This window comes from Xiphias gladius, chromosome 16, assembly GCF_016859285.1.
Source record: "Xiphias gladius isolate SHS-SW01 ecotype Sanya breed wild chromosome 16, ASM1685928v1, whole genome shotgun sequence".
NCBI lineage: Eukaryota > Metazoa > Chordata > Actinopteri > Istiophoriformes > Xiphiidae > Xiphias > Xiphias gladius.
The window spans coordinates 16,555,001-16,620,000 of NC_053415.1; the positions used below are offsets into that span (position 1 = coordinate 16,555,001).

The following is a 65,000-nucleotide window of genomic DNA, read 5'->3' on the forward strand; positions in this document are numbered from 1 at the left end:
AGCCTTAAATGAGCCTCTTCCAAGTGTCCTTAATGTCTCCCAGATGTAGAGTTCTTCAGTCCTGTTGGCGTCCTTGGTTGGAAGCAAGAGAAACTCGTAATCTGAAAAATGAAAAGGCCTTGATGGGATGAAGCATCCATTTCCAAAGCTGCATGACACAGCCAGTGTTACACAAGTCATTCTAGTCAAGGATAATTGGTTAAGAAAGAGCGTCGGCAGGGAGTGTCTGAACAAGGTACCCTTCATGCACTCATCTCAGCCCCATAATAAGAGCATGGGGAGGTGTGCTGAAATATAACCCCATCACTATTCATTCTCACCCCCTTGATGCAACAATGACTAGCATGCAGTCTGCTTTTCATTTAAGGGAATTACCTTTGGGAGGCCAGCAGACGTCTCCTGAGTTGCTCTGTGTGTGTTCTTCTCATCCCTGCAGAGCTGTCTCATTAACACAGAACCCAGAAGGCTCGGTTTAGCATAGCCCCATCCCTGTCCTGCTGAAGCCTGCAGCCCGTTGCATGAAAGCCGAAAATAATGACTCACACACATTACAAAATCTGTGTATCCCCAGTTCCAGCACCACTCCCCAGGCTGCTGCAGCTTAGACCTGCAGCCTCTCTAACAAGTAGACTGTAGTGCTGAGGCCACTCAAGACTGAGAGCGTGCGAACAAGAGAGCCAGGAGGGAGAGCTGGGTGTCACAAGATGTGAAAGAAGTAGCACTAGCTTAGTCTAATTTATGAATTTCATGACAGATTTTGTGACTGTGTGTAGCTTACCTAATGAGGTTTTTGACATGGTACACGAGTTCTTATAGCTTTTCAAGCTGAAGCATGATCTGTTGTCATATTTCAGATTGGAGTGGAGCAGCTATTAAACTTTTCTTCTGTAAAAAATGAAAAGGCCTAATTATTCAATCATCAGCGGCTACTTCCTTTAGAGCACTTATGAGTTCAGGCCTCATCTCACCAGGGTGTGGCTCATATCATTTACATTTCATTAAAGCATGCTGTGAGACATCATTGATTTCTCAGTAAACCAGGAGTTTCCATGATGCAAGCTCATGGGTGGGGGGAGCAGTAGACGCGGCACCCATCGGGAGCTGTCAAGAGCTGTCAGAGGATAGGATCCAGACCCATGGCCAGGAGAGGCCAGGCCAGCCAGCTGTCACCTCTCTGACACTGGCTGAGACCATCCATCTGGCTGAGAGAGGCCCACCATGGGTGGAGAGAAACTCGCCAGATCCCAGCCTACATGCACATGAAGGCTGGAATGTGCACACACAAGTAGACATGTTTCATGTGCGCATAGATACATGAACAAATGTTTATGCACGTACAGTGACATACATGCACTCCTCTATGCATGTACGCCTGTATGAACTTGTACAATGTTGGTACCAGGGCTATTTTGGGTAATCAACAGCACAATCTGGGGTGCTGTCCACATGAATCATGCCCTCACAGACAGATCCGGGAAACAGAAGTGACACGCCGCCATCAAGCTGAACAGACACAAATAAACAATTATAACATTCGGCTGTAACTCTCGGTTTCACATACAGTGACTCTCTGTCTCAGAGATTGAGCTTTAACAGCAGGAGTTGTTTTTTTTTTTCCCCCCACACACCTACACATCATTATGGAATACATAAAAGTCCTCTGCTGGCAATAATGTTTGAATGAGTGGCAAGCTTACTCTACTCCAAATTTAGACATGCCACAGTAGTGGATCTATCTCTCCTTACTCCACTGGAATTTTTACTGCTGTGATACTCATGTAAAGTAAAAAAAAAAAACCAACATCACTGCACATTGGCCAAGTGTGGAACACATCCACCCTGGCATGTTTAAGTAAGAGGGGTCAGTGGAGTTGCCAGACATATGGAGAACATTTGGAGATATTCAGACTCCACATTGACCACAACAGAGACAGACAGAGTGTTGTACATCTTGTTTTGGTAACATCTCGTTTTCATAAAAATCTTAAATACCCACAATTTTTCCTAAATTTCTGGATATATTTTACTAAAAGAAACACATTTTTCATTTACTATTTTCAGTATTTTTCACTGAAGACTGAAATTCATTATGAAGTTTACTGCCATTTGGACACATAACTCTGATAATTGGCCTTAGCCTAATAGTGATACGAAATTGAATTTCTGTCTTTTGGGCCAAATCGTCATCGTTTAGTTCAAGGATTTTATTCAGCTGGTGAGGACTCAATTAACCAAGGCACAGTTTAAATGTGGGTGACCTCCAAGAAAACCTCCATGTAGGTGACCTTGCCTTTTCCTGATTGTGAAGTTAAATACTCAAAGGAGCAGTTGTGTTATGTTTACAGGCTTTTGAATTTCTCTCAGAATTGATTTAATAATTGCTGTGAACAGTTCTCCCTGCTGTCTATGAATACACCACAAGGGGCTATATGATTGTGGCAGAAATGCCACACTGGCAACAATTACCTAGAGCTGTAGTCCCATTGTTAACAGAGGTTGTTAAGTATTAAGAGTCAAGAAAAGGTGATCGTATTCAAAGCTTAGGACAAAAACAGCTAAACGTGCATCTCTTTGCACTTGAATGCAATATATATAAATATAGGTCATGATTTCATATCACACTCATGAGATGAGAGGCAACAATGAGCCATGAGAAAAGTTACTGAAAGCACAGGGCAAACTCAGGAAGGCAAAGATAGACAGAGAAGGAGAGCTGGAGAGATCAATGATAATGTGATCTGATGACATAGTTGAGCGAGCAGTTCCCCTCTGGTGGTCTCACCATCGACCAACTCAGAACTGAATAGAGTGAATTTTGTTTGGATTGGCTTTAATCTTTCCATCAGACAATACGAGGCCGACAGTATGCTGCAAGTGTTTTCCATTTTGCCACAGGAGAACTGTGTCAGGTTCTGCAAGTGCACAAGCACAGATACGTCAGTGTGGCACACTGACAGGCAGCTTGTTCAAATAAAGAGCTGACAAAGCTCGGAGCTTAGCGACTGTTGAGAAAAGTATTTACAGAAACAAATGCACATGACAACAGAAAACAAAAACAAAGTGATTCCATCGGATGGATCTCAGAAACTGTCTGTCCATGGTGCTGAAAGGATAAATTTCCAGTTGTTAAAAAGGCAATGCATACTTTTTCCAATCCAAGTTAATTACAAATAGTTACAGAGTAGCTTAAAAATGTGATGAAATGGAAAACATAATCCATGACAGCTACGCCAGAGCAAAGGCAAGCGTATTCAACAGCTTGTGTGGAGCTTATTTTTGACAAATAGCGTCATATGGTGCTGGTTGTTTCAGACAAAAGAGTGTGAAACCAGATGATGAGTGGTGCTCATTGCATGGTAGTATAGTATGTAAGTCAAAGCGAAAACATGTTGTCCATCTATTTTCTATGTCTCAAGAGATGTCCGTGCTTAGCATGACCTTTATCCATTTTAAATGACAGCTTTTCTTGACAAACAACACAAGAACAAGACCGAGAGTCTACAGTCACGCTAGCAGCTTTGTGAGGCTGTACTTTAAAGCTAAATATTAATGATAAATGGTAACCTCGACATGCTAACATGCTCACAATGACAATGCTAACATGTTGAGGTTCTGCTTCTACAATGTTTACCATCTTAGTTTAGCTTGTTAGCATGCTATCCTATGCTAATTAGCACTTAACACAGACTACAGAAGGAACTGTCGTGAATGTCAATATAATTTTTCAGGTATTTGTCCATAAATCAAAGTTATGGACAATTTTGGACCCAACGATGTGCATGGATGTCTGTACCAAATTTAACAATCCATCCAGTGGCTGTCAAGACATTTCACTCAAAACCACAAAAGTCAGAGGATCTTTAGAGTCATTAACATACATAATCTGCGAACCACAAATGTCTGTACAAAATTTTGTGCCAATCCTTTCATTGGATAGTTCACAGGATAACAGAAAATGTTGACCTGCTGGTGACACTGGAGGAAAAATTGAGGGATCACCAAAGCCAGAGGGATTCAGCCTCTGGAGAACATAACTGTGTGTAGAAAATTTCATGGCAATCCATCCAATAGTTTCAGCTTGCACCAAAGTGGAGGATTACGGATCAACAGACTGACCATGCCATCCCTACAGCCACTAGTGTGGCAAATAAACACATCCCATATGATACTAATGTCAAACCACCAATGTTTTATAAAAGAGGTTTGCCTTTTTTTTTTTTTTAACACTATGTAGTGTTTGGCTCTGTTTCATACTTTGCTGTGTGCTCATACTGTTTAGATAAAATGCACAAATTAGGGCAGGTTCTGTGTTCCCAACACAAAGATGAAAGCCGTCTCCAAAGCAAATGCCCAAGAGAAGCCATAATGAAAGCTCCAAGATTTTTTTTCCTGGCCATTCAAAGGAAAATATTTACTTATTATCTTTGCTATTGATGTTTCATATGGAAATTATTGCCAAGACATTGTGTGACGGAGAAAGTGTGCAGGCACAACGATGTGACAGATCTTCAAACCCTAGCCAGGCCACAAAGAAATGTCTGAGACTTTATAATTAGCTTTAAACTGTCTTGATGGGAAGGAACCCACCACAAGATTCACGCAAACATGGCTGCTACTGTGCACACCTTCATTCATCCAGGAGGAGGTCTAATAACCAGTGTTTATATTGTGGTCACCAAATACGTACATGGCAACAGTGTTGTGTCTGATAGACCCTGTGTTGTTCAAACACACCCAAGGAGTGGATAACATCCTCAAATTAAGTTCCTTAATAGTGGAGTAATGACAACATTATAGCATGCAAAAATCTCTGAAATGATCTGGTCAGCCCCCTACCCTTGCAGAGCAAGGCCTCACAAAGGAACTGAGATATATTTGAAGTTACTTAAACTACCTCTGATTACTGAGATCATGCTTGGTTCAGTGAGGACAGTCAAACATCTTTTCAATCTTCTACCGTATACCTATTTTATCAGTCCCATATGTAGCATTTATAGGAATATAAGTAGTATATTAATAAGTGTTTCCACGCTGTTGGATACTGCCATGGGTATAATAATCTTGCAGCCTTGGGCTCACTTGAATTTTACATGATGACCAAATGTTAAAAGAAAAATAAAAGCATAGGGTTTAAGTTGGACCCAAATATACAGTCATAAACATCATCACCCTAGAGGGATTGTTAAATATGGGATAATAATAACTATGACAAACAATGCTCTGCCTTTACTTCTCATATGGTAAAAGCAGGGTCCAAAGACAATCAGGTTTTAAATAAAGTCTTTTATAGAGATAGGAAAGGGATATTATTTCATTATTGTGTCTAAACCACACTTAACAATTTATCAACATAATTATTGCCGGCGCCCAGGTTGCACTGTCACAATAAAGTATGGCCCAGAAAGAGCCAAGAACTTTTATGAGCTGATATTAATTGATTTGTCCTAACCTACCCAGACCTGGTGTCCCTGGGCTCCGCTTCCTCAGAGCAGTGGAGCGGTGCCAATACTCTGTCCTAACTCTGCATAAAAATAAATGAGAAGCTATGTGGCTAGTTTCTAAAGTCAGAGGATATTGTTCGATTTCACGTCAGCCCTCCAGGAGGCAATTTAAACAACCCAGCATGCTAATCAACCTGGTATAAAAGGCAGTTCTGGAGGGTGGCCCATTCCTCTTTTTTCCCCCTCTCTCCTATTGCAACAAGGCCAAAAAGATCCTAAACAATCTGAGGGGAAAAGTATAATTGGGCTTGTATCTGAGAGAACACTACACTCCAATGTAATATGACTATAAGGTGTTGAAAAGGAAACAACCATTCTTGCATTAAAGGGCATGCCCTGGCCAGTTGTACAACATGGGCTGACATGCTATTGTTGCATTTTTTCAATATCTAGGAAAACATAAAAAAGCCCCACTGCTATAGCAATCATCCCAGAGAAAAGATACTTATATAAAACATGTTGGCATGGAAAAACAAAGCACTGCTCCACTGGAAGACTCAGAGCCAGGACGTGAGCTTCCCTGCTGCCGTCAACACATCAACAATGTCTCAGTGGAACCACACTGTGATCCTCGTCTGAAGAGGCAGAGGCCCCCAATCTCCACAAATAATTCAATACTCTAACATCCCCTCAGTATTTGTTGCGACCACAGAAATATGATAGTGTTCATTCTCTGCTTGTGCCCTGAACCCAAAGGTCAGGTGGTAGCAGATCACAGACTTCTCTGTGACTCGGAGGTTAAACTAATCTTGCATAACTTTCTCACGTAGCCCAACCAGTGCCCTTAGAAATCTACAACAGCTTGTCATTGAGCGGTGGGTGAACCTGATTTATTACATCACTGAGCAGTTTGGTTGACTTGACTGCTGGTTTACTTTGGCAGTTGTGTTGTTCCTCACTGAATTCACTGTAGACCTAAAATGAAATGTGCATGTACTCCGTTACTGATACAAACTTCGATGCAATTGTCCAATAAGACATGTTTCTTTGAACTTTTCTGAATTATATGCTTGAACCAGCTCAGACTCACACTGCATTTTCACAGCCCCTTATCAAAACCTGTCCTGAGCACAAGGCAATATCACAAATATGAATGTTTTAGACTTTAGATAAATGTTCCGCAGTAAATTCCTGTAAAGCCACATTTCAGTATTACATTCTTCTACAGTGTTTTTGATAAGCATGCCTTTTTAGCCAGGAATGTCCTTCAACCATCTCAGTGCTGAGGTCTTGAAAAGAAGTAATTTCTCACACCCCAGTTTGAAAATCAGCCCATGACTAGAGGTAAAGACTGATAAACAGTGCCCCCTACCGACACAACAATATTCTTACAGTTACTTTGTAAATCCCTTTTTTCTTTTTTCTATGTGAGTAAGTTCAGTTCAACATCAGTGTATTACCTTATTTTTCTCTTAATTCATAGCGAGTGTATTGAATTTCATGTCACCATTAACCCCTCCTTCAACTTTTAATGAAATCTACAAGCAAACCCTGCAACTTTCAATGAACATTCGGGCACTATTACTAATTTTTCTTTTTTTTTTTTTTTTTTTTACAATTCAAAGAAACAGGAATCCAAGCTCTTGATATATATCATGCTATGCATTAGCGTTGTCTGTACAGGTAAGTGCACTGAAGGTTGTTCAAAACATCATCAAAAACTACAGCAAGAAAAAAGTAAACAAAACACAAACAAAAATCACAAAATAATTAATGAACAATCATTAAAATATAATTACAAAGATAACCTGACCTGTGAAAAATTTCAAGTATTATCACAGCTATGGATTAGCACATATAAAAGACATATGACATTCTTTTTTAATTACATGGAAGAACAGATAGATATCTGATGACTGATTTTTAAACGCATGCGTGGGGGTTACCCTTTACAGTGGGGTCCAAAAGTCTGAGACTTTGGACTCCACTGTGTTGTTAAGTCCTTTATGAATCCAGAGGGGTTTCTGATTCTGATATTACTGTCCCCTTTTAGCCTTGACACAGTCACTGCACATCCAACTAAACTTATTTCTTCATAAGATTAGCGTTTACTTGTTATATTGTGGCGAGTTAAATATACAGTATAGGTGCTTACTTGATTTATAGAAAATGTAGCATCATCAGTAGAAACCTCTTATGTTACCTTTAAAAAACAGACAATAAAAAATGTAATATAAAATGCAGCTGCTAGTTAAATACATTACATGAATGATATTAAAAGTAGGTAAGGAGTTAAAAGTAACAGGACCAGGGAAATCTTAAGAGAAGAGTACTAACAAGTGTAAATGAAAGCAATACTTTTTCTGTACTCTGTGTTTAACGTCTGGTACTCTGTCAGCCACATCGTACAAACTGTCATTTCTGTAGTACAATTTCAGGCTCATTTAGTCTCTTGTCCTTAACTATGTACAAAAGGAGCTAACTCTGTTGTACTTGTGTCAGTCCCACAGTGAATATTTGTCCTCCTTTGGAATGTCTTTGACTGAATGTCCTCCATACTCATAAGTGCCCCTTTACATATTTGTATTGATCTTATTCCTTTGCCCTCTGCTATGTTGTATTTGTAACTTCGCTTCACTGTCTACTTCCTTCTTTTATTTTTTAATTTTCAGATCGCCCAGTTGAATGCAGGCCTATTAAACAACTTCAGCTTTCTCTTGTATCCCCACTCAGGTATTCATTGCCAGGCTTTTTTTCTTTTGGGCCAGACTGGTCCTCATTTGTCTCATCAGTTATACCATCACCCTGCCCTTTATCTGTCTCTGCTGTGCTGCTGTCTGGCTGTACCTCAGACTCATCTGGTGCATACCTGGTCTTCCTTAATGGTTCTTGGTCTGGATCTGCATGGGCAGTGTTCATAGACTCTTGAAAGGCATTGGTTTTACTGTTGTCTGGTTTTGTTTGTGTGGGGCTCTGAGGTTGCTGAAAGGTTTCGAAAGATAGATTCTGTTCTGTATCTATTTCTTCCCTGTTACCTACAGTATCTGATTCACTGTCATCTTCAGATACTGTTTCCGTTTCTAGCTGGTCGTCTTCTCTTGTGTGTGTTTCTCCCTGTGACAGGCTTCAATCTTGCTCATGCAAAGCTGCTTCTGAACTATTCTGTTCAGGAACGGTGGACAACTGTCTCTCCTCACTAGAGTCAACTGATACATTTCTTTCCTCTGAGACTGGTGAGTCAGATTCTCTGGATTTTTTCTCTGAAATTTCTCCATTAGCCTGATCTGACTTGGCATCTTCCCTATGTCCACCAGCAGTGTCCTTAGTTCCCATATCTGTGGAGTTTTGGGTCAAAGGCGAACATGGCTGAGCAGTAGGAGACAAGATGCCATTTGCAGGAGGGGACTTTGCTTCCTCATTCTCATCTAACGCCTTCTCTGACTCTGAAACAGTAAAAAGAGTAAAGAAGTTAGTATCAAAACTGCACCTGTCTGCTAAGAGTTTGCAAAGGGGTTAAGTCAAGGCAGTCTTGGTTTTAAAATCAGTCAGAATCAGTCTTAGTTGATGGAAGTTTTAGCAGTGAGCAAAGCTAAGAAATCATTTACCATGTAATCAATGGACTGCATTAAAACAAATAAATGAATGAATCAAGCACAGGTTCTCTTCTTGCTCTATGGTACAGTACTGCCCAAAATAATATCACATTACGGATTCTAAATACATGCCAATCTCTCACTGTCATCACTCTACTGTACTGTAGACTGAAAAAAAATGTTTCAATTGCCAATTCCGACTCTTATTTCAACAACTTAGCGTGTCTATCCAAACAAGATGCAAAGTCATTTGAATTAGATAAATGTTTAAAGCAATAAAAATGATAAAAATAATTTGTATAGCATTTTTCTAAAATGACACCTTTTTAGATGACTGCCTTATGACGCAGAATGAAACAACCCCAGCCAAAGAACATATTAATGAAAACAGAGACGAAATACTAAAAGCGTCACAAAAGAACAGTAAATTATACATGAGAGATAAAGAAGAAAAAATAAAGTATGGTTAAACACTATTAAAAAAATGACTTAGCATAAAAAAATTACAAGTCAAATAAATCTCAAAAGCTAACCAATGGCTGCTTGCATATGAACCTAACAGCCTGGCAGCAGCATTTTCTATAAAATAGCGGCAGGAGATGGTCTTTCAAATGATTCCCTGAATAGAACAGTTGCAGTAATCTACCCAGTATGATATGAACACATACATGCAATTTACCCTTAAATGACTTAAATTGGAAATATTTCTTAACTGGATGATGCGAGACTTCACGACATTAGTGGCCAGAAACTCAAAGGACATACGCCCAGTTTACAGGCACCATGCTAGACACTGAGAAAGTTCCAAAGCTTGATTTTAGCTGGTTCATAGGATTTTGGGTGCCGCAGATGATGTGTCTGAATTTGATTTGAATAATTGAAACGAATAATGCAGCTCTCAGGTGTTTTGTCACATCCAACATTTAACATTTGCAGTCATTGCTAGGTTTAAATAGGAAATAGCTAAGCATAGTGAAAAAAAACCCCATAAATCCAATATTACTGCCTTTTTCTTGACGGTTAGTTTCTTTTGTGTTAGCCTGTGTGTGAGTTTTTTTCCCCCCGTGAGACTGAATCTAGCTTGGATAGTGGTTTCCAAACCTGGCTGTGCAGGAGCAGTGGCTGGTTCAACATCAGACTGTGTGTCCTCCGTACAGTCCAACACACCAGCTGGGTCTGGTTCATTTGCCTTCTCAGAGTCTGAACAATCACACTCCGGGACCTTTTCCTCTGTACGTCCTCTGGACTGATCTGCATCTGCATCTGCATCTCCTTTGTCGTTGCTAGGAAGATTGTCCGGATCCTGACAAAAAGATGGCTTTCTACCCAGAGGGGAAGGAGGAGAAACAGTTTTCTCATCCTTGTCTGTGCTCCTCTCTAAACCCGAAACCCAGGAAAAAGAAATTATAGAAAAAGAATGCTTTAAGACATCAAACCATAGAGAAGCAGTCAGAGGAGTTGGGTGTCAAATAGTCCAGTTAGGAGCAATGTGTGATGTTAACATCAAGTAGTGCTGAAACAATAACATGATTAATCGGATTAAAGTATACCTTGATTTCAGTTATGTTTAAAGCTGAGACACTGGAGTGTAACTCTTCAAAAGCATTGCTATTTCTCATAAAAGGAATCAATCAGGTAAAAACATTCTTTTCTAAACTCTAATAAAATTCGAAGCTTAGAAAAAGGTCTAAAAGCGAGAGAATCCAACCTGGGCCTCTGCAACACAGGCAAGTAGTGTTGAAACAATAACATGATTAATTAATCAACTCTAATTTCAATTACTGATTAATATTTTAAGTCAACTTAGGTTTCCAATTTGTATGTCATATTACAGATTAAATGATTAATCGTTTTTTTCAAAAAATAAGAAACAGATGAAGTAATGAAAATAAGAATTAGTTGCAGCTGTTAATTAAGCTAACAATCCATTTTCTAAGAATTGTGTTGTTAGCTAATTATTACAGGTATATTAAATTGAACAAAGGCATCGATCAAAACACAGTCTTTACACCTGCTTTTAACACACATTTTTAAAAAAATTGAATCTACACTGACCAAATTTGAGATATTTGGAATTAAAGAAGGAATCCTTCCTGGGCAAAATGAGAAGATAAAGGAAAAAAATTCTAAATATTTGTGGATGTTTTATTACTATATTGAATAATTTCAGTAAGAATGTTTTTTTCCACTCCCTGTCAGTGCTTGTGCCATTCAGTCATCTGGCTGAAGCATAGGACGGATATTTTCTTTTGTAAATTTTATTACTAGAAAAATGACACTCAGAGAGAAAGTAAACAATGCAGAATGTTCTTTCACCATTATTACAAAGTGTTTTTCTATCAATTTGCTTTAAACCCAGGTTTTACTATTGTTGTAGCACATAAACACATTTCCGAGCGACAGTAAAATTTGGGATAAACCTGCTTACAGCTTAAAACAGCTACATAAAAACACCCCAAGCCAGGGAACATATTAAGCAGCCTTTACCTTCTCCTTTGTCCAAGTCTATGGCTATGTCTTTTTTGTGAGTGCTATCAAGGAGGTTAGGCTTCATATTCCTATTACCTTGGTTCAAATGGCCAAGTCGCTGAGGACAAGGGAGTGTGGCTGCTCTGTCAAGAAAAGGCCTACATTCTTCGTCCTCAGCTGTCTCCTTATCTGACTCTGAAACAGAATAAAATACAAAATGTAATGTAACTCTCAAATAAGACAGAAAGAAATGAAAGATGCAAGAGATATTAGACAGAATGTCCATCATCAATAAAAAATAAAAATCATGAAGATCTGCACTTATTTGATTGAAAAATCTGTTATATATGGCCTATGATGTACTATCAATGTGGGTTTTCTTTATTGACCTCAGTCCAAGTGCAAATTATTAAAAATTTCCCAACATGCTCTATTACTAATTATTCACTTTAATTTAAAAGATTGTGTAGCTTTGGAGTTACGTGCTCTCCGAGTGCTTTCTAGCTCTTATCTGCAACACTACCTTTACACAATGAACAGTCAGCACCAGCCAAATGAAAGTAATTAAGTCAACATGCATAATCTGTTGCTTGTGTTTCATTTGGCTGAAATAACTGGTCATTGTCGAAACGCGCATATTCTGAAAAATTATAAACAGAAAAAAGAGGGAAAAAAAGAATTTAACAGAAACAGGAAAATAGATAAAAACAGAAAGTACTCAGTAATAGGTCAGGTCTTTAATGTGCTAAATTTAATGAAATTCCTTTTCTTCTGAAATTTTCTTTGCTTTTCCATAAGTGTCTTTATTATGAAAAGCAAGTATGTACAAAACACTCATTTAAACAAACATGTTCAGCTGCTCTGCAATTCAAGCAGCACCAAAATAACACCATCATTATTTTCATGAGCATCATTTGTGTCTACTGCTTGTTCTCTCATCTGAAATTATTATTAGCGACAGAAATTTAACTGACAACAGTAATTGATACTGAAAACATGTGACACTTGCAGCCCTACATCTTAGACTGACCACTGAAAACATACAGTATCATACCTTCTGTTTTATCAGGTGGCAACTGTTTTTCCAAATCACCTTTGCTTCTTTCTGCAAAACATGCTGGACAAAAGAAGAAAGAAACAGTATGTTCTTGTTTCATCCTTTCTGAAGATCAGAGTCAGTAACAGCAGTGGCTGGTGTTCTGTACTGCTGCACGTAAATAGCTCTCTATACATACAGTTGGTAGACCTGGAAGAACTTTTGATCTCTAAATAACAAAGAATCTCTCCCTGTATAAAACTTATTATTACATTTAGTCAACTGTTGCATATAGCTTTGGGAATACATCACTGAATATATATTCTCAGTGTGTATCTGCTCTATCTGCTATCTCAGTTGCTGAAAATGAAATAATTTTGGGAACAAATTCTCTGGCTAAGGTGTCATTTTTTAACTGTACCTTTACTGTTTTGTTTGCAGAACACTACGCCCAAAACCAAAAGGAGTAGTCCTATTAAAATGGTGGTGGCTAGGCTTGCAGCCAGTGCTACAGACTTTGGACTTTCATCTGCACAGAAACACAAAAGCCAAAGTTACAAAAACGTCTTACATTCATTAGTAAAACAATATTCATGTACTACTATAACTCAACATTTCAGTCTAGGTTTTTGAACATGAACTCTGCAGTCCTTCCTGATACTACAACCAAAGGATATATTCATTTTGTAAATCACTTTGAAATTGCTTATGCAAAGAGATTTAATAAATGTATTCCATTATCATTATTATTGATTGTAGACACATGATGAACACATCATTTGTGTTCCATTTTGTTTTTACTTTCCTGTCAGCACTGGATAAAAATAAAGCTCAGCTGAGTTTGAAGCCTCTGCTTCACATTTAGTGTCATCGTCAGTGCCACACTGCAGGTAATGTTTCTTTTTAATGAAACCCTTGTTGGGTATATTTGGCGGGTACATACTAAGAATATCCATACAAATTATTTTCTGAAAGTACATTTACTTGAAAATGACGAATTCCACAGCATAAATTTTAAATATACAGTAGAGTAGACTTGAGAGATATCTTACCAGAGAAGCAATCCTTTGCAGTGAATGTAGCTGTTTCAACGGTCAGAGGATTGCTCACCCTACAAGTGTATTTTTTATCATCATGTTCATCCTCCAGAGATATTGTTAACTCGGCGCCAGGCTGCGGGTTTCCACCTGAGCCCCACTCAAACTTCATTGAGGACTGAGGGTGTGTGGGATCTGCAGAGCACATCAGCGTTGCCTGGGTTCCATTTACAGTAGAGTTGCCATTATTCACCTCACAGGATATGGTGGGTTTGGCAACCTTATCTTTAGAAATATATATATAAATGGAAATAAATACATTAATGCAAACCTAACAGAGAAAATAAATGATTCCCTTATGTTGCATGGATTTATGTAATAACATACATTACATTCATGAACCAACACTTTAAATGTGATATAGGTTATAAAGGGCATAAAGTGCTTATCAGAATGATAAGATATATTGTACGAGTTGTAGTTACACATTAAAGACATATGAATGAAAAAATATGACTGAATTAAATTAATAAAATAACTAAACTGGCAGTCATCAATAATTATGCCCCTGTGTTTAAGGTATAAATAGGTTTAGGCAACTATAACTACTTTGTTTAAGGGTAGGGAAACATCATGGTCATGACAAATTATTGTCACAGTATGGTTAAGGCTAGACTGAGACAGCTTTAGTGACAGAATGCTGCCACGGTTAAAGGAAATACATACCGACTGCTACATAACATTACGGTCAAAACCAAGACTTTGTACTGCAATATAAGAAAATCACAGTAATTCCTACTTTGGCACTGAAGGTAACGGTATATTGTCTTCAGCTTCAGGAACAAACCACCATTAATTTCTAGAGAGCAAAGTCCCTCGGTTGATACCGCAGCCATAATAAAAAGCAAAGCAAATACACTAACTAAAAAATGCGTTTTTATAGGTGACATATTAAGAGATAATACTGGCTTTGATATCTGGATTTACTTTTGGGCGTCGGCAATGGTGGAGGAAGTACACAGATCTTTAATACAACGATGTAAAAATACTCCATTAAAAGTAACAGCCTTGCTTTCAAAATTCCTCAACGTAAAGATAAACAAGTATTCACAGCAAACTGAACTTACAGTATCAAAAGTAAAAGTACTGGTTCTACAGTAAAATGTACTCTGTGACTAATGTATGTATACTATTATATATGACATTATTTGATTGTAAATACTGACGCATCATTATGCATGTAGCATTTTATTGTTGGTCAAATTGGAGCGGGTTTTAATTAGTTTATATACAGTTATACAGGCTAATGTGTGAATGGTTTGTTGAGCTTCCACCCTGACCCCCATAGAGCAAGCTGTAAAATCTTCTTAAGAAATGTAGTAGTGGATTTGAACACAGAAAGCCTTGAACCTACAAAAATGCGCATCATTAACTTTTGAACCCATTTCAGTTCTTCACAGTGTTACTTGTTGGTGAGAAAAACATTTCAGGTGAGAAAAAGTTGCTGACCAGAGAGCAACTGTGCATGCAGCTAAAAAAAAAGTCCTAAATCTGATACTGCTACTCTGTTTACATGATGATTTATACTACAAAAACTAAAAAAATTCTGAATTGCCAATTTCACATGAAATTGCAATTAAAAAACTATAAAATTAATTTTAGAAAGTTCCAAAAATTCTCAATACATCCCTGACCATGATGAAATTTACAATTTGAAACACAAACCGTGCCAAAGGTCCAGTGCCTTTATAGTAGAAATATCTCCCACTACCATACCCCTTTCAGGTCTTAATAGTTTTATATTAGTGAGTCAGAAGCTTTTTCTGAAATTCATTCCCGGACAACGGTTGTTCTATGTACAGTGTCCCCCATTGCAGGCATTAACACTGTGGTTCAGAGTTGTAAAACATAAAAAAATCCAATACGTCACCGGTAGTGGCAAAGGCTACTAAGGAACCTAATATCCTTCTTTTTCACTGCAGGTAGCCTCTTTTCTTTGTGTGATCATTTTGGCCATGACATTAACTGACAAGGGGCCTCACTGAAGAACACATTTGTATTCTTGTCCTAAATCTCTCTTACTTTTTTCCTCGGCTCGTACCTTCCTAGTCGGACTCAACAAACTCTCTTCACTGGACAAACGTGTCATAAAACGCTTGTTTCAGCCCGATAAATGCCATGTGTTACCAGAGAAATGCCAGAGAATATTATAGCCTATAGCAGGTGACATTACACTGTCACATGCAACAGAGGGTGATACTGCATAGAGACTGGTGAATTTCGTTCGAACCTGAGAGAAAAATTCTAAATACGTTAAAAGAGGAGTCACAAATTCTCTTAAAGTGGACGTATATGCATCTTGAGACCAAATCTGTTCATATGAATGGTTCCATTGTCCTGAGAGCGATGACTTGTCAAAAATTTGTTCATTGTTCAAGTTGCTATAGCAACACATCAGCTTCTTGCTACATAATGCAGGTACCCATGTTTAGAAAACTGATCAATCAACTGTATATAGGTATACAGCCACTTTGTCGAAAAACTTACCTATGACCTTTAATTTATAATGTGAATGATGCACATCTTTGTTCATTATGAATGCTTCCAATTCAAATTCTCCACTGTCTTCATATCGGAGGTCTGTGATGTTTAGTTCTGCAGAGACCCAGTCAAGAGTGACCCTGTTGTGAAACCGGTCGTACACCTGTTCCTCCCTGCCATTAAACTCTACCACTTTGTCGCGATTATGCTTCCACAGAATATGATCAGGTTGTCCAGTGACGTGTGGCTTCAGGTGGAACGTCTGCCCCGGGAGGCCATATGTTTGAGGCTGCCCAGAAACTAGACACAGAGAATGGAGAGGTGTGGAAAAATGGAGGATAACGTGTTAAAGAGTTTAGTATATTTTAAACATTGAAGGATATGGTAACAACACAAGACTTCTCTAATGTAAATTTAGTTGCTAATTCTTTCGGAACACCTTCACAATGTGATATAATCTAATATAAATAAATCTCCAATAAATCCTATTCGTACGAAGCTTATAATGTTCAGACTTTGCTGTCACTGAGAGTTTCAATGTAAGCGAGAGTGTTCAGCCTTGACCTTGAAATATATAGTTTAACCTAAAAATCTCAACTAATACTCCACTTACTGTCTTCTTCTGGAGCTTTCAACTGAATTTCACAGTGTTTAGCAGCAGATAGAGCTTGTTCAGTCGTGACGGAGACGGTTTCGCTGTCATCACGTGACCCAAGTATGGAACTTCGTTCACGTGACAACAGCTGGGCACACCTGAACAGACTGAATGGAAATGGGTGCTATGTCTAAGTCTGTTTCCCCTTTAAATAGCGTTTCCCACAGCACTGGCCTCCATGGTCTGGCTTAAGGCTTAACTTAAGGTTGGCGTCACAGAGATGACTGATTCAGAGCTCAAACGATTAGGCGATTAATCAATTAGTCAGCTTTTTTGATAATAGATGAATTTTCAGTAATTTTGTTTTTTTTCTCGTTCCATCTTCTAAATTGTTGGAATTTCTCACTTTTCTTTGTGTTTTGTGATAGTAAAATGAATATCCTTAGGTTTTAGAGTGTTGATGTCAAGCATCAACCACTCTGACTGCATCATGCTAGACTTTTTTGTTGAATTGTGATGGATAGTGCAGACAGTTTGTTGTTTTCTGATGTTTTACGGACTAAATTAGAGCTGCAACCATTACTTAATCCATGAATTAGTGGACAGACAGAAAATGAATCGGCAACTATTTTAATAATCAAACTGATGAAGACCATGTGATGCAGTTGAAAAGCAAATATAAAGACCTTAAGTCACGACTGTATTGTCAAACACTTCAAAACTATTCAGTCTAACATAAAACTACACAAACTACAGCCCCAAGAAGTACCACAAAGTGTCAACAAAAATGATACAGTGTAAGCTGACAAAAGGAAAGTAGGTAACTTAAAGGGTTGTTGTATTATGTTCAAGTGTAACTACAAGCTTAAAGTCGATGTAAATCATTTGCGTAAATGGTTATAAGTTTGGTGTATTTCTTGGTTTTCCCTTAGTATCAGAAATAATGCTGTGTTTAAGTAATAACTTCAGCTAGAAATTAAACAGTAGGCATATTTAAAAAAAAAAAAAAAAAAAAAAGTCTGTCAACAAAGGTGTTGAAAAACGATACGTCAATCTTTGCAATCTATAGCCTACAACAGGCGCATGTGTTTTTTTTTTTAACTTGCTGTGTGAAAACATGAACTGTTGAACCTTAGATAAATCAGTACCTTGACGTGTGGGGCCTGCGTGTAAATCTGCCAGCTCTCTGCACTGTACTTTTCATGTCCATACAAAAATAAATAAATAAATAAAATCAGCGCAACCATGTGCAACTTACCTAGGCAGGATGTTAAGATACCACAGGCCAGGAAATACCATTGAGCCATTTCAGGAAACTCATAGGTGCGCGGCCGTTGCTTTACCCCCGAACTTTCAATTCGTGTGCTCGGGGTAAACGGTGTAACTGTCGTCGTTTCCCCGAAGTACACGGTCGAAAAGGTGATGTGTTAGTTTCCCTCGAGTACGTTTGCTCAGGCTCAAAGCAAAAACCCTCAGCAGTGCCTGCGCAAGCAAACCGAGAGGTGTGTTTACTTGTGGCCCCCGAGCCAAAATATATTTGTCCGAAGAAATATCCAGGTGCAACACCTGCGTTTCCGGTCTTTTGAGTTCCCAGACCTTCACAATAAGTTGGAAACTTGGCCATTGTTTCCACACATCGACATCACGGTAGGTAACAGTGACCTTGGAAGCCTGTAAATTAACATGTCACGTCCACATTCTTCGGAATATAGAAGAATTATTTAAAACATATTTTCATGTGCACACAGCCAAATCTATCTGTTCATCTACTCCTGCACCAGTGGAGTGTTTTCCCTCTCTCCCCATCAGTCTGCACCGTTTTAGTTTGAAAATATCACGAAAGCTCGACTATTTTGTTTGACTGTGGACCTGGTTGTTGATACCGGTTGTTGGTGCAAGATGTTTTTTTTTCTTTTTCTGACCTCTGTGAGATGTATGCTGCAGTAGAAATGCGTCTGGAGTTCAAGCAATACCTGGGAATAGTAAAACCAGTATTTTCAGTGATTTGTTTGACTCAAAGGTTTGTAAGTTTCTTTGACCACGTTTGCAGTGTGCAGATGGGAAAATCCAGTGGTTGTTTTAGATTAAACTTCAGATATGTCTTCACATATTTAAGACGGAATATTGGTTTGAATAAAACAAAAGTCTGAATTATATTCAACTCTTGATGGCAGAGTTCGCTGGAAGACAGCCACACGCACCCACACACGTTTAGTACATGAGAATAGGTCAAACCAAGTGTTCACAAACATATTTTTATTTACTGATATGCATATATTTATTGCATTCAAATATTGTTCCATTATGTGAGCAACATCATCATGTTTGGTATTGAACTGCAAAAGCCAAGAAACCATGCATTAGTTGAACTGTCAAAAGGAATTCTACGTTAATCTGTTATTACTGCTCTACATTAATTTTAATCCATATCAAATCAAGTTTAAACAATTGCTGCTGTAATATAATATTATACTGCTCAAGTGTAAATGGTGAGAGATATTGATGTTGACACAGGTCTGATATTATGGTTTTGTTGGTGGTGAGTTAGAAGGAAGGCAATGCCTCCCCAGCTTTATAAGAAAACACTGACAGACTCCATGATTTAATATGACGTTTCAGTCTTTGTATGTGCTGTATTTTCATACTGATTTCCTTTCATTTCTTTTGAAACTTATTTATTTATCTATTAATTTGTATTATTGTATGATTGCTTGATTGTGATTAAGTTATTAATAATGTTGTTAGTTTTCTTTCTCTAAGGCAGAATGGAAACAACAAATGATAATATGTATTTTTTTTAAAAAGGAATGAAACATCATATAAAAATAAAGTTTTGTAAGGTAAAAATTTTTGTATTTTTTCTCCTTTGTAGACACTTTATATTCCACTTTTTATGCATCATTTCATTACCCTTCTCGGCAGCGATAAAGTCCTGTTCACAGAAGTCTGTGTCATTGACACTCTGGAGCAGGTGTTATGCGGTGTATGTGTGTGTAGGACTTCATGAGTGTCATGCTGCCGTGATGCGACACTCCCATAGGTAAAACACACTCCTCTGTCAGCAACCCTCGGGCGACATCCCAGCACATCACCGTGGAGATAACTTGGTTTTTGTTATCCCGGCCACCAGTGATGAAGAGTTTGTTGTTACAGGCAGCGATGGCGCAGCTCGCTCTCTCCCCCAGACGAGTCACAAGGGACCATGAGTCACATAGAGGGGAGTAGCAGTACATGGCATGCATAGCACCACCTGGAAGCAGATAGAATCGAAAGGTAACCATATTAAAGTTAATAAATAGATACATAAACAGATCCATAAAAGTAGGTATTCTGCAATATAAAAATACCCCATCACAAGTAAAAGTCCTGCACTGAAAATATAACTTGAGTAAAAGTTTTTAATTTTATTAGCAGAAGTACTTAAAATTAAAAAAAAAAGCAAAAGCGCTCATAATGCAGAAACATGCCCCCTGTGAATGTTTCACTATTGGTTTATTATTATAGAAGGATTAATGTGAAAGTAGGATTTTCCTGGTAAGTTGGTCAAGGTAGAGGCAATTTTTTAACTATTTAACTTGTATCTACAAGTATTCAAATTAATTTAGTGGAGTAAAAGAACAATATTTCCCTCTGAACTGCGATGGCATAGACGTATAGATTAGCACGAATTAAAACATTTCAACTAAAGCATAAATACCTCAAATTTGTATATTCCACCACAACTTACCAACTACATAGATGCAGTTCCTGAATGTAACAGCATTTGTGCATTTGGTTTCAATGGGAATGGGCGCCCGCAGCTCCCAGCAGTCTGTCCCAGGTTCCCAGCACTGAACCTTATCAGTTGCCAGCTTTCCATTCGGCCCGCCACCAATCACGTAGATCCATCTGTCAAAGCTTGCAGCAGCAAAGGAGCTCACACCTACTGTAAGAGGTGTTACCTGCAATAAGTAAAGCCGGAAGGGCTTCTGATCAAGAATATGTGACGAAGTATAGCCTAACAGACATAGAAGGGAATATGTGGAATATATTTTTTTAAAGCAGTAGGCTTTGTGGAGCATCAGATGTATAGTATTTAACACCTAATGTATGCAATAATAGTAAAAGGGAAAAAAAAGAATGAGAGAATGGACCCAATCCAGTGTCTGAGTAGGACATCACTCCCAGTTTTGAAAAAAGACTGAAGTTTTGGGTGAGGGGTAGATGGCCACAGTAGGTTGCAAGATATCTTTTAACCTGCATTAATTGATTTTTTTTGCCACTTGTGTGCGGCAGAACCAAGCTGTAAACAAAACACTTACACGACTTTATAAAGTTCATATTGCAAGTGTGTTAGCAAACAGTTGCCTATTTAGACATATAGTAGACATGGCCCAACATTAGGTTTCGTATGGAGTCGTGTTTCTGGCCGCTTGATAAATGCAAGTCCAACACTGACTCTCCTTTGGAATCTGTTTGGTTCTTCACCAACTCCCTAGGGAAGTATCTTGCACTTTAGCTGCTGCATGGTTCTGCCATTTGGTGCTGGGCAGGTACCATATCATGGGTTTATCTAAGCTTTTTTTGCTGAAAACAGTTGCCTGCTGCTGCTGCAGCGATAGTGAACAAAATAGGATGGCTGTGGGACAGGTAGATTACGGTCGGCCCTCTGTGACTGGAAACAATGCTGACAAGAGCCGTGAGAAGGAGTCACATCAGTATAGCTGCAGGGCTTAAAACTAAAACAAGTCACTGAAGGGCCCTAAAGCACTGTAGAGCCGAGGGGAATGGTAGCGTTGGTGATAATCTTTTACTCATCACTACTTCACATTCTTGTAGTCATTTTTTATATAGACTGCTTCAAGAAACATTTTTAGTGAAGCACCAAATTATGTCAAACTTTTGTATTTTTACCTGTGTCCAACGATTGTGAAAGGGATCGTAGGCCTCTACGCTAGCAAGTCTCTGAATTCCGTCAAATCCACCCAATGCGTAAACCTTCCCCCCCTGAACCGCCATCTTGTGTCTCCAGCGCCCATTTGTTAGGGGCTCAATTTGGATCCACTTGTCCAGGGTGCCGCTGTATTTCCAAACATCGTGTTGTGTCTCCTTACCTCCTGCAATAAGAGAAGCATCACAGAAACTGTCACCTACAAAACTGAAATTACAAAACTGACAGTTACAGTACACACTGTAGCTTTTATCCCAAAACATCAAGGTGTCACTGAATCTGTAGTAGTGACTGTATCTTTGCTCGACATTGGGGCACAGACTTATCACTCATATTAAAGATATGCAGAAAACCCAGTGAGAAAGCCTGAACTTTCACAGCATATGTGCTGTTAAACAGTTAAAGTAACCACAGCTAAGGAGTCGGTTCCTGAGTTGGGAAACACCTAATACCACAACAACTGTTACTGCAGAGAATGCCATGTCTTCCGCTGTTTTCTTCAGCTGTAAACTATGGATTGACTTAATAAAACAACATTACATTTAAATAAGACAGGCCTCGAAAACATTTACAACAACCTCTTTATAGGATGGAGATCCAAGAAAAATTAATACATGATGAGAGCACATGTAGAAAGTACAACTTCGCAGGTGCATAATCGGCAGACGGTGAACAGTTTCACTTTTATGTGCACTTTGAAGGGTCACACATTTTACAGGAACTAAACCTTTCTATGAAAACGTGAATACATGACTTTTCTCACCAGATATGTACAATTCATTGCGAAAGGTGATGCAAGCAAACTCCACCCATTTTCGGTTTTGGGATTCATCCTCCATCTCTGTGATTGGCAGCCGTGCAACCTCTAGCCTGCTGCGTCTAAGGGGGTCCAAACAGGTGACAGTGGGAATGAAGCGTTCATCTTTAGTGCAGCCTCCGATGATCAAGAATACCTCTGATAGAAAGTGCTGCACACGGGGTTTGGTCCGTTCAGAGACCACCTACAAAAATGTTTTACATGCATGTAAGCACATTAAACTATAAAACATTTAAATACAGTAGATAATTTTATCACAAAGTGAGTTGTCTACAAAAAAAGGGGATTGTTATTCTTAATAACTGGCTGTTAGTGCAGTAAATATGGAACATTTTAAAAGACAGCTTTTGCCCCTGGTGGGCAAAGTGATACATGTTTAGACCATTAATAAGTGTTAAGCCGTAGTGTTTTAGATATTTTAAAGGTAAAAATGTTTTTTTTTAAAAAGGCTTACTAGTATTATATCAAATAAATCATGTCAGGTTTTTGATTTCCCCTGTTTACAAACCTCCCTGCCAGAGAGGTGATAGGTGCGGGCCTCTTGCAACGAAGGAAAAGTCTCACTGCAGTGGCGTATCAGTTCATCTGACTCCACTTTTTCTACAAAGTATGCTGGCTCCAGCAATGGCAGTCGAACATGTGAGAGCAACCTGGCCAGTAAAGGATAGCGTTCATCCTGGTAGGCTCTCACCCAGCGCATGAGCGCCTCAAAAACACACTCCTCACACTTAACATCAAGGTCGTCCCTCTGCAGGACAGTCTCCAGCGACTCTGCTGGCAGCTCTAGGAAGTCCTGCTGCTGGACCACCTGGGAGAACTGAGAGGTGATGTAGTCCTGAGCCCTGGTCTTCAGGGCCGACAAAGCGTGACTTTCAGCCAGGTTCAGGATCCCAATACAGTTCTCTAGGTGAAGAGACTTGCTCAGAAAGCCAGCACATGCATCCACAACGCGCAGGAACTAAAAGAAACAAGGTGAGCAAGGTGAGCTTGGGAATCATTATTACTTTTAAGCTAAAAATTGATTAAGCACTCTGATATACACATAAAAGGTTTCTCAATATTGGGCTCAGGACCTCATGTGGTGAATAAGCAGATAAAACTCAAAACGTATGCAACATTAAAATTGACAAGACAACATGTAAATGGTCTTGGAAACCCAAAACGATGTCATGGGCCATAAAAAGATGAAAAGCCTTAACAATAAAGACCTTTACATGTGTATCCTTACAACTGTATCCTAAATATTAATCTGGTTATAATTCTAACCTCAATCCTAGACAAAATCCTAACCTTAAAACAGCCTGTTGAAGAAGTGAGGACTAGAAGAATAGAAGTAGGGGAACCTGCCTCACTTCTTGTGGGGCACAGCTGTGTAGTTAATTTAAGCCTGTATGGAAAACCAATCCAGAGTGTAAACAACTGGGCAACTTTCACTTCCCTCTTAGTGCGGCACATGTCTTACGCAGTAAGATGTTTGTTGCACTCTATAGTGGCTATACTGTCTAAAGTGAGAAGATCAGAACAATCGGAAGATTTTAAATGTGGTTCTACACTACAGCAGCACCATGATATTGCTAAAAGTTATCACCATAATAGAATCTGTGTTCCTCAATGTAAATAAATAAGTGCTTTCCTTTTTTTAAATTCTTTTTGCTGATAATTCAGCAACATAGTGGATTCTGTCATGCCTTTGATGCACCACATGTACCAACTGACTGATAATAATTCAATTACACTGAATTAAAATTAGATGAATATCATCAACACTTTATAAACTGCTGTTGGTGGCTCAACACATCTTGAATCTAATTCTCATCACACTTACATAGAAAGGCCATAAAACCCTTTTGGACTCGAATGGATCAAGCCAAAAAAAAAAAAAAAATATATATATATATATATATATTTTTTTTTTCAACTTGATGATTTATTTATTGAAGATATTAGGATTTTATTCAGTTTTTGTTTTAGGATTAGGTTTTTGAAGTTAGTGGCTTTATGTAAAATATACAGTAACATCATTTCAAAAATCATTTCCTTTGGTTTTTACAGTCCGAATTATTATTTCCAAATTATTTAAATTTTCTTTTCTCTTTACTGGCAGTCAAATGCTAACACTAAAAGTCTGTGACTGCTTCTGATTTACAAGGAACTGTGTATGTGCCAGATGAGGTTTGTTGTTATGTAACGTAACTGATTATCTTCTTTAAAATTTATTGTAAGTAACTGTCATTTTACCTGAAATTGACTGGCAGCCTCTAGTATTCTCTGGACATTTGAGTGTGTGAGGAGGGCTCGGCTGGTGTAGGTATACTCCAGGAGAGAGTGCATTGTCCCACTGTCCAGCCCCTTTATTTGCACGCACTCCTCATGACTCTCCTTCAGGCCACTGCAAAACATTGCCCTACACAGAAAAACGTTCAGTTAGTAAAACCAGAAATCCCATCATGATAAATAAAGACAATGTTAGATTAGGCTGTTTTTACCTGAAATACTGACTGGCAGCGGCAAGTATGGCTCTGTGGCAAGGGAAGTCATGGCCTTGAACACTCAGTATCACATCGGTCAGTTCTCTGTTCACACGCAGAGTCTCCATCCCTCTCTGCAGCTCAACAGGTAGACCTCCATCTTCCCAGCATAACTCACTTGCTCCTGTCGGGTTCTCTCTCTCCTCATCTGGGCTGGAGTCATCACCAAGAAGCGGCAAGGGACAGTCTGTGGTCCTCTCCAGTGAGTCACTCATCTTTTACACCAGAAGCTTTTCAGAAACTCACTCTCCTCTTTAGGTGCACCTGCATTGGTAAAAACACAAAGGAAAATAACCGACTTTGATTAACGCTTGCGACATTGGTGTCGCTCTGAGATGGGTATTTGTTTTTTTCCATTTCTCTTCATACTTCCTATTCCTGTTCTGTGAGGAACATACGTATGTAGCAATGCTTGTTTCTAGACACTTCCTCTTCTTGTGCTGAGTAAATTTCCCCGAAGTTACCTATTTTTCCTCTTTTTTCAATACCATAGATCTCAGGTTTCCTCCACCAGACTTCACCAAACAGCAATAACTACAAATAATGGTCAGAGTTGGTGAAGTGTTTTATCTAAAACACATTTTTACATACTATATAATCCTCTGTTCCTATGGATTGCTATCAACAGGATCTCACTTCTTCTTTTATTGTCTTAAACTACTCTAAGTGGGATAGAACTGACTGTGATCACATGAAGCTGTTTGTTACCAGAAGTTTGCTGGCAGGATGACTGTCGGTGGTAAAATGTGTAAGAGCAGCTTTTGCCCCTCCTTCATTATCACCACTGAGGTGCTTATGCTTCTACTTCCTATACTACTAGTATAAGGAGTAATTACCATAGCAACTATCCAACAATGCATATTACATTGCTTTATTTTACTTATATAACTATATGATAATACTATATTACTACTATATTGTTATTGTTGTATTTTTATATAATATCCTACATATATCATAGTATTCTCTTCTGTTTCTATTAAATACAGTATATTTCACAGTACTAATACTGTATAGCATGTGTATATAACATACTATACATGATACATTATCCTGTATGTTTTTTTTATTATGCATACTTACATCTTTAAACCTATACTGTAGCTCATCTCATCTCATCGCACCCTAATAGCTCCAGTGGAGATCCCACCTGTTACTGTACTAGGATGGTATGAATGTGTCTAATTGTCCAACGCCGCAGAAGTGTTCAATCTGCTTAACGAACAGACACATAAAGTCCCCCAGCATTTGCTCAATCAGAGCAGTAGTGTAGGCTACAGGCTGAAAAGTAAGTATGGAAGACACAGCTGCAGCAGAAATGTATGTTCTTGTCTTCTCCACCAAGCGGCACTATTGCCTCGTTGGTCTACAGCACAGTTTCAATCATTGTCCCAATGAGTCCACACTTAAAGTAGTTCCTGTTTCTGTGTTTGCAGAAATAGGTCAAAGTTGGACCCAAGCTGTTTCATAGAAACGCAATTGAACCGCAGACCCTTTATCTCCAAATACACTTCACTGTATGATTGAATTATGGAAGGCCTATGTTGTTAATCAATTCATTAAATAATCGAGAAACTGATTGGAAGTGTTTAGTGTGGTTCGTTCTAAGGGAAACGACTTCCAGTAATGGGGGGTTTGTTGATTTCAGAAGATGCCGATAGAGAGCATTTATGGTTGAGGTAAAACGAGCGCCTTATTTCTCAGTTTTTTATTAATGGCGTGAGTTTTGTCCAATTGATTTAGTGTCACATTTGATGTTGATGTCACACCATATAAGGTATGTCAGCCCTGCTTATGCTTTTTAAATCGCATCAGGTGTAGATCTCGGTCTGTTTTGTTTTTTGTCCCCCCCCCCGAAAAAAAAACTCCACCACGAGCTACCTACATATGCAAATTTTGACATATATAACCAACAGTGAAGAAAGATTTGCGATGACAGCATGTTGTAACTGTATGTGCAGTATGCAGGAAATATTTCAGACTTCCTCTTTGTGAATCAAAGGGAAACGTAAGACCCTTTAATATCTCCGTAAAGTCACAGACAGATTTTCACACGGGGAGGGTGACTGAGTCCATGGTCACAGCTGCTGCAGGGTGAACACTGTGTTACTTCAGAAGCAGGTTCAGGATGAGGTGGTCCCTTCACTCGATTTGGAGGGCCAATTTGCTCTTTTGTCTGGGTGTACTTCAGTACTGTGGTAAGTACTTCATTGAATTCCTGCAGCTGAATTGCTTTGAATGCAATATGGTAGAATGTATAAATTAAATTAATTTGAAAAATATATCTTCTTGATAAAAAAATAACAAAATTATTTTTTTTCTTTAAAAAAGCCTTTTTTAAGTAACGAGGTAATAAGTAGAGCCGAGAACCTTGGTGTTGTTGAGTGGCACATATTTGTGCATCTGTCAATACTCCAGGTCCATCATGAATAAATAAAAAGAAATAATAGTAACCACTAATACATGTGTATATTGAGCTACACTGTAAATGTATATTGTACATCAATTCCTGATGTGCTTTTGGCAACTTATTTTTATAATTTTGTATAGTTGCATTTAGTAAATTGTTCTGTGATTAAATTCAGTGATTCATGATTGATGATTAACCTATTTTATTCGAATAATCTTTATTGATAAAAATTTTATTGATGTAGGCAAAGGAATTACTGGCTAATTATCCTTAAAATCAGTGCCCTGGAACAGACCTTTTCCACTATTTGCAGGCACTTGTTCTCATGGATTAGTCTAATGAATACATACTTCATACTACATGCTGTAAAAGGTTTATATTTTTTGCACAACTCAGAGGCTATATAGTCTTGTTTCACATATCCATGCAATACTGAGACAAACGTTAGACCCTGGAGTGTCGCACCCTTATAAAACATGACTGACACTTAGAGTTGCAGTATTCAGCTGACTTCAACATCTGTGTTTTGTCTGTGTTTCACTCAGGCGAAGCCAAAGTGCACACTGAAATACAGGCTGGGCCTCTGTATCGTGTGTTGGGCGCTCCCCTCTCCATCTCCTGCAATGTGAGCGGCTTTGCCAGTGAAACCACTCAAAAAGAATTTGAATTCCGTATTAAGAAGCCTGCAAATCCAACATTCGAGATCAACATTATCAGCACTCATGACCAAAGCTTTGCGTATGCAGTGTACGCACGGCGTGTGATGAGCAAGGAAATTACTCTGAAACATGTGTCTCCAAACTCAGTCCTCTTTGAGATACAAAGCCTACAGAAAGCCGATGAAGGGGAATATGACTGCAATGTAATCAACTCAGAACATGTTTATCATGGAATCTACAGTGTTAAGACAACAGTTAAAGGTAATCAGTCATCATTATTCTTTTCAGTTGTAAGACCTACTTTTCATGGTCACTGCATGGCTGTATTGTAAGATTGTCAAAAAAATGTATGACCGTCATGTCTTCTTCCCTATGTTTCTGATATGGTGCCATAGTGATTGACAACTCCCTAAGTGTTTCGTCAGCTGTCTCCACGTCAATGAGCTATAATGAGGGTGATGCCCTCACTTTTACATGCTTAGCCTCCAGCAACACAATCCAGCACACCCATCTGTCTTTTGCCTGGTATCTCCATAAAGACGGTCAGGCTGAGGCTCAGCCTATAATTTCTCTGGACAGAGATTTCACATTGAGCCCAGGCCCAGGGTTTAAAGAGCGTTACCAAGCTGGACTCATAAAGTTAGATAAAATCGGAGAAGCCATGTACAGGCTACAGATGGCTCAGCTGGAGCTCTCAGACCAAGGTAGGATCTACTGCCAGGCTCAGGAGTGGATCCAAGATCCTGACTGCTCCTGGTACTCTATTGCACAGAAGGATGCAGAGGAAACTACGCTAAATGTCAAAGCCAGAGGTTAGAAGCAGCTATCATTTAATGGATATTACCTATTAATAGCACATCTTGACACATTCATCTTTGCTTTTCCTTTTCGCAGTCTTTGTGGCTTCTTGATAGGATGTGTGTTTCTGTGTGCCATGTTTGTATCACTCTGCATATTTTTTGCCTTGATTAGAGGTGGCGCCAGAAATGTCGTCTTTGGTGGTGAGAATCTCGACACAGCAGACAGCGCTGCGGGAAGGGCAGGAGCTGTCGCTATCCTGCAATGTAGATACACAGAATCTGAAGGAAAGGTTCTTCTCTGTAGCCTGGCTCCGGGGAGGTGTTGAGCTGGCCCGCATCGGCCCTACAGGCGTTCTGTCTGTGGGGCCCGAGTACAGTGGCCGAGAGAAAGAAGGAGAGCTCAGAGCCGCCCGAATCGGGGACAGAGATTACCGTCTCATATTGCAACCTGTCAGAACTGAGGACCAGGGAGGATATATCTGTAGGGCATGGCCTCAGGACAGAGGCCAGGATGGTGCTTTTAGACAGGGAGCAGCCCAGGATTCTAGCCTCCAGCTGGTCAGCATCTCAGCCACAGGTCAGTCAGCAGATTAACCCATACTGACTGAGACACAAACATATACAAGCATTTATTCAGGGTTTAATTTCCTTTTCCTGTATGATTTACCCTGGTTTTAAAGGTTATTATTAATAGTAATAAAATTATGGTTTCTATTATTATCTTTTCAAACACAGTCATGCTTTTCTCATCACAGAAAGTGGGCTCTCAGTTGAAATGCAACGCTCTGTGAGTGTTAAAGAAGGTGACAGGCTGAAGCTCACCTGTAAGGTGGATGAGGTTAAAGGTCGGCTCTCCGTCACCTGGCAACACAAATTGACATCCACATCAACGGCCCTGTTTACCAATGTCATCAGTCTAAGTCAGGAAGGTGTTATGGCGATAGCGGGGGAGTTCATGAGTCGCAAAGTAAGGGCAACGCGTCCAGCAACTGACACCTTCACCCTAGAGCTTGAGGAGGTCACACCCTCTGATTCAGGGGTCTACCAGTGTGCTGTGTCTGAATGGAAAACCAATAGTAAGACCAACAGCCAGTCGCAAACTGCCACTGTGACAGTGGAGCCTACAGGTAAGATATGTCTGTGTAGTACAAATTATTCAAGACAAATGAATGATGAAACCGGCATATTGACACACCAGGTTCCCCTTATCAAACGGTTTGATTATTCATTGAAAAAGGTCATGTCATTCTCAAGTTACCTGAAGACTCCCTATGGGAAAAAAAACATATTTGCCATATTTTGCCGTCAGCCTGCCAGTTTGTCTGTCTGTCACTACATCCATCCATAGGGTGTAGTGAATATTACTAGGTTCACTTCCAGGGCTTTACACTCGAAGTTTTGTTAATATGTGTTTGTTGAAATGACACAAAAGTATAGACTTTGGAGTACCTCACTGCATAAATTTCCATTTAATGAGGAAAAAGTGATTTTCTCAAAAGTGTTAAGATTGCTTAATGCTTTAAGTTAAAAGTTTTATGTGCAGATAAGTATTTTGACACAGATTTATTTCATATTTTATGGGTGAAAGCTCATTTTTAATATATCTTGATGACTGTGGGTATGTTAACCTTTTTTGTTTTAAAGACGGAAATTATTTTGAGAAATGATGTGCAAGGTAATATGTGTGAGCATAAATGAGAGAAGAGTCAGACACTAATTTGGTCATTTACTCACATCTGTTTTCTACTTGGAACACTCATGAATGCATGATGATTGTATGATCACAAACTTCTCCTTTCTTACTTGACACAGAGTCATTTTTGAAAGTGAATCTGATAAGTCGCAACAACCGGGTTAATGTTGGAGAAAATGTGGAGTTGTTATGCCGGGTCAGAGGGCCACGTGTGCCAATAACACTGACCTGGAGCCTGCAGCGCGATGCCTCAACTGTAGATAACATCCTGACACTGTACCCTAACGGTGATATCAGCTGGTCTGGAGACCAGCACCGCTACCAGTTGAAAGTAGAGAACAGACTGAATGAAGTCATTCACTATCTTCTTGTCAACGGTGCAAGCCACAGCGAGGCAGGAAGCTACCAGTGTAGGGCGTCTGTCTTCCTGGAGAATGTACACAAGAAGCTGCCCCCATCCAACCACCTGGCTGTGATGGTGCAGAAACCAGGTACTGCTGAGATTTAGCTACATGCCATCTTGGAGCAATTTTGGATGAAAGCTGCACCGTGCATTCTATTTCTCTTTGTTTCTCACCATATATGACTTAACTTTTATCTCTCTTTCCTAGCGAGCAAACTCATTCTGACATCCCCCACCACCTTGACGAGGGATGTCAACACTGACATAGAAATAAAGTGCTCAGTTATCTCAGAACCCTTTGCATCGTCTCAGTATGCCGTCACTTGGCTGCACCAGCAATGGGCAGAAAATAAGACCATTGTAAGCTCAGACCGGGACGCCCTAGTAACATTTGGGACCCAGGTAGAGCTGAGCAACAGACAACGAATCAGCATGAGGCGCACTAAGGGCCCTAGTTTTGAGTTGACTATTCGGCAAGCTCAGATCTCAGACAATGGCTTATATATATGTGAGGTGGTGGAGTGGCTAAAAGATCCACACGGTGATTGGTATCAGTTCTCGCCAGTGTCCAGAGCCACAACACTAACAGTTATTGAGCCTGGTAAGTTTATTTATCTTTCATTAGCTAATGGAAAAATTATCCAGATTTTATTAACCATGTAACCTATCTAATGAGCAACATTTAACCTGTACCATTTAAAAAAATAATAATTAAAAAAAACATGAGTTCTCGATTTCCTCAGGTTTCTTCTCTCTGCCCACTCTGATTCTCTAGCGAACGATCTTCGATTAGATATGAAAGAGCAGCAGCAGTTGATTGCCAGGGAGGGAGACGAGGTAGAGCTCAAGTGTAACATCATCTCAGGTGCATCCAGTCCTTCTTTCTTCTACAAAGTCTCTTGGTTCTACACTGGACACAGTTCTTCCGTCATGAATGTCCCTTTAGTAGAGCTTGATCACACGGGCCTGCTGAGGTACCCAAAGAACCAGGCGCTCAGAGGCCTGCAGGGGCGGCTTCGTCTCTCCAGACCCACTAAGATGAGCTTCTACCTCGGAATTCAGAGGGCCCATGAGGGGGATAGTGGAACCTACCAGTGCCAGGTGGAGCAATATCAGCTGGATGGTGAAGGTCACTGGCAGCAAAAGGCCTCGGACAGTGGCAGTCCGATTGGTCTGACTATAAATGTTGTGGGTATGTTCACATCATTAAGAGCGCTCTATAGGTAGCTTTTTAATACGGTTGTGTGTGTGTATGGGTGTTTAAAGGAATAGTTAGTTGGAAATACATTCATTTGCTTTCTTGCCAAGTGCTATATGAGAAGACTGATACCACTTTAATGCCAGTACGGTAAATGTAAACCTGGTTAGCTTAGCACAACCGCAAGGCTAACCGGATGCTCACCGCAGCTTCATATTAACTGTACAGTGATAGTAGAGGTTTCAATCTTCTCATCAAACCCTCGGTAAGAAAGCGAATAAGTGTATTTCCCAAAATGTTACGCTATTATTTTAAAACTTGCAACTGGCATTATATTCATATTGCCAATAAAATGGAGTATATGGTTGTCTGCGTTCATTGTGCTGGCTTGTGCTGCACAACAACCTATGTTCTCAACAAAATAACCATTCTCTAATGGTGGTGGCTCATATTTGGCTCTAGTGATGGTGTTGATATTTTTATGCCCTATGCTGTCTGTTCTTTGTTATGTACATCTCGACTTGTTCTGCTTTACTGCCTCTTCTAGTATTTCTGATACAGATTTGTTTTTTGTGTCTGTCCTTCGTAAAACCTCTTTATCTCCATTTTTTTTTCCTTTCCCTGACTTCTCCCTTGTCTGTCTGTTTACCTTGGAATTTAACTTAAAGTGTCATTGAAACCAATTATCTCGTTTAATTAAAATTGAATAAAATACGTCTTTTTACCTGTGTGCCTTTTCATAGAAAAAAACCTGTCCCTTGTAATGGATGAGGTGGAGCTGAATGTGAGCAGATACCAGGACTTCACTATCCCCTGTTCCATCACCAGACAATCCAGCAGTGAATCTGAGTTCCAGGTTACATGGTTTTGGAAAAAGGAAATAGAAGCTAAACAACGCCCCATATTCACATCTTACCGAAACGCTACCCTACAAGACAGGTACTGGGGTCATCAGCTAATATTTGGCCACCCCCGACCCAGCCAGTTCAGCCTGACAGTCTCGAAGCCAGGCCCTGAGAACAGTGGCCTGTATTTCTGTGAGGTGGAAGAGTGGCTCCCATCGCTTTCTCATGGGTGGAGGAAGGTTGCAGAGGAAAAGTCAGGATATTTGAATGTTAATGTCTATACAGAAGGTAAGCACAGTTTAATGCAATGAGCACTTTTCTCTCAGCAAATATCAGCCCATTTAAAATGATGTGAAATCATGTGGGTTTGTGGACACAAGTAATGCATTTCTTTGCTTTTGTTGCAGGAGAAGCTGTATCTGAGCTGCAATGCAAGTCAGGTACCTGGATAGGGATTCTTATAGCTTTTGGCATCTGTTCACTGTTGGTGATATTCATACTAGTGCTGAAGATATGCCGGAGCAAGGGCTCAGGAGGAGAGAAGTCAGGACAATCTCTGTCGGCAGAGGTACACCCTCTGAACACCAAAACCAGTGCAGAGGACTGAACCTCATAGGTCAGAGGAGAGGAGCTGAAGAGAAAAAATGCACTCATAATTTTTATGTGCCATGCAGTATATGCAATAATGTTTTAAATTTTAAAAAGTTGCACTGCACATATTTTTTTATTCATTTGTTATTCAGAGTTAAATAATTCTTGTTTAAATAAATCTGTTGATAATGTTCCATAAAAAAATAGCTTTAATGTTTTACTCTCTGTGCAGCTGGGAATACTTCTGCCCTTATAAATTAATTAATTTCATTTAACCATTAAAATTAAACAGGCATTTTTCATTTTACAGCTAAAACGTATTTGCAGAATCACAAGCCTCTTACATCTTACTTGCAATGGACAGTTTAGCCAGGCAGCAGATCAACTTTGTGGCTTCACATACACAAAGCAACATACACTGACTGACAGATTCCTTTTTATGTAGCAACATAACAGGCTGCTTGACACTATGTCTTCGATGAGAAAGAGTCAAAGCTTAGCGTGTCTGCGGGGGCAGTTAGGCACGCAATGTGGCGAGATTTTAAATATTTCTCTGTAAGTCAGACAGTGGTGAATCAACCAGGAAGTGCTCTGTGGTTCTGCAAGAGCACGGGATGACTGCGGGCTGCAAATCTGCTGATGTGTGAGTGCGACCAGTATTGGTGGGGACAGAGACACATTTTTTAAAGTGGTGCACTGCACCTTCATGCACTGGCAGTAGCGATCTCCTAATAGAGACGTAGTTTTTGCTGTCATTATGTACTTGTCTTGCTAAAGGTTGCACATTTTTTAGATGTTTTTTTAGTTGAGCACATTTCATTTCCATGTGACTCTGGATGCACAGTTTTACTTATAAGACATGGAGGCTGTGTGTGTGTATTAGTTTGCTTCACTGAATGTGTGTTTGTACATGTGTAATCCATTTTGTATTGTTTTGGCTTTACTCCAGCACAATGGATTTTAAATGAAACATTACATCTGAGATTAAATGTCTGATTTTCAAGGTGTTCACATCCATAATGTTTGCACAATTCAGGAATCGTAGCATTTTTCATACATAGTCCCCTTTGTTTTCGGACAATGCATCAGGTCAGTCGTCATAAATACACAGCCAGCGCATTTAGGACCAGAGGAATGTTCTTGACTTGCCAAGGCAATAACCTCAATCCAGTTTAACATGTTTCTCTCTTTTCGAGAGAGAAATGCTTGGCCAGACTGGCCAGACTGGAGTTAAAACCCACCAAGCTGAGATGACTGCAGTGCAGTCCTGACAGACCATCACCCGAGAAGAAACCAAATGTCTACTGGTGTCATTGGAGTTGTAGAAAATCTACTGTGCAAAAACAACAAAAAGGTTTTATAGTCCAAACACTCACAAGCTAAACTGTGCTTGAGTACTGTATGTTTGCGTGTGAATGTGAGATTTTGAATCTCTGCCACATTGCAGCTGCTGCATGCAAATGATGTTCCTATTCAACAAAATTGGATGCTGGAGAGTAATCAAATTCAAACTAAAGAAGAAAGTAGTCTCTCTCTCTCTCTCCCGATCTCTCCCCCAGTCTCCATTTCTCCCTGCATCAGCTCTATCAATGTTTAAAACCCCATCTGTGTAAGAGGCAAGAATAGAACAGGCCTGGACACCAAAATACTACCATACAGAGAAAGACTCTTGTCCAGTGAGTGTATACCAGTTATGTACAATTTAAGGTAAAACTAACAGTGGTTTTCTGAAGGATGTGAGAAACTAAAAGTAAACTGAGGAACTGTCAGGCAGGCTGTAGCTCCCCCGGCCCCAGAGAGATGATGTAGCACTATCTTTGGTCTTGAATTATACCAGCCATTCACAGGCTGGTGGACTAGCTCCCTCTTCCAGCCTCCCTCTTAACTTTACTGTAATTCCACTCCCTTGTGTTTCCATGGCAATGCCTGTCAGAGCAAACAAAGAAACACTGAATTTGGGAGGCAAATCGATGCTTGTGTCTATGCAGCATGTAGTGGAGACAAACTAGCGTGTACAACAGCAGCCATGCTAGAACTCCCTTGTCATGCTCTTTGCCTTAATAAAGTCCGAGCATTAACATATTGAACAGTCAAATCATCAGTGATGCTGTTGCATGCAGTGCATAGTGAAAAGTGGGATTTATAAGACCACATCTATAATCCTTTAATTTCAAAAACTCACATGTGTTAGAGGAAGACATTTAGGTTCCCAGTTTGCCAGCATGTAGCTGGATGCTTTAAGCTGGTTATCTCTAATGCTATGATTTCATTCCAGATCTGATTTGGCATCAGCTTGAGGCTCTGTCCTTCATGTGCCATGAATGGACTCTATTTATGAAAACTGTGTAACCAGTTGTACTACAACATCTTGAAGCACAGCTCCTTGAACTACATGAACATTGTTGTAAGTGCACACACATACAAACACTGCTATGAAGGTTATACCACACTGATTATAAATCAGTAATATCACAGCAGTATACATATCTGTGGTTTAAGCATCAGCTACCTGTTTATGGGCAATTAAAGTGAAAGAATGTTTACTTATCTGAAAGCAAAAGCATCTTATCTTTGCATACCTGCAGACTTGCCATTCACTGGTGTATTATCAGTTTGGGGCATTACATTCAGGTATCCCAGTGCCAGGACCCTGACTGTCGGGTTTTCTGACAAACCTAAATGGCACCTTGCCATCTTAATGTTATTAGTTTCACTTCTGCCTCGGTGATCACCTCACTTTTAACTTTTAATTTTCACTTACCAACTGAAATATCTCAACACTTACCAGTTACAATGGTACAACATTATGTACAGACATTCATGGTTTCCAGGAGTTGAATCAACCAACTTATGTGATCCCCTGACTTTTCCTCTAGTCCCTACTAGAGGAAAAGTCTCAACCATTGGATGGTTTGCCATGAACTTTGATAGAGACATTCATGTCCCCCTTAGAATGAACTGCAATATCTTTGGTGATCCCTTGACTTTATATTTAGCATCATCATCAGGTCAAAATTTTATGTTTAATAACCAAATACCTGAAAGAAAACAAATTCCCATCAGTGATGAACAGTAAATGTCAGCATGCTAACACACTAAACTAAGATGGTAAACTTTATATCTGCTAAAACATCAGTATGTTAGAAGCTGAGTTTTTGTTATATGAGAAGACAAAATGTGTTCTGTGAGAAAGGTCTACTGTGGTTTACTATGTACCATGTCTTTCTTACTGTTATCTGAAGCAATGACTCCTTATGTCTCTGCATGTGGTGTTTTTGTGCATTAAACAGTGCCCTGTCAAAGCCCCTTCAAACACACAAACACACACACACACACGCACGCACACAAACACACACACACACACACACACACACACACACACACACACACACACACACACACACACACACACACACACACACACACACACACACACACACACACACACACACACACACACACACACACACACACACACACACACATAAAACACAGCACAAGTGATCAAAGTTAGCCCTAAAAAACCCTCCTGAACAAGAGGATAATGTGTCCTGGCAGAGGTAGGGGTGACATGAGGAGTGAGAGACACTCTAACTACCATGTGCACGAATTATGTAATACCTCTCCTGAAATCTGAAAGTCCTCTCTGAAACCCTTTTTGCCTCCTCTCACCTCAGCTCACTGAATCTCTTTGCTTATACCCTCAATTCGCATGTAGTCCCTCCTGGCCCTATCTTGCCTTTGATATTCCCTTTTTTCTCAGAGGGAGAGGACACAGGCCTGACACAACTGCCCTGCGCTCTTCAGCCCTACCGAAAGCCACAAACTTTTACCCCCCCCCCCCCCCCTTCTCCGCCTCTCCACATCAGTCTTATCATCTGTCAGCACTAGAGGGAGCTATTGTTACCCAGAAGGACAGCGAAATGCAAAAGTCACCAGGTTTAATAACAGACAGCGGAGTCAGACGGCTTCAGAGCTTGTCATCGCAGCACCCAATCTGAGAATCTCTGTCTCTGCTTTGGCTTGTTGAAAAAAAATCTTTTGGTCCTCACAGCTTGGTGAGCAAGTTCTATGTCTGGTCTGTACGTGTCAGGCAGTAGATGGAAAAAATGCCTACAAAGTTGGAAGGAGCGATACAGGTGGCGAGACTACAAGTCAGCTTGAGGTCTCAGAGGATGTGAGCGTGTGATGGTGACACCTCAGACTGCACATTGTCACCTAGAATAGCAGCAGATGAGAAAAAGTTGAAGTACACTGAGTGTGAGTTTCAGCCACGGTCTCTTCACGCAAGCACAGACAGGGAATTACCTCATTTATCCAACCCCCACATTAATACACAAATGTATTGACAAACACAAACCGTATACAACTCTCTAAACTGTTAGGAGCTGTCTGCCTTTTCTTGTTGAGGCCTTATTGTCATCCCCAGGGATGGCGTCGGCTGGTAGAAGGAGCTGGAGAGTCCAAAATAAAAACAGCTTAAATGGTGCAATATGAAGTAATAGCCTGTTCTGCTCGCTGTCAAGGGAGCTCTCAGCAAACTCAGAACTCCCATTTTTTCTTTCACAGCTGTACTCTTACACACTGGAACTGCACAGATGAACATGCCAAAGCTGCTTTATCAATACGTACAATATGCCTTTGTCTTTGATGTTTGTTTGCCTTTCGGTCTACATGTGTATGTGTGTATGCTGTTACTGCTACCTTTAATCATATTTGCAGTATGCTGTGTCTCCCCCGACAGAAAAAAAAAAAATGCAGAGCATGGTGACAAGTTTAGATTTCATTATAACAGCACCATCGAGAATGTACTGATTTATGTGTCGAACTGGAATCAATCTAGCATTTTGGTTGACTTCTTTATTTTTTTTTGTATTGCACATGAATAAAATAAGGCATCTTAACTGACTCTACATTGAACATATTTCTCCTTCTTCATTCCCTCTCTCTTATTCTCCACAGAGGACTCTATTTAACAAGATAGCAAAGACATTTCCATCCCACTGACAAATAAGAAATAGAGTTTTTATTTTGGGATTAAATGCAACATACTTCCCAGAGCAGATAAAATGATAACAAACACGCTGTTGTTGCTTCCTTATAGGGTTGCAGGGACTTTTGCTTTGAGAATGCTGCTTTCCTGTAGTGCAGACGTTGCAGCTGCCCCTGGTCATTATCACATCTGACATCAGTCACACTAGAATCATTCAGAAATTCTGTTTAATAAATTATTGGGCATTTATATCAAAGAAATATCAGTGTCAGCAACATTTACCTAATGTGAATAACTGATGACATATGCAACTAATATAGTGGGAGTTACCATGCGTCTATGGGGCTTGCTGATGGTGCGCTGCCAAGGGCAATCTGAATCAAGCATCACCAAGGAAACAGAAGTAGCAGGAAGTCTGAGATATCAGCTAGAGCAGGACTTTTTAATTTAGCACAACTGTGATTTCTGGCTGAAATTGTTCTTGTGGACTTTCCTGTTTGAGAAAATGGGAAAACAACGGTTAAGCTGGTTCAACACTCTCTGTGTACAGTTGGACGTTATCTGATTTGGATAGTGACAGAGCTGCTGCAGAGAAGAGGCCTCTTAGCTGAGGGATGAAAGCAGAGGGAAATGTCAGCTGCTTCCGCAATATTCATTCATCGGTATGTCAGAGCAGGGCAACAAATATACAGTAGCTCTTCAGCTATCATGGTACTCTATCAACAGAGACCATGCAAGCTGCTAATCAGCCAATAAATCAGCCACTGGCACTTGAGGCTTTCCTCACAGCCAGCGCACATCAGGGTTTCGCCTCCAATATGTTTTCCCGAAGCGAGGGGAGAAATGTTATGGTGAGTTTAACTTTAACCATACTGCACCTTGTTGGTACACACTGTGTGAGATGGAATAAGACCAAGAAACAGATTGCTGAGAGTTTTTGCACTTGTCTAAAAGCTAATAGGAAGACTGCGTAGTGTCTATCTTTACATCTTCCTCCACACTTTATTTGCAACATGTATGCACGGTTTTGCTTCCAATTATCATCTATGCCACTTATTATTTTTCTATGTTACATTATATATCTCTAACTTATCTCAGTCTTATTCTCAGTTTTTTTTTAATCTTTCTTTTGCCCTTTGAGGCAACTAGAACACTTTTGTCTTTAGCCATGTATTTTTAGTTTCTACTCTTATACCACTGTGAAACTCTGTGGTGCGCAATGAATGTAGATGTATGTTCTTTTTCCAATACTGGAGCCTTCAGATTGTCATGATAACACCCCTAGCACCATGACAGCAACCTGAACTGTAAATGAATGAAAATTTTCAGTTGCCTTTGTTGCTTTAAGCCACTCTATTGCAGCCATTGCGGATTACTTTATTTGCCTGCGTACTGAAATCACACAGGAAAGACTAAGATGAAGCATAGCTGAAGGCAGACATATCCGTCAAACAAACAGAGCCGATCTGATAGAATTTGCTGTTTTCTTTACTTTGGTTCTGCACATTTGACTAGCTGTGCAATGCTACCCGCCCTTGACCATCCTTACTGGAGTGAGATAATTGTGTGTTCAGAGGCACAAATGCTTTTGTTCTCTGCAATGGCATGTGTATGTCTGCGCTGTCTGAGTAATTTATTCACGCCATAATGCCAGTTTTGACGGCTGCCCCGCCTGTGACTAAGATAGTTGCCGTATGCTAGTGAGCTGACGTCTTCATTAGCAGTAGTTTTTTAGATGTCCCCCCCCCACACACACACACACACACACTTCAGTCACCAGCCCCGACGCTCTGCTGCACACATCAGCTCCCATCAGCCTTCATCCGTGTGTGAGGAGCTCCCCCAACTGCTGTTCCACTAATTCATGTTGCTAATTAGCTGACAAACAATGTACAGTTAGACCAAGGACCTGGCACATTTACAACACTCATGTTTATATACCACATCTACAACCACACACACACACACACACACACACACACACACACACACACACACACACACACACACACACACAAAAATGCACCTCCCCTTGATACATTTGCACAGTTACATTCATATGGCCATATTAGGTTAGTACATTACTTTACATTTCTTAATTGACACTTCTAACTAGAAATACTCTATTAATGCTATAATAATTTACGGTCTTTCCTGATATTTTCTAAATAAAAAATACAATGCACCATACATATTGTATTGAGATTGAATATGTACATAATCATTTCAGCTAAAATAGTACATCTGATCACCATCCCCCTTTCAAATCATACACAATAATGTCGCTTCCATAGTAACCAACTAACAGTAAAAAGCACTAACAGTAAAAGTATATCTAAATTATGATCCTTATTAGTGCATTTTCTGTGAGACTTGTATCTGTTCCGTTCTGTTGGTCCAACCAGGTGCGTATCTGGAGAAACATGAAGATAAAAGACATGAGGTCTCTCTCTCTTTCTGCAGCTTCTCTCTTTCTCTTTTTCTGAACAGCTGGATGATGTGACACTGAGGCACGCAGACCTGTCACGCATCATCAGGGTCTTACAGTGTGACACTGTAGGCCTCTAGGGCAGAGAGATGGTCTGGTCCACGTCCACATGTAGGTATGACATTTTTTTCTAGTCTAGAGCACAGTCAGACTCAAAGTCATAATGGAGGTAATGAGAGGCCCCATGACACTTTTATGCCACATTTTATATTTTATTCATTATCAGCTAGTCTCTGCCTAATTACATACAGTACAGATGTAGCCATTGCAGAAGCTGCTCTTTTTTATTTCATTTATAGTTTACAACCTTGAATTAGAAAATGACCCTGCAGGATCAAGCAAAATTTGCACAATATGGTTGGTGCTGTTTACAGCATTTGCGCTACTGATGCAGTGCTGAATTGGTGACTGCAATACTTACTGTAAAGACTATTACAAATCAGTCTTTTTCCTCTCTTTATCTTGCTTTCGACTCAAAGGAAAATTTCACAGCGATTCAAATAGAGCAGAAAATTAATGGTGCAAGGACAGTTTGAACCACTAGGCACCTTTAACAACACTGCAATCAGAGATGTAAAAGCATGCAATCTTCTTTTTCTTTTTTTTTTGGCATCTGATTGAAAATATTACTGTTTGGGGTGTGGTCAAGAGTGCAGCATGCTTAACAGTTTCACCTATGGAGAGAATATCAGCAGCAGTTTTATACTCTGAGTAATTCAGTGTTGATTTACCTTTGAAGTTTTATTCTTTAAAATTCTTCTAAATCTTTTAAATTCTCTTTTTTTCAGACTAATGGGAGTTGAATAGGTTGATCCTATACAAGCCACTCATGTATTTACGGGTTACAACTCGCTGGAGAAGCTGCTGTTTTTTTTAGTAACGCTTTTATTACACAAATATATTCTTAGCATTTAATAATCTCGTTACAACAGAGATAGCCAAATTTGCTGCCGACACATCTAACATGAAAGGCTACCCCCTGGCGAACCTCAAGCAGGAGACAAGTGTGTACCCCGATAGCGTGTTTGTCATGCTTAGCCCTGCTCTTCTGTGCGAAAGTATACTAGCAAAGAAGCGATGAATTTAGATGCTGATTTACGGTCAATTATCAGAAAATGCTGCCCTTTCAATGAACCATATATATATATATATATATATATAGCACTGTATGTGAGCTGAATAAGGACTGCTATACAATGATAAAACTTTATCAATACCTCAACATGAGGTCCTTCAAACTGTAATGGTAGCGGTCTTAAAACAAGCTGCTCAGGGCTGAGGTACAGATTTTACTGTAAGAGAACTTACAAGTCTTTCATCCTCAGCATCTCTCTGCCACAGCAGGCCAATTAGGTGTCATGATGCAGTGTGGAGTAACTGGTATTTCTTTTGGTAAGCAGTTTCTTTATCCCAGAGCTGATCCTCACACTGTGCTGGAGACTGTCTGATATCAGAGCTGCAGAGAACACGACTGAACCTGCACATATCACTCAGATAAACACCTCCGAGGATGAACAAACTCCAATACTTGACAGACAAAATTCAGTCGTACATTTTTTTGGGAGGGATTTGGTTTGTTTGTTTTCTGCTCCGCATCCAGCTATGGTGTATAAATATTGCCCCTCTACCTCTCTGTATATGATAAGCATTAAGCGACAATCCCTCACTCAAAAGCATAATAGCTGTTGCATACCCTGAGCATATGCAAAGAGATGACCCTAATAGAGCTAAAGGGAAGTTCATAAATTAACATTTTTTAAAAAATGCCCTGTGTCATCAAAATTGGTGGCTCAGTTTACACAAATGGCAAAGTTTGGATGCCACTTTGATGTGGTAATAAGCTGTGTCGATTTCTGTGTGTCAAGCATTTTTAACGGTGAGGGGCATTCCTAACAGCTACTATTTGAAAATCAATTAAATACTTTTTGCTAACAGCCCTGCCTGGTTCAGAGGGAGGAAAACTAATTTTCTCACCCTCTCTGCAACAAACATAGACTCACAGTCTTTTGAAGAATGTGGACCAAGACGAGCACAGATATGAAGTCCTGAGGGATTGAGAGTAAGTCCTGGATTCAGATAGCTTGGCTGCAATGTTATCTTTGCTGTGTGTGTGCTGCTCACAGTATGCTTGCAGCAAAGCATGTATCTGTAAGACATGGGCCAGCTGGGCCTTTATCTTTTTTTTTTTTTTTTTTTTTTTCCAGATATATGTATTTAACTTAGTGTATTTGCAATGTTGGGAATTGATTGATTGCATGTACAGCTTGTTGTTGTTAGAGGGATAAATGCCAATCTACAGTATTTTCATCTGACAAAAACTAAAAGGGAAACATGATTTTATAATTATTAAGTCTTAATCCACTTTTGATTATTTTGAATGCTCATCAGCTACGCAATCCAAGTCAAATCTGTCGACACCAATCTGATTTATTAATTCCCTGAATTTACTGTAACATTTACAAGTCCTTGAACTAATATCCCCTGGAACATCTAATATGCTTGAACTAATATCACATGATTTGGTGCTGTTGGTTCCAAATATCCTACTGATTTAAAGTGATAATATCTTTTTTGCTATTTAAAGCCTTACCCTTGTCACAGTAACAATTTTCAGCTTTCAGTGCCAAAAGTGTAGCCAAAAATATGGACCCACAAGAATTATTTCTCTCTTCGTGTTGTAAAATGAGAATGTCAGGACATGCAAAATGTTGCATGTTATGATTCATAGAATCCAGGGTTCTCAATTGCACAAGAGCCCACAGTACGAAGGGCTCGGAAATTTTTTGAACTGTGGTGTGTCAAGTTTGTTTGGGCAAGATCAGATTTTGTGCAGACTCAACACATGCTTGCATGAGCCTGTACTGTATATGTGCATGCATGGCTGTCTGCAGGTCAACACATGTTGGTTACATATGTGTTGATATTTTGCAGGTTCTCTCCCTGTACAGAACAGTGTTTTTCCAGCGAGACAGTCAATCATTAGGTGGAAAGCTACAGCACTGTGTACCTCTGTTTATTAATTTTAAAGGCCATGAAAAGCACACATGAATGTGACTGATGAATGAAGGTGAGATGAAAAAGGACAGCAGGCTCAAAGGCACGTTACAGAAAGTGTTTTGCATGGGAGTTATGGGAGTTCTAGCATGATGTAGTGTTTGCATCAGAGGCAGTGTTTTTCATAGATGGTTTACTGTATGTGTGTCCTAAGCTGTGTGTGCTTGTGTGTCTCTTTGTGTGTGCCCGCACAGATGAATATGCAAGTGTGTTTTTTTTTTTAAGAGAGTGAAGTGCATGACTCAGGTAGGCAGGCAGCTCACGTTTCTTCTGCTTGGCAGGCAGCAGAGATTAGATCGGATGGAGCTGATCTGGGTTTCACCTCTGCCAAAAAACATCCACAATCAGCTCAGAAATCCTTATTTGTAAACTCTCAAGTATCAAAGTACAGATTGACTTGATCTAAATCAAAAGAGGTTGAAATTCTATTGTCAGTTTTAATTGTAATAGCCCAGGTAAAGGATAGATGGATTATTTTTACTACATTGCACCCACTCAACACTTATTACAGGTGAAAAATAAGAGAGAATGGCGTTGGTGGTAACATTGCCATGGCTACTATAAGCTTTTACATTAAAAAGCCCTTATCTGAGTCACTCACTGTACAGTCTATTTACTGTGTGACTTATTGTGTGTTAGTGGCATCAATACTTCAGTGTCACTTTTAACAGGATTTAACACTTGCGTCCTGGAGACTGTGGCACTCTCATTGTCCTGTCTCAGGTTTCACCGTCAGAGATGATGTCACATTGTTTTCTCAGTGCTGATGCAGACAGAAGCGCACAAGGGCATGGTCTTGCATTTTCTGTATTTCCTCTGATGGGAAGGAGCTTGAGGACACATAGACAGAAGACACGGTCAGTTAGGGAAACAACTACTCCTTGCTGGCAACCATAAGTTTACATACTGCAATGTGTTGTTTGAAAGCAATGTAAGCTAATTCCCACCATCAGGTTGTATGCATTTAAATGAACATTGGTTTGTGGTTTAACTCATATGTTTGCATATTTTATCACTGAATATGACTAAATTGAATGATAGATGAGAAGATCAATTCCACTCTCATGTCATTATACTACATATTAAGCTAGAGGCGGCAGGCGATTTATTTAGCTTAGCACAACAACCAGAGGCAGGGTGAAACAGCTGGCTCAGCAAAGCTCACTAATGAACACATTTTTAGATCTCAGCTTCATGTGGATTAAATCACGTTATTGAGCTTTACAGGTGCTGGAAGGATTATTTTTTTTTAACCTTCAGACAGAGCCAGGCTAGCTGTTTCTCTCTGCTTCCAATGTTAATGCTAAGTTAAGCTAACCATCTGCTGGCTCTAGCCTCAAAATAACTGTTTACAAGACAGAACATTAGTGTCATTCCCAAAATTTCAAACTATTCCTTCAATGGAGAAGTAATAGTACTGATTCCCAGCATTGTCCATTAGTATGGAGATGAGTGTAAAAGTTTTTCTGTCTGTTAGCCCTGCAACAGACTGGAGATTTATCTGTCACGTTCAGCAAGTCCTCCAGCCTGAACACCCATATAGGCCGTTTGTCCCCATCCATGGATATGACCCTTAGCAGTGTCTCCACAAATAGCACCCCTTCAATGGCAGTTGTACTGGACCTTTGTCGTAATGGTAACAATAATAAAAATGCAGTTAAGCTTTTGGAATGGTAATGGTTTGGTTGGGTTGAGGCACAAAAACAACTTGGTTAGATTTCGGAAAAGAAGGTGATTTCGGTTAATATGTATCATGGTTACAATAATAAAGACGCAGTAAAGGTTTGGGAACAGTCAAGGATAAAAGACTCAACAACGACTATTGGTTTCAAATGAGAAATGAACAATGGTCTCCTGTATCAAAGTCCTGTGTTTTGTTGAAGTAGCCATCCATCCCAACCCCTCCTCCCAGCCTAATGCAAATTCTTCGCTCTGTCCACTATGCTATCTGAGTTCCTCCTTTGCTCCCATTATAATTTTTACGGCTGCTAGGGGTTGCCTAAGAATAAAATGTAACTATGGGTCGTGATAAGCTGCTTGCACAGATGATCTATGGGCTTGTTTTTTACAGGAGGACAGTCTTGTCGTGTTTCTGTGCCTTGCACCTGGGATAGGCTCCATTCCCTCATGACACTTGGAAGTATTAAGCAAATGGGTCATGGGTTAATGACATCAGTGTAATGGCAACTGTTGTTCAATATACTGTACATCACTGCTAAAACACAGAAATATTGCAAAACAGAGCAGTAGACTTGCATTTAATTAACACTGGTTTTTGCAATTTTGCACTGGTTATTCAATAACAACAGACGGCGTGAAGAAGGTGGAATAATATTATAGGATTTTTGTTTTTATTTCCTCCGTCATTCAGATTTTCTTGTGCAGTTTTCATTTTATGCCAATGTAACAACCTCTAATAATGTTTAAGAGAGCAGCAACACCAAAATCGACACTTCAGTTTAAGGTAAACCAATAATAAATCATTATTTAATACCTTTTCATACAAAACATGTGTTCAACACTTGTCAGGACCAGGGAACCAAGGTTGGATAATATATGTGGTTGTGTTGTGTTGGTCTGAACAGGGAGTAACAGACATGTTCCTGGTCCTGACCCTCTGGTTGCAGAAATCACTGAAATCAAGTAACTGCTGCAATTACAGTCACAACTACCCTGTAATTTCTCCAGACTTCGCTGTCACCTCAGTAAAATGAATTTGTGCTGTACAACCAACTAAATATTCCTCAGTTTATTACTCAAATCGACTAAATTATGCAGTGAAACATAAAATTTAAAGGTAAAAGATACAGGTGAATACAAATCAACATCAACACTTAGTATGATACATACTATCACTTATCTATTAAAATTAATAACACTTCACATGCAATACCCCTCTTTTGTTACCAGCTTGGATAATACCATGATTCAGTAATCTGGTGGTGTATTAACTGTGCCTCCAAAAGCCTTTTTTGTTCACGTACTTCCTCTTCCAGCCATGAGTCATGTCAGGTTTACATGGGTGTGTGGTGAGACAGAGTTACCTTGTTCTGAATACACAAAGCAAAAGCTCCGGTTAAGTGTGACCATTAAAAGCAAATGATGTTTTACAGCCTGGAGTTGTTAGATAGCATCTGCTTTGTTGTTGTTACCCAACAGCAAAAAGGACAAGCCTGTACCTGTGAGGGAGGATGATGAAATGTGTGTGTTGTGTAATGTGGTTGGTGGTTTGGGACATAAAGTCGAAAAATCTAAGCTCACCTTAATGCCCTTGCTTTCATTCCTAAAGAATATAGTGAGTGTGTGTGTGTGTGTGTGTGTGTGTGTGTGTGTGTGTGTGTGTGTGTGTGTGTGTGTGTGTGTGTGTGTGTGTGTGTGTGTGTGTGTGTGTGTGTGTGTGGGTGTGTGTGGGGGTGTGTGTGTGTGTGTGTATGTGACTCTCATGTCCAGTGCACTGCAAATGAATAATGTATGACTTTCAGCTGTGTTTGCATGTTGGGCAACACCCAAAAATCAAGACGAGACAGAAAGACAAAGACAGAAAGAGAGAGAGAAGATAAGAGAACACAAATGCATGAACTCTACTAAAATGATTTTTTCATGAGAATCCCAGAAAATTAGTTCTGCTGCATGCAATGAAAGAACAAGTGTACACAACTGTCCTTCTTCATGACACAGGAGGATTTTTATCCATACTTGCTGCCAGAAACTGTCATAATTATATCTGACGTGTTCTGTTGAGTGTGGCTATGCGGCTCTGCTGCTGACAATGTGTGTACACAGACACCTGGTGTAACACAGCGTAAGGATACCTATAGTAAGCCTAGCCAGGCTGGGTGAACGGATCTATTGTTACTCAGATATTCAAGTATTTGTTCACTTCATTCAAAAGCCTTTAATTAGCACATATAGAAAGATTATTCATTTGCAATTAAATAAATACAGGATAACTCATGCAACCATCTGTCAGCTAATGATTATGAAAATTACATGTGGAGTTTGGACCTTATTTCAGCATCGGCTCTGCTGTAATTTGAAAACAAAGGGGATATACATAAACATATATTAATGTTGTGATAACCACCTGAAAATGTAGAAGGGAAAGAGCGGACACTTCCGCTCTAGTCTTGTAATCACTGCAAAACCTGTGTTTCACTTAAAGGTTTTGTTCATGCTCACATGCATGTGAATGTATATCTAATGCAAAGAAGCGTACAAAAATGAACGCTCATTCAGACACACACATAAGTACCAGTGTCATCGGGTATTATCAAACAATCATGGTAATCAGAGTTTTCAAGTGGTAAGAAAGAAGACATCGAGTCTTAGTAGCATGTAGCACAGAAATGACAAAGTACGGGAAAGAAAGGGCCATCAGAGCTCAGGAATGGAGAAAGGAGACACAGATAGATAGAAGGCAAAAAAAAAAATGGTAGCTTGACAGTCATTTCATATTAATAATCTACATTAGGAGCCCCTATGATGAATAATTAATGTGCTGAAAAATGTAGGGACTTTTGCTCCTGGCAGGCTAATGCATTGTAAAGCCTTGTGAATGTTGCTATGAATGTATACAGCATTAGTTTGATGTGCAGTATTGTAAGTTTGGATAACTGAGCTTTATTTTTTGTCTTTAAAAAAACAGCTTGTGCATGACACTGGATTTATGACATAAAGGGAAAAATTACATCTTTGACTGCACCAGCCTCAGCTGTATATAATCACAGGTTATCTGACAATGCAGTGTTTAATCTTCCGAGCTAGTGTGAAGTGTGGCGTGAGGAATTGGACTGTATTACTTTGACTGTGTAGTGACTCAGCTCACATGTAATCCTAGATAGAAGAGTGGCACTCTTGAATGTGGTTGGTCCCAGCTGGAGTGTTGTCTTCTGCCTGCTGTCTGTCAGTCTGCTGACAGACAGCAGGCAGAAGACAAAGCCCACAGTATATATAATAAGTCGGTATGTTGGTGCCTGTTACTATACATTCTACTTGCATTTTTGCCCACCAGCAAAGTCTATATAGGATGAGGGCATGTCATACACGTATTAATAGCAGTAATGTTAGTTTCAATCGTGAATGTGTCCATATTTGTTGTTGGATTTTGAATGAGCTTTGCAGAAGAGTTGTTCTCCCTACAAGGAATGCTCAATCTATTTTACCTTACAGCCTCACTTGTACTCGTGTTTATTTCAGAGGAACCGAACATTGCAACAGAACTTTTGTTTGACAACGAAAGGTTACACTTTCTCTATCTGCCCTCCATCTGGATTATTCCTCATCCGTTTCTGCCTTGCTCTCTGTCTCTGGAATGTCTCACTCCTCTTAGAATAAATATGGGCAGAAGTACTTTGAAAAGTTTCTTTCACTTGCTCACAGGCTGCACTAAAACAAAGAGCTTTTGTTTACATATTTATAATTTCATCATTTGTTTCAAACACCATTTATGTAACAGGGATCCCCAGTTTAAAGTTAGGATTTATCAACAAAGTGAACTCACATGTGATTCCATGTTTGTGTGATACATACTGTATGTTTTCACATGTGCATTTCTGTAATTTGAAGTCACACTTGCATCCCTACGTGCACGTTTGTGCTAATGTATGCATCCACTTGTGTATGTGGACGTATTTGTGTGTGAATTGCCTGTACACACCCTTAATGGGAACTAGAGAAAAATGCATGGAGAAATCATTAATCATTCATATACTTTTGGGACGTACTATGAAAATGCGTGTATGACGAAATAAGTGAACAAATCTCTCTCTTTCTCCACATCGAGCCTCTCTCAGCTATCCTATGTAACCTCACTGACACCAGCTCAACAGATAACACTGTAAGGGTACTAAATTATTAAGATTTAAAAAAAAAAAATAGTTGGCCTGTACAAGCCTCATACAGCACTCAACAGTTATGAAGGACACTCCTCAGAAGGCTGTGACTATTAAGAGTTATCTAGGTGATGGACCCTGTTATGAAGTGCACACAATGCAGACTCCTCTGTTTCCATGGAGACCTATTGTGATCCCCAGCATCCACTGTACTTGCAAACATTCCTCTGAAGCCTTTTTTTTTTTTTCTCTAAGCAAACATACTTATTGATAGTTGTGAAAAAAAAATTGGCATGAGGGGGTCAAAGGTGATGCCTTCTTCAGTGCTAACATGATGCTGCGCTCCGACAACGTCACAGCTGCCTTTTAGATGCCAGCCTGGGCAAACTGTGTCATCACTCCGCCACGCAATAAGGAGTCAGTGGAGAACCGATCTAATTTTAGGTGCAGCAATATGTAGACCAGGTGTCATGCACATGGCCTAGCTAGCCAGTTTAGTTGTGTATTAATTCAGCAGTGTTGGACTTGGATAGACCTTTGGAGAAGCTGAACCACTTCATACCAGTGTCCAGTCCCATTCTAGCTTACTTTTTGTTGGCAGCAGTGTCTGCAAAAGCTTTGTTTTCTCTAATTTAAACATGCTGAGAGCTTTCGATCTTTTCTGTTAATACCAGGACACAATTTTAGACATAAAGAGGGACAAAAATATCTTTTTTTCCCATTAAACTGTTTGGTTAACTGTTATTCAAATTTATTAACATAAAGTATTCTGTAAACATCTCTCTTGACGCCTCAGGGCCCAGACTCATCTCACCAGGTGTTCGGAAGTGTTATCTGAGCTGACATCCATGGGCACAGCAAAGGGAGAAAAATCATTGTTACCGCTTCCAGAAAATGGTATTCATGTTGCATTCAGGCAGTGTGCGGAACTTGCATATCCCAGTGTTGATAAAAAAGAATACCAGATGGGTCTATTGCAGTTACTTTTTGTATGCACAAGCACAGGCCTGCTCATTTATTTATGTATTACACGGGAGAAAGCTTTGAGTTTCACTAAGTTGGAGCTTTTTGGATTCTGTATTTCTGTCCTTTCCCAAAAACGGTGCTCTTTTCACAGCTTCACACCAAAGGAGCATTATCTGATTGTGCTATGTTCTGTTTCCCAGCAAACTCCCATTCACTGTCTATGTCTATTTTGAGAACCTCCTAATAATGCAGCAGATTCGTGCAAATCAATAAATCTGTGCATGTGTCAAAGTGATGCTTATGATCTGAATCAAAGAGGGATGAAATTTGCATCTTGCAACCTCTGAAACCTCTCGGTGGGGGTGTAGGGGGGTGGGGGTTGTTCAGATATTTCCCACAGTTCCCAAGCAGAGTGGCACCTCATTATGTTGACTACCAGATGTGTGTGTGGCAGTGTGGGGTAGGGGGGAAATAGGGAGGTGGGAGTGATATAGAAATTTCCGTCTCTGACACACTGACTGCTGGGTAAATTATGCATGAGGAGGTGACTTTTGTGATCAGCACAAGACAAGTAAACACCATTAACGAAAAGCCTAATATTTAAAGAAGGATTTGTTCCTTTTCTCTTTAAAAGACCCTATCACCCTGCTCGTAATATGCAGTATAAAATGATTTTGTGCCATAGCGATTTATGCCAGCCTCGAAAGGTTGTTAAACTTTACCCTGCGAATAAAAAGCTGAGAAAATTGGTAGTTGTAGCGGCTTAATTGCCCTCCACTTCACTTAACCTATTCAACCCGCCAACGTCCTGTCCCGGAATTTAAATTCAGAAATGCAGATTCGGCCTCTCCCGTAGTGGATGGTGTGTAGCACACGGCCGGGGCGTGGTCTTTCATAGGGGGTGGGGGCAGGCAGCACGCCGAGAAGTTTTCAAACTGCCGGACAAACAAAAGTGATTTGCCAGGCAGGAAACAGGGAAGTCGCGTTGGAAGGGGGGCCGCGCTGGACTCTTTCTCTCTGGGACCAGATTAGAGCATATGCCAGATTATAATTGAGAAGAATCCAAGTGTTTGAGTGAAGTAGCCTTTTTTTTTTTTGGGTCTGTTGAACCGACTTGTCGTAGAATTGCGTATTTGTGCGTATTTCACTGGCTCAGGTGTATCGCCAACTGAGAACCCAGCGTATGGAGTTACAGCATTGATTGATCAGTCAGATTTTATTGTGCCAGCGCACAAAGCCTCGTCTGCTCCATCTAGAGCGCCCGCCCACCGGGGTTTCTGGGGAGCGATAGTGGGGGACTGATTACGGTCTACGGGATTTTCCGTGGAGGAAGCCAGAGCCTGCTTTGACTGCGATTTGCTCTCCCATCGGTGAAGGGGAGGGAAATTAGCGAGGACTTATTCCAGTCTGACTCCATACCGCCGGGACTCCGAGATCCCCTGTATGCATTTAGTCCCCTCTGTCTTTCATTAGGTAGCCTATCCGAATTCGCGCAAGTCACGCTGGACTTTTGTCTTTTACCGAGCAGGCTGCGAGTGCGAATCGCCTCCGCAGTCTCGGATGCGTAAACGGGGAGTGGGTTGGGTCGCCTAGGCGCCTGGCATACCCACAAGTCGTCAGCGACTAAGGCAGATAGGTGAGGGTGAAAGCGAGGGGAAACGCCACCCGTGGTGTTTTTTTTTTTTTGTTTTAAGCAGGAGGACGCCGGAGAGGTGAGTCGGACACTGGCAAACCGCCGGTCTCCCCGGCTGTGGATTTGGCTCTCAGGACACAACCTGGCCGCTTTTGTCGCCCGGGATTCTTAGACCTTCATTATCTTCCTCTGTCTGATTCCAGACCAGCGGTTAACTACACTGTCAAACCCGACCAGACATCGCCTCCTTATCATAAGGGAATATTGGAAGTGAATCTGCGGGGCAACACACAATGGCAGCCGGTGCGCTCCTTCTGGCTTGTGCGCTGCTTGGTAAGTCATCTGAAGAAGCTGTCAGCCTGAATTTCTGCTGTGAATGTCCCCTGTCTGTTCAGATTAACGAGGTAAACCAGCATCTGCCGGGTCTCAGTCACAGCACACCTGTATGAGACGTGAATTTGAACGGGTTAGTTGGGAGAGCAGCCACTAGTCATCATGAGTCAGGTGGAAGTAGGCTACATCAATAATCGCTGCAACAATAACAGATGCCTGTGAACTGCCGTGTGTGTGTGTGTGTGTGTGTGTGTGTGTGTGTGTGTGTGTGCGCGCGCGCGTGCTGAACTAGGTTAATGTGATATTTGGACTTTAGTCACAGATTAACCCTGTACAGTCTGACCTCCTGTGTTCAAGGGCTGCTATTGACAACCTGAACTTGTGTGGAATTAACCCACACACATGTATGAATACACACATGGATACAGTACATAGGCACACACACGTCATGGACACACCTGAGCCACACATCTCCAACACCCCCGAGGAATGAAGTCATCCAGTGGGTGTGAAGACACCCAGTACCAGCTTTGCTTTAGAGTTGTACAGTAAGTCATCCCTTCAGGTGAAGCCACTTTGTTCAATTCTCTCTTAACCCTCAATTTATTGGATTTCACAGGCAAATACGAGTTCAAACACACACACACACCCGATGACACCCAGTGACACATACAAAGATTCATACAGGCATGATTGCTGACACACACATATACACAGTACATCCTGCCTGTGAACTGTCCCAAACAAACACCAGATGGCTTTTCTGTTCCTGGATTGGGAGGCCTGTCAGTGCTGCTGGGGGTCAGAGGAGGGAGGCGGGGGCGGGAGTGGAAGTCGGCCCGCTGGAGGCCCCCACTTAGCCAAGAGGATTACCAGCCTGTGCCTTGCTTCACGTCCCCTTTCAGTGCATCAGATGTCACTTTCACCGGGACTGGGGGCTGCAAATGAGTTTTCCCAATGAAAGTGCGAGATGTATTGTTCACTGTACAGTAGGGAAGACTGCACACAATCACAATACAGATCTTATCTAAAGTGTAGGCTGGATAACGGAGGGTTTTCATATTACATAATAATTGTGAATCATATGGTTAAAAGGGAAGCAGTTTGAGGTGGTGAGGAACATTTTGGGTGTTAGGAAAGAGTAGGTTTGGTTTTATGTGGCGTGTGTCTGTGTGGATCATTGGCACAAATCAGAGAGGGTCTCAGGATATTTTCTAATGCTATTATGATATGTTGCCAGCTCTATTAGTGATACGAAGCTGACAATTCTGCAATATGAGATACGTTGCCTTCCCATTTTTAAGCAAACATTGCAAAATTCTCTTCCTCTAGCCCTTCAAATGTGAATATTTTCTGGTTTTGAGTCTTTCCTGACAGTAAACAAAATATCTTTGTGGCTTTGGGAACATGTTATGGGTATTTAACACGATTTACTTAAATTTTATGGATCAAACAATAAATTAGCAGATTTACTGATACTGAAAATAATTAGTTGCAGCCTTAAAATATTCAACTTTGCATCACAAAAACCAAGAGGAAAACATACCTCTAAAATGACAAAAATTATGTCTCTCAAAAATAAGAACCAATCACATTGTTTTCATTCAGTAGACTAAATAGTAAATGTGTCACCTTAATATACTCTAAAACTATTATATCACCCTGGCAAAAGGCTGATCTCTCTCAAGGAAGGATACTGCCATGCTCTAGTAATGCAATATTGGTGCTAGTGTATTAATTACACATCACAACAGAATGTATGGCAATATATTGCCATATCAATGATTTATCCCTCTTCTACAGACATATACAAGAACAAGCATCTGTGTTAAGGGACATGTGCTTGTGTCTGTCTTTTGTATGTGATCAGCTGTATAATTTTGCCACGTGTTTGCACTTTCATTTGTTTGTTAAAAAGTCATAAAAAAAGAGGTGGACGACAGGTGTGTTAGTTGGTGACTGTATCAGTCATTCTTAAACCCAGATGTGCCACTTACACCATTTTGTAATAGCAAATGTTATATCAGGGTTATTTATGCTGCTGAGTTTGCAACCAGGTGTGAGTGAGTGCGCGTGCATGTGCTTATGTGGCACCGTGGTATATGATAAAAAGCGTATAAAAGAAGTTGCCCGAAGGAACCAGTGTTTCTTAGCTTTAGAAACAGGATGTCTTAATTTTCTCTCAGAGAGTGAGAAATATGCCATGCATTTGGTGTGGTGTACCATTGTGTTCTTTTTTTGGGTTATGCTTCCATTTTTATGTAAGCGCGCGTGTGAAACGGGGAGCCGACGTAAAGTGCTCGAGACATCCCAGTTTATATAACTAAATTGAAAGCGTAATATGTGTGAGACTGGCTGGTTTAACTGTGAAATGCCCGAGTGGTTTCCATTTACTGGGCTGACAGGAGAGCAGTCTGCAGGCGTCCAGGTTCTGATGAGATGCCACTGGTCCTGTTTATCAGCTGGTCTCAGCGCAGCTTAACATTGCACAAATGGGAAAATCTTAAAGTTTATGTTTGACAAGATGCACATTCTGCCACTTAAAGTTGCTCATGCGTCTGTCATAATGCGATGGTTCATATATATCTTGATTAGCTCTGCCACCTCAGTAGGACGGGTGCTGTTTTCAACCCATAGATACCATATCTGAACATGTAATGGATGAATGTGCACGTACGTCCATGAGAGTGGGTTGGTCATGGGGATAGGTAGGAAGTGATACATTTTTCATAAGCATTGGCCAAAAGTGGGGTGCGGCAGTGGGCGGGCGTCTTATTCAAAAGGAACATAACTTAACCAAAACCCCTACAGTACATAACAGTCACACTAACAGCTGCATCTTTGTGTCTCAATATTCAGCAGAAGTCAGATACTAAGGACCATACCAGTGATTTAGCCTGTTTTTCTAATTTGATATAAACCATGAATACTATACATCGCTGCCTATAATTTTCTAAACCCTGCTGTAGCATTTCAGTTTTTTAATGCTTTATTCTCCTTCCATCCATTGGTACTCATATATATCTCTAGGGTATGAACATGTATTGGCAGAGTTTAAGCATGCCTCATGTAAGCATTCATTTTTTTTATTATTTATCGTTATTTCAAATCAAAGTGCAGTTAAACTGCATTACCACGCAACAACAATGGAACTTCAGTGAAACTGGAATGAAAAAATACACTGAAGACTTGATATTCATGGAATGCACAACTCGAGAGTCCATAGAGAAATAGGTGAAAACCAGTGACTACCTGGAGAGTAAGAAAACTACATTCAAAAAGTTGAAACTCAATATTTCGAAAAAGGGTCAGCAGTAATATAAAGTATATGTGCTTTTTTGTCAAGCTAGTAAAACATGTGAAAACACTGGTATGATCCTTGAGCATCTGATTTCTCCTCCATCCACCTACATTTCTTTTCGCTGTGTAGGCGGATGTCTTGTTGTTTCTTAGTGTTTTAGTCAGATTTTTGACGCTGTTTTTGATCAGTTGTTTGAACTCCGAAGAAAAGGTGAAACCAGTTATCCTGGCTAAATGCAGTGCTACTGATTGAGAAGAGAAAAGTTTTAAGTGGTTGTAGTAACACCGTCAAACTTTGTGCAGAAAGAGTGTAAAACCAGCCCTGCATAATTGCCACAATCAAACAACGTAAAGGTACTTAAGCGCTCATTTCCATTTTAGGCATAATTACTGTGCCATTTTCTTATTCAAATCTTTTGCACAACATAGGGAGGACAGCACTTATAGCCACTTAAGTACAGATTTGATTGTGCATGTGGTGCTGTGACAATTGTCACAAATGCTTGAGATGGGTTAGGATTTAAATCATCTCATTTTCCATTTCAGACAAACTCATTAAAATGTGTCTCTGCATAATGTGAAACAAGGTTATAATTAATGGTGAAAGCAATTAGAAATCTGGTGTATGGAACAGACTCATCCTGACAACTGCATAGAACTTCCCTAATTGCCATCAAGTTTTTTGATATTATGATGCAAGTTTAAAAACAAGTAAGATGCTTTATTGTGTCATCACGTCATACAAAATACTAAAGAAATCATTTAACTAAATGGAAGTTGAAAAGAGGAGAAAAATGGCAATGTTAAAAAAAGTTAGAGACGTGTCGTAGTTATTTCTGTTGACTTTTCAATATTCAATGGTAATGGGAATGTTGAGGTCAACTCAGAGGCATTTCAAACTTTGTCAGGATTCAAAGTTTGCAGTGCCACTCCCTGATACCCACCCCAGCCTCTCCTCTGTCCCGAATAAGAATGACAACTGGAAGCCCCCACCCTAAAATGACAGGGATTTTTGTGTGCGTGGTCAAGCCATGTGTCTTCTTGCTGTACATCTTGAGTCAGCTGTTACCACACTGGGAATACTTTCCATGTGTTTGTAAGCGTCAGCTGACACACGGGGGCGGGGGGGTGTCTAGACAGTGAAGCAAAATGCAATAACTCACTGTCTAGCTCTTTGTATAGCTGTTCTATGTAAATGCTACAGAAAAGTTTATTGTGTGTTCATGTGAAGTTTTGTTTCTCATTGTTTTTGTCTGTTGTCACCAGAAACAGAGGACCTACTTCTCTCTTTTAGGGGGAAATATGGGTTTGTGCAGGTGTCTGACTGCAGTACTCTTTGGTCCCCTTGTTATTTTCCGTGCCTGCTATGTTCTGTAGTGGCACACAGGCTTGTTTGCATGATAAGCATTAGACCCGCATCTTTGTGTACACCCATGACAAGACGCCTTTTGTGCCATTGTTTTTTCATATCATAACATCGCTGACTCAACTGACAAAAAAACAAACAATAGAAAAAGCAGAAAGAAGACTGTCAGCTTGGCTATCACTCACCAACTGTGTGGTAAGGTTTCAGTAAATATTCATTAAAGTTGGGATGCATAATAAAAACACAGGTCATCCTCGGGTCGCTGTTCTGCTGTTGGTGAGGACGAGATGTCTTTTAGTCATGGACCAATAGAACTGAATGAGGGATGGTTGATTATGCTAGCATGGGTTTGTTTTTGTGCTTATGGACAATTCAAATCTTGCTTTACTAGAATGTACTACTAACAGGGCAAGTAATTGCCCTGTAATACGGACTTCACAGTCAGCTACAGAAACTCACACCCAACTGTCACTGCAGTTTTACTACAGCCCCACTGTCGTCTGTTATCCAGTTCCTTCCTCTCTCTTTCCTCCAAAAGGTAAAAAAGTCAATGTGAAGGGATAAAACACCTTTTTCAACATTTGAGACTGAACTGACTGAACTTTATTGCTTGCTGAGCAGTAAATCAAAAACAGTTAGCTGTGGATAATCACAGATACTCTTCTCATGCAGTGTCCATTTTTTTTATTTTTATTTTTATTTATTTTTTTAATGATGATCCTCCCCCATGACCCAGATTTGGGCTGTAGTCTCTCTCCAGTTCACACAGGGAAATGAGTGACGGTGTGAAGTGATACGAAGTTCTTGAGGGAGACTTCCTGCCAATCAGGATAGAGGCTGTAGCAGGATACAGAGCAGAGGCAGTGTCTGCTTTGTGTTTGGTTTTGACTCTAGAGCAGCACCTCTGGTTAACTGTCAGGACTGTCCCACATCACATCTCTTTGACAGGATTGCGTGGCTGCACCCGCACATCTCAGTGTTTTCGCTATGATTGAGTTGTAGCAGCGGAGGTGAAGCGCGCGTGCGAAAATGTTTTTTGGTTTTTTGTTTTTTGTTTTTGTTTTTGTTTTTTTTTTTTTGGGCGAGCAAAAATTTTTTTGAGGTCTAAGTACATACACTGCATTTGTGCACCCACTTGGTGACCTCTTACATCCACTGGGTCTTAGCTATTGGCTAGCTACCTGTCAATCATTCTTCCAATTATTCATTCTTAACTGTCCTTTTTTTCCAGAATTAACCTGCATCATCACACGGTTGTATTATAAGTGTTAATTTACTTAAATGTAAGGACATTTTCAGTGATAAAATCACTTACATTTACGCCGTTTCTTTAGGGGAATCTCATCCAAATAATATGTAATGTTAATATCTCTTTGAGCGAATCTGTCCCTTGCCTTTGAGATTGACAGCTTTCGCACATCACGGTGGTGCTTAGTAACACCCGCCTCCCGGTTTTCTTACAATCTTTGTATCAAGGTGGATCTTTCAAATGTTGCTTATTTCACACATATGTGTTTCCTTGTGTATTCCTATCAGATGAGTGCATTTGCTGCAATGTTACTATGTGATACTCATGTGAAGTTGCAGGACTGTTTTCCCTTCGGCGAATGATCATCCTGAATCCATGATCAGCATTGCTTGCTTCAGTGTTGACACCTACCTGGTGCTTATTGTTATAATCATTGTGCTGTCATTATCAGGTAAGCTAAAGTTTAAAGTAGGTAAAGTTTTTCTCATTAGTATGCTTTACTCACAGGTGTGTTAATTGGCCTGGATATAGAGCGGCCGTAGCAAAAAATAAGATAATATTAGTGTGTAAAGATATAAGACAGAGCCCTCTCCTCTCAACTCCTCTCCTATCATTTAAAAAAAAAAAAAATCAGCAGCGGTCATATATCAGCAGCGGCATGACACCCCTGTTAGGTGCATATAGGGGGAAAAATTGCATCTCTTCACGCCTTAAAACTGTATCTCGTGTTTCTTGATAACACAACAACAACCCTTTAGCTATTCAGTTTGTAAACCGTTAAAGTGTTCTTTAGGGCAAATTTGCATGGATCTCTTCCTCATCTCACTCACACACTTAAAAGCTACTCCAGCTGCCTCCTCCTCCCCCAGTGAATAGCCTCTGACCTCCCTCCCCCACTCTTTTCTAAACAATACTATGCCCAACCCACCTCTTCTTCAAAGAGCACTAATTAGAAACTGCCCTCAAGTGATTCAAACCAGATATTTTCATCTCCCTTACAGTGTCAGAGGAAGAATCTTCGTTTAACAGCTACATTTACCGTGGACTGTTTATGAACACCTTCCTTGACCAATTAAAAGACTAACCCAGCCCCGTTCCCCTTGGGATTTTGTCTGCTCCTCCCACCTCTGCTGTTCCGTGTCGGGAGTGACGATGACTGGCCAGCGAGAGAATTCCACTTTGCTCCTCCACACACTTACACACGCACACACACACACACACGCACACACGCACACACACACACACACACACACACACACACACACACACACACACACACACACACAGAGAAGCACCCACAGCGCCCAGAGCTGCTGTCCTTCAGCGTAGCCACACTCCTCCACCCGAGCAGATCCCACGCTGGTGGGATACACACCAGGCACTGTAACCATGGTTACCGCTCCCCACCTGCACACTGCTGATCCGTATTCATAGGTGGTGTGCATGTTCAAAGATGCATGTGTGCCCTTGAATAAATGTCTACATGCATGTTACATTTTTTTTCCCCTTTTTAAAAATGCTCCCACACAATGATGAAGAACACGTCACTCACTTTGCCATTATGTTTTGTTAATGTGCTTGTTTTCCGCTTTACACCTAAAACCAAAGAGATGCATGTGTGTGTTTGTGTGTCTAACTGCTTATGCATAAATACATGAATTTACAAGCGCATGTCTTTTACTGCCTGAAAGGCAAAATGACTGACAATGGAAGAAAAAGTCTGTTTGAAGTAGACTAATTAATAGTTAATTAGTTTCCTTTCCAATCTGCAGCTTAATGCACAAACATGGGAAATGATAGCAAGCTGCCAGTCATACAAAAACTTACCACTGTACATAAAGTAGATACAGCTGTCAGCCTTAATTGTGCACAAGCACAAGATGGATAATGACCGAAAATAATGGAGTGTTTTTATAACCTCACTTAATTTTAGAACAATTAATGCAAATGTTCAGTCGACTCTGCTGTAACAGTTGCTTATGACAGGATATAATGGCTTAAGTTTTTTTTATCTGTGTCTCTGTGAAAGTTTTGTTTGGGGCAGATTAGAGACCACAGTCCTTTGTCATTCACACAGAGTGGGGGATGTGTCTGTTCGGGGGGAGGGATGAGGGGTCCATTTGCTTGGGATTGGGGGTTGGGGAGATGAGGTTAGTGGGGTAGCAGGTGTCCATATAGAGTTAATGGATCGGGCAAAGGGAGTAGATGGAGACTCTTAATGTACTAGAGGTGTGTGTGTGTGTATGTGTGTGTGTGTGTGTGTGTGTGTGTGTGTGTGTGTGTGTGTGTGTGTGTGTGTGTGTGTGTGTGCTTGTGTATGTGTATGTGCTTGTGTGGGCTGATATGAAAGAACCAGTTTGACAACTAGTCTCTGCCCCCATTTTAAACTTTCTGTCTCCCCCACTGTTATAAACAGCAGATGGGATTATAGCCATATTTTCAATGAAGGACTGATTGTTGCTTTTAAGCACTAAACTAAATACTTCCAATGTGGCATATTAATTTAGCAAAACTGCATTTACTCTTTACAATATGAAAAAACCATATCATATACATTTTTATATAGTTATTTTGATATCTGCCATGTCATGTCTCGATATTGTCCAGATGATGGTGAGAAGTATAGAGTTGTGCAGTGTAGGTTTAAAAAATTGCTCCTTTGTCATTTCAGTGATCAATGAAGCAGAATTTAAAAGCAAGTTGACAGTAGCATTCATGAGGAAAATGATGGAGAGTGTAATTACTTCTTATATACAGCACTTGGGTTTCTTTAAATGAATCTTTTGATTGATTGCTAACGTTGTAACTCCTGGGTTGAGTAAAATTCTTGTATTTCTGTACAGTATAATAAAGCATAATATCCTAGCGTTATTTTATGTTGAATAAGTTATATATAATGTGCTGAGTGTGTGTATCTGTGTGTGTGAATGACCTGGTTGGGCCTGGCATTGCTCGGCCTGTGACTACAGGAGTTAGACAGTCCAATGAGTTGATCTCAAGCACTACATTTTTTTACTGTGGCCTTTTGGACAGAGGCAAGAGAGACATTGCTACCCAGCTGCAAAATTTAGGCTTTAATTGTATTTATATGTCAACATATTGCTGTAGCTGTGCCATATGTGACGATGGTGTAGTAACAGCGTTAGTGCGCCGCACAAGCTTTCCTTATTGACTACTGCTGCACTGCTGCAAAGTAGGAGGGACATGTAATCATTCCCTAACAAAGCTCTAAAGTAATCATGTTTACCTTCATGTCGAGGGATAGAGCAATAAAGCAACACATAGCATTTGAGGAACAGTAGCTCTGCAAGACGAGGAGGAGGAGGAAAACAATTTGGCACCACTAATGAGAATTTTGATTGAAAATGTCTACGGAAAATGTTATTTAAAAGGTTGAGAAGGAATCACTGTAGTGCTGATTATGTGTTTGACATTATCACTCAGGATGAAAAACTAAAAGTCAAAAGCTATTTTACATCATGGTCCAGCAAGAAGGCGAAGCAGCTGAGGGTGTAGGAGGGAGGATGAGGAGGCAGCTGTTCAGCCCAGAAGGATAGATTACGATCTGCTCTGTGTTGTTGACACTATCGACAAATACTGGAAGCACCGGAAATGGAAAGAAAATATGAATCAGCCCACTCAGACCAATCACATTTCTGCTCAGCATGTATAGCTCCTACACTTAGTTACATTTATAGTGCAGTTGCCACAGTACCGTGTGCGGTAACACACTGGCACAAAAGAATGAATTATTGCTGAAACCCCCCATTGCTTTAATCATGGTCTCACCAGCTGTTATGAGCAACAGCGCAGGTGGGGTCATGACTGTTGTAGCCCAGGGGGCCCATAACTTGGGACTAGTAAGCATGGTGAGAGCAGAGGATAAACATGACCCAGGTGTGACACAAAGCGGGAGTCCGTAGGCTTGAGACTTGGATCCGAGTCACAAAAATGGAGATGAAAGGCTTGACACGGACTTGACTGCTGAGAGACTTGAATTAGTTGAGTCTTGAAAGCAAAAGCATGCATGCTTTAAAATCAATGTAAAATCATTCTGTTTATCATCTGAATCTGAATAGCATATCATAAAGACTGGAAACAGGGAAGCAGTTCTGTTCAACAATAACAAATCTTTTTTTTTTTTTTTACTGTAATTAGTAACTTACTGAAGTCTTGCTGTGACAATGAGGATTGGCCCAACTCATAACCCTCTGTAAAAACTACTTGATTTTACATTTCATTTTGGTACAGATAATACAAACAAGATATCAATAGTTAATTAGTGAGCTTCAGAGGTGCTTGTAGCTGGATTTTGCTCCCACCGGACAGAGCCAGGCTAGCTGTAAACTAAGCTAACTGACTGCTGGCTCTAGCCTTATGTTCACCACATTGATGTGAAAGTGGTATCAGTCTTCTCGTCTAACTCTGGCAGGACAGCGAATAAGCATATTTCCCAAAATGTCGAACTATTTCTTTAAAAAGCAGCTGTGTCCTAGTTGTCGAAATAAAGAGAGAGAGACAGAAAGCAGAACTACGCAAGACATTTGCATGTGAACTCTTTGTACTCCAGCTAGAGAGAGAGTGGGTCTCAGAGGGAGCATGAATGTGCAGTAAAATCATACACTATACTGTACATATATGTGTCTGTCTCTTTATGTTAGGTTGTTTCTTTGCCCTCTGGCTATTTTTTACTGCCTTCTAAGGCACAGAAAAAGTTTGATGGGGAGTCCTCCTCGATATTGCTGGCTTACGACAACTCCCTAAGTGAATTTGTCCCTCCATGTAACCGTACTCATCTTGTAATCCTTGCATCTGTACCACTAGCATCGCCTGCCTCTTTTTACTTGAGCCGTACAATAACACTCAGTAAATCCTCTTCATCTTCGGACTCTATGAAGGCTCCTGTACTCTCTTGTTCTTCCTCCGATTTAAGCTGCGTGGGTGTAATGAGCAGTTGTTGTGAATGTTGTCAGTCTGCTGGCCTGTCTGTCTGGCCCTCTAATGGAAGTAAGAACGCTTACTCTGTCTTTCTTGCTGTATTCCTCCATGATAGACACTCGCACACAGCATCACACCTGTTTCCCAGCTGACCGACTTGCAGCAGCTAGAAAGTTTTCCCTTGAACACTGAAAATCATTTACCTTTCTCTTCCTTTTCTCAACCTTATTTGTCTTTAAAACATTCCAGTTAATAAACTAGGCAGTGGATATGGGATTTGTTGAAGGTGTTGTCAAGAAGGGTCAGTTGTCAATGATAACCCTGCTACACTGATTTGTACATTCTGGCATAGATGATGATTATCACTGCGAGAAGGACATGGAGTGGGAAAAGCCTGAGAGGAAAAGACCTGAATTGTAATGTTTGATGCTGCCAGGAGCCCATCAATCAAAGATCCAAGATTCTGAGAAAGCTATGGGGAAGGAAGAGTGGGGATTCTTATCAGTCCATTAGATGGTTTACATTAGGATGACAAGATTATTCAGTGCCATGTACAAAGAGTGAGAAGCCAGAAATATACTTTCTTGCCCAAGGACAATGTTAGAATTTTTACACTTTCTCATACCACAGTGTTACTCCATCAACCCATATACACAGGCACAAATTCACTTCTTATGTCGGATTTAGTAGAAGCACATTAGTGTCAATAAAAAATAGGCAATTTTCTAATCTTGTAGGCCAAAAAATAATGAAGCACGTATAAGTAATTGTTGCACAATTACAGGAAAAGCATACAATTTGAAGTGTACCATGGCCATATCCTTTCTAAATGTTAATGTTTCCATTAGATTAAAATGTTTCCTCTTTCTAATGCTTTCATTATTCTCCCTCCACTTTTTTCTCATCTTGGAATCTCTCTGTCTGTCTCCTGCTCTTGCTCTCTCTGTTAATGATGTTAACAAGGTCAAATGCTTTTGGAGGCCCAGAGGGAGAAAGATGCAGAGTGATTTTGGAGAATGGTTAACCAGCGTTGAGAAATGTGGAGAGGAAAATACTCTTATGTTCTTCATCTCTCTCCAGCGTTTAACTCTCTCTGTAATACATATATGTGCAACATTTAAGTCGGCAGCACATATATTCATTTCTGTGCATTTTTGTGGTGTTCATCACCCTGGAGGCAGCTGTCACTTTCTCTTTAGCTTCCTCCCTTTTCCTCATTTTCCCTCTTCTCTCACCAGACAATCTTTTCCTCGCCTCATCACT

At 40.1% G+C, this 65,000-nt stretch overlaps 4 protein-coding genes across 8 annotated transcripts in view; 2 read left to right on the forward strand and 2 right to left on the reverse strand.

Annotated features, from left to right (window-relative positions):
- Positions 1 to 5,300: 5,300 nt before the first annotated feature.
- LOC120801051 lies at positions 5,301 to 18,503 on the reverse strand. Of its 3 annotated transcripts, none has more exons than XM_040147546.1 (8): positions 17,971 to 18,503; positions 16,124 to 16,417; positions 13,592 to 13,771; positions 12,961 to 13,068; positions 12,558 to 12,620; positions 11,522 to 11,698; positions 10,136 to 10,411; positions 5,301 to 8,884 (listed from the first exon to the last, which is right to left on the reverse strand). In XM_040147546.1, exons 1-8 carry the CDS (start codon positions 18,017 to 18,019, stop codon positions 8,568 to 8,570), a joined length of 1,464 nt encoding a protein of 487 aa, XP_040003480.1. In that variant the 5' UTR covers positions 18,020 to 18,503; the 3' UTR covers positions 5,301 to 8,567. The 3 variants fall into 3 exon arrangements, with proteins under 3 accessions (XP_040003480.1, XP_040003479.1, XP_040003478.1); XM_040147545.1 differs by having other exon boundaries at positions 11,600 to 11,698; positions 13,592 to 13,861; XM_040147544.1 differs by having other exon boundaries at positions 13,592 to 13,861.
- A 463-nt stretch (positions 18,504 to 18,966) lies between these two features.
- On the reverse strand, positions 18,967 to 25,367 carry klhl6 (kelch-like family member 6). Of its 2 annotated transcripts, none has more exons than XM_040149388.1 (7): positions 24,946 to 25,366; positions 24,698 to 24,863; positions 22,968 to 23,417; positions 22,406 to 22,643; positions 21,606 to 21,808; positions 20,440 to 20,653; positions 18,967 to 19,962 (listed from the first exon to the last, which is right to left on the reverse strand). In XM_040149388.1, the coding sequence occupies exons 1-7, from the start codon at positions 25,200 to 25,202 to the stop codon at positions 19,664 to 19,666; spliced, it is 1,827 nt and encodes a 608-aa protein (XP_040005322.1). In that variant the 5' UTR covers positions 25,203 to 25,366; the 3' UTR covers positions 18,967 to 19,663. The 2 variants fall into 2 exon arrangements, with proteins under 2 accessions (XP_040005322.1, XP_040005323.1); XM_040149389.1 differs by having other exon boundaries at positions 19,868 to 19,962; positions 20,410 to 20,653; positions 24,946 to 25,367.
- A 1,696-nt stretch (positions 25,368 to 27,063) lies between these two features.
- On the forward strand, positions 27,064 to 34,464 carry LOC120801165 (immunoglobulin superfamily member 2-like). Of its 2 annotated transcripts, XM_040147757.1 has the most exons (10): positions 27,064 to 27,185; positions 27,943 to 28,317; positions 28,452 to 28,868; positions 29,029 to 29,433; positions 29,612 to 29,983; positions 30,669 to 31,040; positions 31,161 to 31,553; positions 31,728 to 32,144; positions 32,894 to 33,283; positions 33,403 to 34,464. In XM_040147757.1, exons 1-10 carry the CDS (start codon positions 27,116 to 27,118, stop codon positions 33,600 to 33,602), a joined length of 3,411 nt encoding a protein of 1,136 aa, XP_040003691.1. In that variant the 5' UTR covers positions 27,064 to 27,115; the 3' UTR covers positions 33,603 to 34,464. The 2 variants fall into 2 exon arrangements, with proteins under 2 accessions (XP_040003691.1, XP_040003692.1); XM_040147758.1 differs by lacking the exon at positions 28,452 to 28,868.
- Positions 34,465 to 51,893: 17,429 nt separating this feature from the next.
- igsf3 (immunoglobulin superfamily, member 3) overlaps positions 51,894 to 65,000 on the forward strand; it is a 72,569-nt gene continuing 59,462 nt past the window's right edge. Inside the window, exons 1-2 of the mRNA XM_040148978.1 lie at positions 51,894 to 52,630; positions 52,755 to 52,884. Coding sequence (XP_040004912.1) covers positions 52,845 to 52,884 — 40 coding nt within the window. The 5' untranslated portion in view covers positions 51,894 to 52,630; positions 52,755 to 52,844. The remainder of the gene's footprint in view (positions 52,631 to 52,754; positions 52,885 to 65,000) is intronic.

What these genes read in the sequence shown, in the direction of transcription:
- LOC120801165 (XM_040147757.1), top strand. Translation starts at nt 27,116, where the DNA reads ATGAGGTGGTCCCTTCACTCGATTTGGAGGGCCAATTTGCTCTTTTGT. An exon ending in TGTTAAGACAACAGTTAAAG is followed by an intron (nt 28,318 to 28,451) that starts GTAATCAGTCAT and finishes ATGGTGCCATAG; the next exon opens with TGATTGACAACTCCCTAAGT. An exon ending in TGTTAATGTCTATACAGAAG is followed by an intron (nt 33,284 to 33,402) that starts GTAAGCACAGTT and finishes CTTTTGTTGCAG; the next exon opens with GAGAAGCTGTATCTGAGCTG.
- LOC120801051 (XM_040147544.1), bottom strand. Translation starts at nt 18,019, where the DNA reads ATGGCTCAATGGTATTTCCTGGCCTGTGGTATCTTAACATCCTGCCTA. An exon ending in TGCAAAGGATTGCTTCTCTG is followed by an intron (nt 13,069 to 13,591) that starts GTAAGATATCTC and finishes GTTTCTGTGCAG; the next exon opens with ATGAAAGTCCAAAGTCTGTA. An exon ending in GCCACCTGATAAAACAGAAG is followed by an intron (nt 11,699 to 12,557) that starts GTATGATACTGT and finishes ATTCTGTTTCAG; the next exon opens with AGTCAGATAAGGAGACAGCT.
- klhl6 (XM_040149388.1), bottom strand. Translation starts at nt 25,202, where the DNA reads ATGAGTGACTCACTGGAGAGGACCACAGACTGTCCCTTGCCGCTTCTT. An exon ending in GCTGCCAGTCAGTATTTCAG is followed by an intron (nt 24,864 to 24,945) that starts GTAAAAACAGCC and finishes TTTTCTGTGTAG; the next exon opens with GGCAATGTTTTGCAGTGGCC. An exon ending in TTCACAATCGTTGGACACAG is followed by an intron (nt 20,654 to 21,605) that starts GTAAAAATACAA and finishes TACTTATTGCAG; the next exon opens with GTAACACCTCTTACAGTAGG.